The 72,089-nt window shown below is 43.3% G+C and overlaps 1 protein-coding gene across 4 annotated transcripts; it reads left to right on the top strand.

The window, feature by feature from the left end:
• Positions 1-14,773: 14,773 nt before the first annotated feature.
• On the top strand, positions 14,774-70,901 carry LOC144504490 (uncharacterized). Of its 4 annotated transcripts, none has more exons than XM_078229834.1 (7): positions 14,774-14,819; positions 42,332-42,419; positions 57,736-57,861; positions 60,396-60,451; positions 60,625-60,699; positions 65,675-65,767; positions 67,863-70,901. In XM_078229834.1, the coding sequence occupies exons 1-7, from the start codon at positions 14,775-14,777 to the stop codon at positions 67,911-67,913; spliced, it is 534 nt and encodes a 177-aa protein (XP_078085960.1). In that variant the 5' UTR covers position 14,774; the 3' UTR covers positions 67,914-70,901. The 4 variants fall into 4 exon arrangements, with proteins under 4 accessions (XP_078085960.1, XP_078085962.1, XP_078085961.1 ...); XM_078229836.1 differs by lacking the exon at positions 14,774-14,819 and adding an exon at positions 40,814-41,737; XM_078229835.1 differs by lacking the exon at positions 14,774-14,819 and adding an exon at positions 40,814-41,796.
• The last annotated feature ends 1,188 nt before the right edge of the window (positions 70,902-72,089 follow it).

Raw genomic sequence — 72,089 nt, 5'->3', positions numbered from 1 at the left:
GGTGGGAGGTAGGAAGTCACCAGACCTGCCGTTACCTCAGGCGGTGCAACGTCCAGGTGCAATATTAAAGGTCACCCAGACAACCATCCATCCAATCAGGGCCAGGAATTCCGCACTACTCCTCTAGAGTCTTTGGGGCTGCAGTTTGTACTGGAGAAGCTGACAGATGTGAACACCCACATCTCAAATCATGAACGTACCTCTAGCATTCCCTTTCGCTCATCCCTAGATAAGAGCTCTGCCAGCAATATACCAATGTTTGAGCCAGTGCTCGCCATTGCAGTTGTCCATACCCATTAGAATCTTGACCTTCTAGAGGCCCTGCTGCCTCTTGCTGCTCAGGCCCTCCCTCCTCCTGGCCCTGTGTCAGCCGGCAATGGGCCCTCCCTCTCCTCACCTGGGTGAGGGTCATTACCAAGGCAGGGTTGCCTGCAGCCTGCACCATTGATGCCTTAATGATCTGTGAACAAATTGAAATGATATATTTAGTGTCCTTTCCAGGTCTCCCTCCATCTCAAAGCCAGCAGGCCAGTGCTAAGCCTAATGGCTGGCCTCTCTCTGGACTCTCTGGATAGATAAGTCCCCTGGGCCAGATGGGATTTATCCCAGGATTCTCTGGGAGGCTAGGGAGGATATTGCAGAGCCTTTGGCTTTGATCTTTATGTTGTCATTGTCTACAGGAATAGTGCCAGAAGACTGGAGGATAGCAAATGTTGTCCCATTGTTCAAGAAGGGAAGTAGAGACAACCCTGGTAATTATAGACCAGTGAGCCTTACTTCTGTTGTGGGCAAAGTTTTGGAAAGATTATAAGAGATAGGATTTATAATCATCTAGAAAGGAATAATTTGATTAGGGATAGTCAACATGGTTTTGTGAAGGGTAGGTCGTGCCTCACAAACCTTATTGAGTTCTTTGAGAAGGTGACCAAAGAGGTGGATGAGGGTAAAGCAGTTGATGTGGTGTATATGGATTTCAGTCAAGCGTTTGATAAGGTTCCCCACGGTAAGCTATTCCAGAAGATACGGAGGCATGGGATTGAGGGTGATTTAGCGGTTTGGATCAGGAATTGGCTAGCTGTAAGAAGACAGAGGGTGGTGGTTGATGGAAGGATCTGTTTTGGGGCCACTGCTGTTTGTGATTTTTATAAATGACCTGGATGAGGGTGTAGAAGGATGGGTTAGTAAATTTGCGGATGACACTAAAGTCGGTGGAGTTGTGGACAGTGCGGAAGGTTGTTGCAGGTTACAGAGGGACATAGATAAGCTGCAGTGCTGGGCTGAGAGGTGGCAAATGGAGTTCAATGCGGAAAAGTGTGAGATGATTCACTTTGGAAGGAGTAACAGGATTACAGAGTACTGGGCTAATGGTAAGATACTTGGTAGTGTGGATGAACAGAGAGATCTCGGTGTCCATGTGCATAGATCCCTGAAAGTTGGCATCCAGGTTGATAGGGTTGTTAAGAAGGCGTACAGTGTGTTAGCTTTTATTGGTATTGGGATTGAGTTTCGAAGCCAGGAGGTCATGTTGCAGCTGTACAAAACTCTGGTGCGGCCGCACTTGGAGTATTGCGTACAGTTCTGGTCGCCGCATTATAGGAAGGATGTGATGCATTGGAAAGGGTGCAGAGGAGATTTACTAGGATGTTGCCTGGTATGGTGGGAAGGTCTTATGAGGAATGACTGAGGGACCTGAGGTTGTTTTCATTAGAGAGAAGAAGGTTAAGAGGTGACTTAATAGAGGCATACAAGATGATCAGAGGATTAGATAGGGTGGATAGTGAGAGCCTTTTTCCTCAGATGGTGATAGCTAGCATGAGGGGACATAGCTTTAAACTGAGGGGTGATAGATATAGGACAGATGTCAGAGGTAGGTTCTTCACTCAGAGAGTGGTAAGGGTGTGGAATGCCCTGCCTGCAGCAGTAGTGGACTCGCCAACATTAAGGGCATTTAAATGGTCATTGGATAAACATATGGATGATATTGGAATAGTGTAGATTAGATGAGCTTTAGATTGGTTTCACTGGTCGGTGCAACATTGAGGGCCGAAGGGCCTATACTGCGCTGTAATGTTCTATGTTCTATGGACTTGGCAGCCCCATCCCACTCCTTCCAGGTGAAGGACATCCTGGAGGACCAGAGAAGGGTATTCTTCCCATTCATACATAAATGCATATGGAGACATTGCTTTTTGGCCAGGGTGATGAGAGCCATGTGCAAGAAGCCTCCTGCTGACACTATTCCACTTGCCTCCATTACTATTGAGACTCTTTGGAGAGACCATTGCCTTGACAGTATAGAAAGATTAACCATATGATCAGCCATGACCATCCGCCCGGGAGATGGAGGTTTGGAGTCATGAGTTGGCTGACTTCCACCAGCCATGCCCTTCGGAGGTATCCACCTCCTTCTCTCCCCTTCATCCCTGCTTCTCTCTGCAATTCTGCTGACCTGGAACTGTTCCCTCACGAAAAAAAATCCTCTTCCCACTTCAAGGGATCTCAATAATTGACTAAGTGTTCAACATTTTAAAAATGATGTGCATCACCTTTCAAACTTGCTCCTTCACTTTTCCCCATCACCCAGCAACTTTCCCCATCACCCTTGATCCACCCGTTTCATCATTCCTCTCCCCACTGTCAACCTTGAACATTCCCCCCACTACCGTAGACCCTATCACGATCCACCTCCACATGCCTTTGCTCCCATCAGAGCCAAATCCATTACCATCCCCATTCCCAATCTGACCCTACCCCCTTTTGTTATCTGAGCCACCTGAATAGTCCCCCTCATTGAACCTCCAGCCATGAGACCTTCACCTGCAAACTCTCACACTAGACCTGCTACCCTACTCACACCCCCGATTGTGACTATTTCCTCCTATCACCAGTATGCTGAATTCACCCCACCGAGGACCACACTATCAACGCCCTCGAAGATATTCCCCTTCGCCACACGATCTTCCTATGCCTTCACCAGTAAACCTCCCTCCCCTGTTCAGCCTTTGGTCTGCCCTTCCACCCTGTTCCCCCTTCAGCCTTTGCCTGCCTCCCTTATCCAGTTTCGGTGCATCTTTTGCTACCGCCACTTGATATGAGTGAAGTGATGCAAGGTCCCCAAGAAGGAGAAAGCAGCATTTATTGACCTCAACGTTGTGGAAGGGGTGAAGCTCACCAGGTGCACACCGCATATATACGGTCATAAAACTGAATGTATTAAACTCTCGCTGGCAGGGAACTTAATTTAGAGGAGGAGGTTAAGTCTGACAAGGTAGCCTTTTAATTAACATAAATGAGATGCTAATGATTCAAATGGGGTTCCCGACATCATTCATTGAGAAACTCGACCCACTTTTAACACAGTTTATCCCGCTGTCGGGAAACAGATTTTTTGCCTCCGCCAAATTAAGTGCCCCCACCCACCATGACTCCCGTTGCCGATGGTAGCAGAAAATTCCACCGTTACTGCTACTGTCATGTTTGGGCATGCGACTCTGTAACATTGTCATATATATGGGCAACAGGGAAGGGTTGATTTGCCATCATGTGCTTTCATTCTGAAAGACTGTACTCCAGTCTCCTGGCTTCTGCTCGCAGCATCCTTCATCTAAACTATGATCTGCAATACCCTGTTAAGATCTTTGCTGCGCCAATCCTTGATGTTCTGCAAACATTATTCTTTTAAAAGAGGAGCAATAAGACCTAAATCATTCGGTTATTCAGCCAGGGCTATACAGCTTGAACTTGTAGCTGTTGACATCTCCCTCCTAATGTATCATTCAAAACGATTACTTCTCACTTAAGACCTATTTGACATCCCCTTTTTTTCATTCACTAACTTTCACAGTTGGGCATCTCTTGCCAGTGCTTGGCAGCGATATTTTAAAAAATTAATCCATGGGATATGGGGGACCCTGATTAGGTCAGTATTTATGGTCTATCCCTAACTGTCCTAGAGAAGGTGGTGATGAGCTGCAGTCCATGTGGTGTAGGTACATCTACAGTGCTGTGAGGGAGGGAGTTCCAAGATTTTGATCCAGCAACAGTGAGGGAACAATGATATAGTTCTGAGTCAGAATGCTGTATGGCTTGGAGGAGAACATTCAGGTGGTGGTGTTCCCATGCACCTGCTGCCCTTGTCCTTCTAGATGGTTGTGGTCGTGGGTTTTGAAGAAGCTGTTGAAGGAACCTTGATGAGTTCCTGCAGTGCATCTTGTAGATGGGACACATTGTTGCCTTGGTGGTGGGGGGAGTGAATGTTTGTGGATGGGGTGCAAATCAAACAGGCTGCTTTGTCCTGGATGGTATTGATTTGATTTGATTTGATTTATTATTGTCACATGTATTAGTGTACAGTGAAAAGTATTGTTTCTTGCGCGCTATACAGACAAAGCATACTATTCATAGAGAAGGAAACGAGAGAGTGCAGAATGTAGTGTTATAGTCATAGCTAGGGTGTAGAGAAAGATCAACTTAATGCAAGGTAGGTCCATTCAAATGTCTGATGGCAGCAGGGAAGAAGCTGCTCTTGAGTTGGTTGGTACGTGACCTCAGACTTTTGTATCTTTTTCCCGACGGAAGAAGGTGGAAGGGAATATGTCTGTGGTGCGTGGGGTCCTTAATTATGCTGGCTGCTTTGCCACGGCAGCGGGAAGTGTAGACTGAATCAATGGATGGGAGGTTGATTTGCGTGATGGATTGGGCTACATTCACGACCTTTTGTAGTTTCTTGTGGTCTTGGTGTCAAGCTTCTTGTGTGTTGTTGGACCTGCACTCACCCAGACACTTCTGACCTCCTGACATGAGGGCGGCACTGTGGTACAATGGTTAGCACTGCCGCCTCACAGTACCAGGGACCCAGGTTCCATTCCCAGCTTGGGTCACTGTCTGTGTGGAGTTTGCACGTTCTCCCCGTGTCTGCATGAGTTTCCTCTGGGTGCTCCAGTTTCCTCCCACAGTCCAAAGATGTGCAGGTTAGGTGGATTTCCTTTGCTAAATTGCCCCTTAGTATTAGGGGGACTAGCTAGGGTAAATAAATGCATGGGGTTATGGATATAGAGCCTGGGTGGGATTGTGGTCGGTGCAGACTTGATGGGCCGAATGACCTCCTTCTGCACTGTAGGATTCTATGATTCTATGACTTGTGCCCTGTATATAGTGGACAGACTTGGGGAGCCGGGAGGTGAATTATGTTCCACCGGAGTCCAAGCCTCTGACTTGTTCTTGTAGCCATAGTATTTTTATTTGTAGTAAGTGAAGACATGTGAAGTGCAAGCAGCATAACATGAACTGATTTGGGGCACTACTACCCTGGCAACTGTCCGAAGCAGAGCCTGGCTGTTCTCAATATTGCCTTTATAATTATTCCCAAGATGAATTTTCAAGTATTACTCTGCGTCTTCATCAGGACCAGCTATTTCCAGTTCTGTTAACATCGTTCATCTCTGTCCCTGCCTCAGTTCATCTGCCGCAGAAACATTTGTTTATTTACCTTTATTCATTGTTGCCTCGTGACTTGATTATTTCGATACACTCCTGACTGGTCTCCCATGCTCTACCCTCTATAACCAAGTCCTGCTCACCCATCACCCCTGTACTCAATGATCAACATTGGCTCTGGTTAAATTCTCAACCTAGTCCCCAATCCTTCTGTGCCCATTGCCCTCCCTACCTATGTCATTTTTTCCAATTCCATGTCTACATGAATATCTATGCTCATCTAATTCTAGCCTCTTGTGCATCCCCAATTTTAATCACTTCACCATTGGTGATTATGTCTTCAACTGTTAAGACCTTAAGGTCTGCAATTTTCCCCCGCAACATCGCTACCTCTTTTTCTGTCATTAACTTCTTAAAACCAACACTTTGATTAAATTTTTGATCATCTGCCCTAACGTCAACTCATTGACTCAGTGTCAATTGTGACGTGGCTTTAGAGATTTTGCAACTTTAAAAGGTGCTATATAAATATCAGTTGTTGTTCCTGTATCCTGTTGACCAATGTTCACTAGTAAACAAGTAGAGGAATAGCATTAAGGTTTTGTGATAAGGTTTTCTGACAGTTAATGTTGCATGCAAAAGGAAGAGAAGCAGAAGCTCATTCCAAATCCACATCTGGCATGTGCCCACTTTGCCATCTCTGATGCATCTTGTACTCATCAATGGACAGATGTAAGAATGCCAAATCTTAATGCAAGCAACAGTTTATACTTGATTAGAAAAGGGTGCTGATTGATTGGCTCTGATTAGTCAAGATGGTGTCATGGAAAATGCACCTGGGGTGCAATTGTCCCCCATGCTTCCGTTTATTCAAAAAAGGTGCAATGTTTGGACATATTCCTTTTGCCTGCAGAGGACAAGTCCCTGAATATGAATATATGTATCTCCTAGCAAGCATAACTCAGCCACATTGTGAGCCTACCTGATAATCTTAAATTGGTTGTTAACGTGATTCTTAGCACACTTGGGATTGTCCAGCAGGTGCTGATCATTCGCAGAATTACATCCAATATTAGACTTTGGTCGAGATCTTTGTCCCCAGATCAAGTTTGCCAACTCGGAAGATTTCCCAACTCGGCGAACTCAACCTTTAAAAATGTTTGCCCGCAGGTCAGTTTTTCAGTCAGGGCCTGCGGGCTGAAACTTTTGTGGGGGCAGGTGACTCTCGAGCACACGCACAGGCTGCCGGGTGTGGAGGCAGGCTGGGCACAAGGCCTGCTTATGTGCACTGGCACTGTATTTAAATTTTAAAAAACATACTTACAACCCTCACCCCCCCCCCCCACACACACTTCCTTTGCCCCATCTATGCCAACCTATGTTAACCCATGCCCCTTTACCCACCCCATTGTCCAAATACTCCCATGCCAATTTAGTACCTTTAACCCACTCTGATTGTCCCCATACTCTCATGCCAACTTAGCGTCCCTCTCCGCACCCCATTGCACACCTACTCCGATGTTAACTTAGTGCCCCTCTGTCCATACCTTAAACTCTCTATGCCAACTTCATGCCAACTCATGAAAACCCATGCCTCCACCTCCTTCATGCCAACTTACTAAGTATCCTTGGACAGTTGCTTAACAGCTTTGACTCTTCCTGGACAGGTTTGATAGCCTTGACAGTTTTGACATTTCCAAGACAGCTTTGACATTTCCTGGGCAGTTTTGACATCTTTGACAGTTCCTTGACCAATTTGACACTGGTCAGCTCTATTAGAGTTCTTTGACAGCTGAGCAGTTCAATGACAGTTTAACAGTTCTTTGACAGCTGGGCAGCTCTTTTACAGTTCCTTTATAGATGCACAGCTCTTTAACAGTTCCTTGACAGCTGAAAAACTCTTTGAAAGCTTTGACAGCCAGAGAGACGGAGATCTGAGAGGTAGCTCAAATTGGAAGGAAATAAAGCTGGGAACAGGAAGTAGAAAAGGGGCAAGTGAAATTAAATGCAGACAAAATGAAGGCAAGTATCAACTAAGCTTAGAATTTGTAACAATGTTAAAAAACAATGTTAATTGCATGCAGCATTCACAACAAGTTACATAATTTAAAGGTACAAATGGAGGTAAATGGGTATGATATGATTATCATTATGGAAATACGGCTGCAGGGTGACCACGATTGAGAACTGAATATTCAAGGATACTCAACATTTATGAAAGACAGGCAAAAAAGGAGAATGAGGTGGTGTTGTGCTGATAATAAGGAGTGGAATCAGTACATTATTAAGGGAGGATCTCAGATCAGAAGAACAAAATGTGGAAGCTGTTTGGGTGGTGCTAAGAAACAGCTAGGGGCAGCAGTAGTGTGGCACATAACATTAATCAGGAGATTAGAGAAGCATTGGTGTGGGTAATACAGCGATCATGGATGACTTCCATCTGCATTTAGACTGGGTAAGCCTCATCAGCAGTAAGAATGTATCCAGAGCAGGTTAGGGATGGTTTCCCAGAACAATATGCTGAGGAACCAACTAGTTGTGTATTGACAAATAATCTTGCTGAAAAGCCTTTAGGAATGAGGACAATAATATGATATAAGTTTACGTTATTAGAAAGTGAGGTGGTTCAATCTGAAGCTAGGGTGTTAATTGTGAACGAAGATAATTATGAAGGTATGGGGGCAAATTGGCTGAGGTGGATTGGGAAAATACGGATGGGATTTTCCTGCCCTTCCTGCTGGCAGGATTTTCCAGTCCCACCGATGGCGCACCCCCTGCAGGTTTCCCGGTAGTGTGGGGTGGATTCAATGGGAAATCCCACTGATTGTGGCGGGACCAGAGATCCCGCTGCCAGTCAGCGGCAGGCCACCTCCCAACGCCAAGAAAGACTTCGCGGGGGTGCCAGAGAATCCTGCTCTACATTCAAAAGGCATGATGGTGTTTAGGCAATGGATAGTCTTTAAAGAATTACCACATAGTTTACAGAAATTATACATTCCTTCAAGGCACAAAAGCCCAAAAAGAACAGTCAGTCCAACTGTGGCTAATGGAGGAAGTTTAAAGTTATATAAGATTAAAAGAAAAAGCCTGTAAAGTTTCCAAAAATGGTAGTAAACCTGAGGAATGGGAAGACTTCAGAACACAACAAAGGAGGACCAAGAAGGTGGGAACAGAATATGAATGTGAACTAGCAAAAAACATTTAAAAACAGACTATAAAAGTTTCTATAGGTACGTAAAAAGGAAAAGACTGGCTAAGACAAATGTGGGTCCATTACAGAGTCAGGATAAGTTAAAATGGGAATACAGAAATGGCAGAGAAGCTAAATGGTTACTGATGTCTGTCTTCACTCAGGAAGATACAAGAAACCTCCCAGAATTAGAGATCCAAGGGACGAGGGAAAATGAGCAATTGAAGGAAATTATTATTATTAAGAATAAAAGTTGAGTTGTGTTAGAGAAATTAATGGGACTGAAGGTTAAAAAGTCCCAAAGACCTGAAGGAGAGAGAATAAGGGGAACTACACACCTGTTAGCCTTACACCAGTGGTAGGGAAAATGCTAGAATCTATCATAAAGGATGTGATAAATGGACACTTGGATAATCATGATCTGATTGGGCATAGTCAACATGGATTTATGAATGGGAAATCATTTTATATAGAAGAATAGAATGTTATAGATTCACTGCAGTGCAGAAGCAGGCCATTCGGCCCATCGAGCCTGCACCAACAACAATCCCACCCAGGGCCTATCCCTCATAACACATTCCCACCTAGCTTTGAGTTATCCATGAACTTGGAAATATTACATTTTGTCCCCACATCCAAATCATTGATATATATACTGAACAGCTGGGGCCCAAGTTCTGATTCTTGTGACATTACACTAGTCACATTCCACCAATGAGAGAATGATCCGTTTATCCTTACACTGTTTTCTGCCTGTTACCAATCTTTAATCCATGCCAGTATATGCCTCCTATCCCATGTGCTTTAATTTTATTGACCAACCTCCCGTTGGAGGCTTTAGCAAAAGTCTTCTGAAAATCCAAGTATGCTATGCCCATCAACTCTCCTTTATCAATTCTGTTACTGACATCCTCAAAAAGCTCCAATAGGTTCATCAAACATTGGCGGCATGGTGGTACAGTGGTTAGCACTGCTGCCTCACAGCACCAAGCACCCGGGTTTGATTCCCGGCTTGGGGCACTGTCTGTGTGGAGTCTGCATGTTCTCCCAGTGTCTGCGTGGATTTCCATTGGGTGCTGTAACCCCCCCATATTTACCCTGCTCATCCCCCTGACACTAAGGGACAATTTAGCATGGGCAATCCATCTAGCCGTTACATCTTTGGAATGTAGGAGGAAACCAGGAGCTCAGCCTAATTAGAATTACACAAGTTCTTCAGCATCTGAAAGATTTGAATTATGGCCCTATTCTAAAGCTAGCATGGCAACCTCATTGCAGACCTATTAGATAGAATCATTATGTACAAAGGTCACTGGATTATATTACCAATAACTTCAGATAACAAACAGATATAAACAAAAGAAACCAATAGTGAAGGAAACACTAGTATCATTAATGCATTTGATTAAGGGAACTGGCAAATTTTCATTTGACCATCATAAAAAAATGATAGGAACATTTTAAAATCAATTAATATCATAGCTTGTGATTCCTGCCTGGTGTTAGTAATATTTTGCTGATGTGTGAAGACTCAAAGTTCCATCTCGTCAGTTAATTTTCAATTGGAGTCAATCAATATTAACTAATTACAAGGTTCAGTGATCGGTCATGTTGTTAACTATTACAATGTCAGTGCATACGCTTCACAATGAGCCTTCAGTATTGAAGTATATATGCTACGCATGCTTTTTTTAAACTCACACAATCTGTAATATTGCAATTTGGGTGTAATTGTGTAATATTTAGCGGCAGTCGAGATTAAAAAGTGACCTGGCAGGTGGCCAAACTTGACTTTAAGCAATTACATTCAGATTGAAACAAAGAAACAAAGAACAATACAGCACAGGAACAGGCCCTTCGGCCCTCCAAGCCTGTGCCACTCATGTGCCCAACTAGACCATTCGTTTGAAAGAAACAATTGCTAATAATTGCAGTTCAATTTTTCTATTTAATGTTAATATATATCAGTGAGTGGGTGTGATGACGCGTCTGATTCAAGTGTTGTTTTCTGAGTGCCGCAAACTTCTTAATCTTTAGAAGTCGAAGACACTGCTGATCTTCACAACCAAAGGAAGCACAGTTGTCCGTGCATTTTTCCCATCCTCAGCCCATCCTCCGAAAATATCTTATGTTCTGTACAATCATTCTTCATTAAATTCTGCACTGTGTAGCCACCATCATCTAATAGCAGTGATGCACTTTGCTGTACCCTTAAAACAGCTCAAACCCCAGATTCAGGCAGCACAGAGGATGGCCTTTTGGCCAGTCATCTACATGCTGGCTCTTTGAAAGATCTATCCAATGACCTGGAATTTACAGACGCAGCAGGAGCCCTGCCATCGGGGTCGAAAGCGAGGAAGTGACACCACTTCAGTGGTCAGCGAGACTCAGGGCAGTATTTTACCAGCAGCAGCCAATTAAGTGGAGCAAGCCCATGAAGGATGGTGGCCCACCCAATCAGAGAGCTGGCAGCTCAGTAACCTCAGCTGCACCACAGCCAGCAGTGACCACTGCTGCTGCTGCACCTGGGGGAAGAAGATGCAGTAATCGTCATGTTAAGGTTAAGTGGGGTCTAGGGATGCCAGGGCCAGTCAGACAGACTCCAGTGACACATGGGGTACATTCACTGACGGCACGAACCCTCTTATGCCAAAGGTTCCGGTATGAAGTCCCCCACCCCTCCACCTGGAGCCCGCTGGGAGGCTGCCAGGGTTCTCCTCAAGTGGCATCAGGCTTCCTGCTGCTTGTAAAATGCCAGTGGAGGAAGGTGAGGGAAGAGGTCCAAAACATTTTAGTGCTTCAATTGGACTCCACATGAGCAGGCCATCTGACACCTTTCCCGTGACTGGCCCACCTTTTCCTATCATTTTGCTATTCCTCCCACCTCTGAGCCTGCCCTCAAAGGCCCCAAATTTTTCCAGCCAACTCCTTTTTAAAACTTACTATTGAATCTGAATGCAGTAAAGCATTCCGGAGAATAAGAACACGTGTAAAAATAATTCTCCTCTTCTCCCCTCTGGTTGTTATGCTAATTATCATAAATCTGTGCCCACAAATTGGTGATTCACCCACTGGTGAAAACAGTTTCTCTTTATTTGCTTTATCAAAACCCTTCTTAATTCTGAGTGCCTCCATCAAAGCTCCACTTAACTTCCTCTGCTCTAAAGAGAACAATCCCGTTTCTCTAGTCTCTTCATTAATTAAGGTGCTTGGGCCTAGTATGATTCAGGGAAATCCTCTTTGTACCCTATTCAAGGCCTTGACGCCCCTCTTAAATTATTTTGCCCAGAAATGGACATAATATTCTTAATTGAGTACTTGCCAGTGGTTTAGAAAAGCTCGGGATAACTTCCTTGCTACTTTTTACATTTGTTTTTGCGATATGGGGAAATCACTAGCAAAGCCTTTATTCATTATTCTTCCTGAGTTGCCTTGAGATGGTCCCCGTGGGTCAAGCACCCTCATCAATAACTGCAATCTATTTAGTGAAGGTACCTGTGGCAGGTTAAGAGGTTCTAGAACCTGATAACCCGACTGCTATGAATGAGTAGGGGATAAACACTCAAATCAGGATAGTGTACAACTTGGAGGAGAATTTGAAATTTCTGCAGTGCATCCTGTAGAAAGTACACAATGTAACTATTACACTTCACAATTGCGGTGTGAATTATATGGGTCTTTAATAAACTCATATTACATGATCCTGTACAAACAATCCAGCATGAGTACAATATATAGCGGGCACAACTCTTATACTAATTCTACCCATGTTTTCTACATTCCATACATACAAACACTAAATCAAAGTACAAAAATACAGAAAAGTGATATCAGAATAACAAAGTGGAGACACCATGATGCACTTAGCTTGTCTCAGTCTCTTTTAATCATTCTGTTACCATGGTGAAATGACAACTTATTTTGTTGTTGTGAAAATCAGTGACCAATCCAATATCTTCCAGTCCATTAAAGACATAAGGGAGTGACATTCACACATACCTTCAGGTCTTTAGTTTTAGGAAGAAACCCTGTGACCCACTTACACAACACAACCAATGCTCACCAGAAAGTTGCTTTAACTCATTATGCGCTAATCCCAAAAGAGCCCAAAACTTCAAAGTGCAAAGGTAGTGTGAACTCTTACTCTCACAAAGTGTCCCTTTAGTGTTGTAATACTTCTATTATTTGACTGGGATAGTTTGTTCTTATTCCATTGATGTTTCTGTTTGCTGACTTTTATTGGAATATATATTTCTGATCATTTTGGTACCTCAAGGGAACATAATAAAATTATCAACAGTCCTCTCCACAGTCTCTGATTGACTTAATGTTTGTCCCTAGGTTGTTCAGTTGCCTTCAAATGAGGTAGGGCGCACGGTGGCACTGTGGTTAGCACTGCTGCCTCACAGCGCCAGGGTCCCGGGTTCAATTCCGGCCTCAGGTCACTGTCTGTGTGGAGTTTGCACATTCTCCCTATGTCTGCCTAGGTTTCCTGCGGGTGCTCCGGTTTCCTCCCACAATCCAAAAATGTGTGGGTTATGCTGATTGACCATGCTAAATTAAATCTAGTGTCAGGGGGATTAGCAGGGTAAATATAAGGGGTTACGGGAATATCGCCTGGGTGGGATTGTGATCGGTGCAGACTCGATGGGCCGACTGGCCTCCTTGTACACTGTAGAGATTCTATTTGGCTATTACAATCAGCAAAGAGCAAAAAACAGCATGTTCTGATGACATCAGTAACAAAGTGTTAACCAGCCTTTACAAACAAATGTTTCCTTTGCATTCTTTAACTGTTTAATCAGCATTTGCATTAAATTTGTAGTGGAGAACTCAAAACAGGATTAATGCCAGTAGAATGAACTGTCACTGCATATATTCAATTTTCTGCAATTCCTAACAAACTGATTTATACGGCTGAATGATAGCTCAGAGCTGGAAAGTCTTTCATGAAGATATAGATTGGCTGGTCTTTACAATAAAAGCACAATAAAGGTACAGGTCTAGGTTATTAAATGGTCACTAAATTCAGACTACAATGGGAAGAAAATAAAGATTCTAAATAAATTACAACATTCAAAGAAACTAATAATGTGTAAAGTCTATAATTTAATAGCAATTAGAATGAGAACAGGGTTCTATTTGAATGTATACTTGTGAAGACAGTTCACGACAACATAATATATTGGCAGAGGCAAACGCGAACAAAATCCATATATTTGCTTTAGGTTTATCAATAGTCCTTATTAAAAAGGTAATGTATGTATTAGATTAATAATGCCAGACCTATCATTTAATACGATAAAAACAGTAGTTTCATATTGAAAATAAATTCAGATTTTAATATTGCTGGAGATTTGAAGTTACAAACATTTGATATTTGGTGTCATTAAAATAGAAACACAATCCAATGTGTGGAATCCCACAATGTTCAGTCATTCCTTCAGCGCATCTCAGTAACCACAGTAAAAGAAGTTGCGTACGGCATTGTATAATTGTTTGCAAATTCTTGAACGCCAAGTACAAAGTAATTCCACCCAGCACGAAGGACTTTTAAAACGTTCTAAAAAGGAGTAAAATTAGCATTATTAGATAGTTTGAATATTTGAGTTACTTTAAGCAGGCATCTGAAGTACAAATTATGTCACCAGTGTTCTCATCTTCAACTGTCGATGAGCCGAATGGCCTCCTTCTGCACTGTCGGATTCTATGATTCTATAAATAATGTCATACTTGAGGGTAGCTCTCAGTGCTGCCCAGCATACTGCACCACTGATTGATGGATATGATTTCCATTTCTGATTTTGTAATGCCAATTATATCACAGTAGCCCATTGCCAAGTGGAGGCTCGGCACTTCCCCGTAACACCAAGAATTCTACTTTGCAGTCTTTTCACTTCTTTTCTCCTTACTGGCGAGCATGTAAATGAGGGAACACACCACGAATCTTAGGGCTACCAATATCGACATCAGGTCATCAGTGAAAGAAATGTTGCAAAGTCTGCTGAAGGCCACAAAAGACAGGAAGGCAGTCCACAAATAAACCTCAAAGCTCATAGTAATTTTCACTGTTGTTCTTAAAATAAATTATAAAATGTATGGAACAAACCCCGATATTGCCTGACATATCTTTTACTGATTTTGCAGAATGGTGGTGGCCAGGACTGAATTAGTGCAAGGGATGTCTGTAAAAGTAAGTACACCAGCTAGTAGCTAAATATCTGATGCCCACGATACTGATTATAATACTACATTCAAGGCAAAAGGAACCTATTTCGTGTATGGGTGTCCAAACAGGTATATAATTGACTCTCCTGCTGGAGAGGTGGCTGTGTTAAAGATTCCTCTTTTGTATATTCCTTCCCCTGGAAAGTCAAAAAATCTGACTGAATGTAAGCCATATCATAACTTAAAGCAAAGGCTACCTCCTAATAAATTAATTTCAATGTGAGTTTTTCATGAAAGTGATGACTGTCAGAGTTTGGGAAATTATTCATTGTTACGGGACGAGGGCATTGCTGTTTGGGCCAGTATTTACTGGTCATCCCTAACTGCCCTACATTTCAGAGGGCATTTGAGAGTCAACCACACTGCTGTAGGCCTGGAGTCACATGTAGGCCAGACCAGGTAAGGATAGCAGATTTCCTTTCCTAAAGGACATTAGTGAACCAGATGGGTTTTTACGACAATCGACAATGGTTTCATGGTCATCATTAGACTGCCATGGTGGAATTCGAACCCAGGTCCGCAGAGCATTACCCTGAGTCTCTGCATTGCTAGTCCAGTGACAATTCTACTGTGTCACTGCCTCTCCTTTTCCACTCAGTGTCAGCCTCAAGCTTGCTATGTTGTAGCTGCATTTAAAAACTTTTAAGTTCAACTTATTCTGCCCTGCTTCTATGTTTTTACCTCAACCTACAAACAAGTATACATCCTTGCACTAGTGGCTTTACATATCAGCAGCCCTTTTGGTTTTAACAAATAATTTAATGCCCAATCACGCATAATTTTGAATTATTTATGTAGGAACAGGGTAGACTGCCCAAAATTATTTCATAGAGGAGCCTTACTATGAGCCAATGCAATTGTTGGATCCAAATCCAGGTCCGGTGGACAATTCATGAGGCTGAATTATACATTCCAACTCGGTGGATTTGAAGGTGGGGAGCACATAAAATCCAGTGACGCCCTGCCCACCCACTCAACACTGCTCCCAGTGGTAGTTGGCTGTAATGCAGCCATCGCAGTGGGCAGGCTCTACTACGACCTTGTATCTTGCGAGGGGGAGGGGGGGTGGTGGACACTATGACACCTTGTTAAATCCAGACCACTGTTTCCGGAGAGGGGGGAACAGTTCGGGATTAAATCAGATCTGCTGCATGTGGAATTGGGCCCTGACTATTTGCAAAATAACCTAAAGAGGAAACTGTTTTTCTTGTGCACAATGGTACAGTGACCATTTTACATCTTTTCTAGGCTGGATGCATTTTCCATCTTAATTTTTTTATTTTCTGTGTATATACTACTTAAAGTAATCCTTAATTCCACAACTCTTCAATATATCTGCACTCCCTTAATTCTGACCACCAGAACAAGGCAAGAGAGGTTAGTATTCCAACTCACTTGCTGATCCCTCAAAAGCCTTTCCAGAAGACCTACCCCAGCTCAACAAAAGCTACTGCAACAATCAAGAAGCTCAATACTGTTCAAGACAGGGTTCATTTGACAGCACCCTCCAGCCCAACATCTCTTCCATCGAGAAGTCATGGAAACATCATTGCCTCCAAATTCCTCTCAAGTTACACACCATCCTGACCTGGACAAGCAGTCCCATTTCTTCATCATCAATGAGTCATGATGCTGAAATATTCCAGCCATCATGAGAGCGCCATCAATACTCAAGTAAAATTTATGCTACATAGCTATCAGGAAATGATCATCTCCAACAAGAGACAATCTACCATCGCCCCATGATATCCAATGGCATTGTAAGAAGTCTAACAACACCAGGTTAAAGTCCAACAGGTTTATTTGGTAGCAAATGCCACTAGCTTTCGGAACAGGCTGTCCCTTCGTCAGGTGAGTGGGAGTTCCCACCCACCTGACGAAGGAACAGCCTGTTCCGAAAGCTAGTGGCTTTTGCTACCAAATAAACCTGTTGGACTTTAACCTGGTGTTGTTAGACTTCTTACTGTGTTTACCCCAGTCCAACGCCGGCATCTCCACATCATGGAATCCAATGGCATTGCCATGGGTGAGCCCTCACCATCAATAATGGGGGTTACCATTGATGAGCAACTTAACTGGAGGGGTGGCACGGTGGCAGGGTGGTTAGCACTGCTGCCTCACAACGCCAGGGAGCCGGGTTCAATTCCCGGCTTGGGTCACTGTCTGTGCGGAGTCTGCATGTTCTCCCTGTGTCTGCATGGGCTTCCTCCTGCTGCTCCAGTTTCCTCCCACACTCTGAAAGCCGTGCTAGTTAGGTGCATTGGGCCATGCTAAATTCTCCCTCAGTGTACCCAAACAGGTACCGGAGTGTGGCAAGTAGGGGATTTTCACAGTAACTTCATTGCAGTGTTAATGCAAGCCAACTTGTGACTAATAAATAAACTTTAACTTTGGAGTAGTCATGCAAATACTATGGCTACAAAAGCAGTTCAGAGGTTGGGAATTCTGTGATGAATAACTCAAGCCCTGACTCTCCAAAGTCTGTCCACTATCTACAAGGCACACATTAGGAGTGTGTGATGGAATACTATCCACTTGCCTAAATCTGTGCAACTCCGATAACATTCAAGAAGCTTGATGGAATCCAGCACAAAGCACTCCACTTGTTGGTACCCCTTCCACCACCTTAAATATTCAATCCTTCCACCATTGATGCACAATGGCAGCAATCTGTACAATATACAAGAAATACTGGCCTCGGAGCCTCTAAAAACATCTTCCAAACCCGTACTTCCACACCCAAAAAGACCAGGACAGCAGGTGTATGAAACACCAGCACCTGCAAGTTCCCCTCCAAGCCACACACCAACCTGAATTGGAAACATCTTACCCATTCCTTCACTGTCGCTCTGCATGTTTACCTACACCAGATGGACCATGGTGATTCAGAGCAATGGCTCACCCACCATCATCTCAAGGTCAATTAGAGATAACCAACAAATGCTGACTTTGCCTGTGATGCATGTCGTAAAAGAATTTTTTGAAAAAATCTGCAGCAGTTCAGTGACATCCGCTACCACCTTCTGAACTATGGATGGCTAATAAATGCAGTTCCATCAGTTCATCCACAGCTCAACAACCAAAAGGAATGGATTAGGGTTGCTTTTCATAGACATTTTCCATTCCTGCCCACACTCCGAGACATTCTAATATAATGTACACTTCCACGCATGTTAACCATAGAAGCATAGAATCCCGACTGCGCAGAAGGAGGCCATTTGGCCCATCGAGTCTGCACCAACTCTCTGACAGACCATCTTACCCAGGCCTTCTCCCCCACCCTATCCCTGTAACCCCATTTACTATGGCTAATCCATCTAACCTTGACATCTTTGGGCTCTAAAGCATAACTTCCCATGGCCAATCCACCTTAACCTGCAGTCCTTTGGACTGTGGGAGGAAATTGGAGCACCCAGGGGAAACTCACGCAGACACAGAGAGAATGTGCAAACTCCACACAGACAGTCACCCAAGGCCAGTATTGAAAGCAGGTTCCTGGCACTGTGAGGCAGCAGTGCTAACCACTGTGCCACCATACCGCACTTACCAATACTTTGAATATGTGAATATTCTCCAAGTATAAGTGAGGACTGTCAGTGTTCACTGATTATTTGCCTAGTGCTCTCCTCATACATAATTCTAACATTTCTACATTGCTACAGACTTTCCAGTGAAAAACAACAGTAAGGTTTGTTGCTTTTTCCCTTCTCTATCCCAACATGGTGTAACATTTATATCACAAACACTCCTTCGATCCCATGTCTGATTTAATGCAAATAATTCATCTCTTAGTACTCAGGTCCTGATAATCAAAGATATTTCTACCCATTCCCAGTTTAACTTTCTCCTATTTATTCTTTCATGGGATGTGGGTGTTGGTGGCAAGGCCAGAATTTGTTTCCCACCCCTGATTGCCCTTGAGAAGCTGCTACTGTCTCTGTGGTTTAGGTACATCCACAGCGTTGTTACGAAGGGTTTTCAGGGATTTTGAGCCAGAGATAGTGAAGGAATGACATAGAAACTAGAAGAAGGAGGAGGTCATTCGGCCCTTTGAGTCTGCTTCGCCATTCATTATGATCATGGCTGATCATCAAATTCAATATCCTGATCCCTCCCTTCTCCCCATATCCCTTGATCCCGTTAAACCCAAGAACTATATCTAATTCCTTCTAGAAATCACAATTGTGAGCAGTTTTGGACCACATATCTGAGGAAGGATGTGCTGGCCTGGGAAAGGGTCCAGAGGAGATTCACAAGAATGATCCCTGGAATGAAGAACTTGTCGTATGAGGAATGGTTGAGGACTCTGGGTCTGTATTCGTTGGAGTTTAGAAGGATGAGGGGGATCTTATTGAAACTTACAGGATACTGCGAGGCCTGGATAGAGTGGATATGGAGAGGATGTTCCCACTAGTAGAAATAACTAGAACCAGAGGGCACAACCTCAGGCTCAAGGGACGATCCTTTAAAACAGAGATGAGGAGTAATTTCTTCAGCCAGCGAGTGGTGAATCAGTGGAACTCTTTGCCGCAGAAGATTGTGGAGGCCAGGTCATTGAGTGTCTTTAAGACAGAGATAGATAGGTTCTTGATTAATAAGGGGATCAGGGGTTATGGGTAAAAGGCAGGAGAATAGGGATGAGAAAAATATCAGCCATGATTGAATGGTGGAGCAGACTCGATGGGCTGAGTGGCCTAATTCTGCTCCGATGTCTTATGGTCTTATACAATGTAAGTGGAAGGAACCTGAACAGAGAGAGAGCATGAGAACTTGAGATGTAGGTTGAAATCACTAAGAATGAGAAGTCACTTGGTGCAGAGGCTGAGAAAGTTGTGCAGATTGTGGTGGACTTCAGTTGTGCCTTTGTCCTGCCTGGCCCACCGTTGTGTGTTTGTTATGCCTGGACACATCCCCTGCCGGCTCGGCTCCTCCCCTTGTCACCTAGTATAAAGGTGACTGTTTCCTCCCCCTTGTTCAGTTCGGGTCGGTTATCTGTTGGGATGTGCTCCTGGTTCTGTAATGAATAAAAGCCTATAGTTGTATTGGCACACAAGTAGTCTTTTGCCTGATTGATAGCGCATCACAGATATCACAATGAGAAAATTGATCCAGTATTTGTGTGGGTGGTGGAGAAATATTTTAAATATGAGATGAAATATCTGAGAAAAGCAGAAAATAAATCTATTGCTTAAAGACAGTGGGGAATCAAGAACATAGATCTGCAGATGATCAGATTAAAACTTTAGGAAAACATTTGAAAAAAATTAGAGCTAACAATACCAAAAATAATGAGAAATATGGAAGGTGCAGTGCCTGGTGAAAATGAATATTAAGAGGAAAAATTGAAAAAGGTTACCAAGTATAAAAAAGTAGCACTGGCTTTAATCTAACCATATAAAAAAAGTCAGTGTTGGAAAGAGTGTACGGTTGCTCAAGAAAGATGTCTGATTGGAGAAATATGAACATGTGGCACATAGATGTTAAATATTTTTACAAACATTTTTGGATGTAAGAATGTAGGTATACTAAAAGTGTTAGAGATAACTGTAAAAAGAATTGGTTTCCAGAGAACGATTGTGTAAACAAGTTAACAAAAAATGGCTGACGGGTGGTAGATGCATAATGTCAACATGTGTGAGACAATACACTTTGCAAGGATGAGGGCATACAGTGAATGGTAATTTGCTGAAGGGGGTGCATTAGAGTCAGGTTTTCAAATTTATTTAAAGTACAAATGAAAGTTGATAAAGTCATAAATCAGGGCACAGAGTACAAGAGTAAAGAGATTAAAGAGATAACCTTTGATCATATGTTGGCAATTGGTTGGAAGGTATGAGTCAAAAAGTATGTATCTGATTGGCAGGATGCGTTAAGTAGTTTTCCTCAGGAATCTATATCGAGACCTCATTTTTTAACAATATTTATCAATGACTTGGTTGAAGGAATTGAGAGCAGTAGGTTCAGTTTTCGGACGACACTGATTAGGAGGAAGAATACACCGTGTCGAGAATGAAAAGTTAAAGAGGGACATAAGCAGATTCAGTGTGTAGGCAAAACTGTGGCAGATAAAATTCAATATAAGAAATGCAACTGCAAATGCTGGAAATCTGAAATTGGAACAGAAAATGCTGGAAATGCACAGCAGGTCTGGCAGCATCTGTGGAGAGCAAAACTGAGTTAAAGTTTCAGGACAATGACTCATCAGAACTGGGAAAAGTTAGAAACTAATAGGTTTTGAGCAAGTGAAGGGGGAAGAAAAAATATGGAAGGCCTGTGATAGGATGCAAGGATAGGAGAGATTATAAAATAAAAGGATTGATGGTGTAAGGCCAAAGGAAGTTAAAATGGGATGTGTCAAGAAACAAAAGATGTATCTAGAGGTAACATGAATGTTAGGATCATAAATAGCTGTAAACTGAATGCAAAAATAAACAAAAAAAGAAACAAGAGTTCAATTCCAGTCTCGGGACACTGTCTGTGTGGAGTTTGCACATTCTCCCCATGTCTGCGTGGGTTTCCTCCGGGTGCTCCAGTTTCCTCCCACTCTCCAAAGATGTGCATGTTAGGTTAATTGGCCATGCTAAATTGCCCCTTAGTGTCAGAGGAACTAGCAGGATGGTTACAGGGTTAAGGTGGGGATTGTTGTTAGAGCAGGCTCAATGTGCTGAATAGCCTTCTTCTGTACTGTAGGTATTCTACGATTCTATTTAAGAGAGAATAAAAACCCTGCCAGCAAAGAAACATGAAACAAAATGGGGATGAAGATTATAATCTTCATCCTGAATCCAGAAGGACTGTGAAGTACCCAGATGAAAGGTGAGATGCTGTTTTGAGCTTGCATTGAGTTTCATTGGAACATTGCAGGAGGTGCAGACAACAAGCTCAAGGTTGAGAGCAAGATGGAGAATAAAAGTGACATTCCATTGGAAGCTCAGGTTCACCAATGCAGACTTAACAGAGGTGCCCTGATAAGCAGTCACCCAATCAACATTGGTTATTAGCTGCCCTTTGTAGAGTAACAGCTAATGCAGTATATTATGTTGAAAGAAGTACAAATAAGTCACTCTTTCAACAGGAGTGTTCAGGTGTGGAGAAGGGAGGAGATAATAGACTGAGACAGGTATGTTCTATGCTTGCATGGAAAGGTGCCATGCAAAGGAATGGGCCTTTTGGGGATGACTGAGGTGTGACCAGTCTCTTCAGAAGGGAGGGGGGGGAAACATGTGTTTGTTGTTGGCATCATGCAAAGGTGGCAGAAATGATACAGAATGATCTGTTGAATACAGAGACTGCGGCTGGTGGAGTGAAGTTAATGACAAGGCGATCCCCATCATGGTTCTGGCAGGGAGAGGAACAGGGAAGAGCAGATGAAAAGGGTTAGAACAGACATAGTAGAGGGCCCTATCAACTACAGCAGTGAGGGGTGGAGGTGGGGGAGGATATCCTCCATTGGGGAGTTGAGAAAACAATTTGGAAATGCTATTGTGGAATTTCCATGGTTGGAATAGACTGTTTACAGGAAACGGGATGTGAGGGAGTATAGTCAGGGTAACTGGGGAAATCAGAGGAATTATAGCAATATTGATCTGGGAAATTGGGTTTGAGTTCTGAGTACCACACCTCACAAAGGACTGGCCTGAGGGGAGAGAGAGCAGAATATATACAGATTTTCCAAAATGATACTTTTCCTTATTCTTTCATTGGATGTTGGCGTCACTGTCAAGTCCAATATTTGTTGCCCATAACTGAGCGCCGTTAAGAATCAACCACACTGTTGTGTGAGTCAGGAGTCACTTGTAGGCCAGACCAGACCAGACCAGGTATGGACGGAAGATTTTCTTCCCTAAGGGGTATTTGTGAACTAGAACAGGTGTCGGAGTGTGATGACTAGGGGAATTTCACCGTAACTTCATTGCAGTGTAAGCCTTACTTGTGACTAATAAATAAACTTAACTTTATAACAAGCAACGATAGTTGTCATGATCATCACTCTACTGAGACTAATTTATATTCCAGATTTATCAATCAACTTTAAATGACACCAACTGCCCTGGTAGGATTTGGACCCAAGTCCTCAGACCATTAGCACCCCACCCCCCCCCCCCGCCCTGCCCATCACCATCTCCCCATGGGCTAAAGGATTAAAATCCTGAGGTTAAGCTTCATCAATGTACATCATAATCCTTTAAATTTATTAGTTTGACCTTGTTGAGGAATGCGAAATATGCGAAAAATGTTACATCTTATTTATGAGGAGTGTCCACTTGACGAGGCTTCGCCACTGGATCCGCCAAAAACAAAATTCACCCGAGAGGTAATTGTATCAGTTTATTTCTAAAGAGATCAATTCGGGAACACTTCAGCAGATAGTGTCTATTAGTAAGCAACAAACACATTGGTTTACCCAGCCATTTGAACTGTCAAAGTGTTGAAGATTCTTCCGATATTTTCCTTACCTTCCTGCATTTTTTAAGCTTTTGCTTCCTTTTGTATTTTCTGTCCGCTTTGCTCTCCTCATTCACACTCTCCCCCAAAGATTCGATCAAAGGCTCGTATCTGTCTGGAAGTACAGCAAAGTGGATTTTTTTAGAATTAGACATCTTCTTCCTCTGTTCTGGCTGTTGGAGGCTTTCACATTGTCCATCTGCTGTTTCCTGGATCTCCTTGACAGTCGGTAGAATATCGACTTGTTTTAACCTAATTTTGAAATGCTTTATATTCTCCAGTGTGATTTGTTGGTCAATTGGAAGCAGCTTCTCTTGGTCAGTGCCGGTTACGTGACATTTTTCCCTTTTGCCCTGAAAGTTGGGGAAGGGCAGCCTTTTTACTCGAGATTTTATGTTTTCCGCAGGCATTGTAATTCCATAAAAGCAGAACTTTTTTTGCACAATCGCGCCTCCAGATAAACAATGTAAGCTGCACTTTGATGCTGTTGGAATCTCAACCTTGGCCAGTTTGTTATCTAATTTACATGCATCAGACTGAACCAATCGATCCAAATTTTCCATATTCTCCATATTCTGCAGACTTTTGCACACTGGTCACGTTATTTGACAATATTACAGTGACACAATGCAACAGTTGCCAGTTCGATTTGTCTTTGTAACGGAGAAACACCCAAGGCATTTCCTAGAGGCAAGGGGACAAAAGAGACACAGCCAAAAGAGGGTTGAGATAACTAAAAGCTGACACAGGGAGGTAGGTTTTGAGGAGGATTTGGAATATCAGAGGAATGTGGGGAAGGTATTCAGATTGTGGAAGATATGTGATTGAAGGGACGTTTCCCCCCAGGACACAATAGTGTGTTTATTATCAAATGTAAAACTCAGGATTTTTAAACTGACACTAGACGAAGGACAGACTTGCTCCTAAAATATGCAGTAGTTTTCCAACCACAGAATATTCAAATGAAATGATGCAGCTCAAGAAGCCGGGGTCAGAGAATTGGAGAGTTTGGGAAGTTTTGTGGTGGGAGCATTAAACAATCCCTTCAGCTTTCCCAATCTTTGGCTGGAGAATATCAGACAAGCAATGTGACAGCACAGAGGCATTGAAAGAGTTAAGAGAACTGTTGGAGAGTGTTATTAACACATAGGTAGAAGATGACATCATTTCTGTGAAGGGTGTCACTCAAGGATAGCAGATAGTTGAAGAATGATGAGTCCTTGGGGAACTTTGGGGTGCCAATACTGGAATGGGAACAGAAACCTTTGTTGGCAATGCTGTCTAGGAACTTAGTAAGAAGTTTAACAACACCAGGTTAAAGTCCAACAGGTTTGTTGGACTTTAACCTGGTGTTGTTAAACTTCTTACTGTGTTTACCCCAGTCCAACGCCGGCATCTCCACATCATGTCTAGGAACTTGCCCACTCAACTGCATGTTGTATTAATACACATAGCAAAAATGATTAATCAGTTCCCTATATAAATGGGCGGCACGGTGGTTAGCATTGCTGCTTCACAGCTCCAGGGCCCTGGGTTCGATTCCCGGCTCGGGTCACTGTCTGTGTGGAGTTTGCACATTCTCCTCGTGTCTGCGTGGGTTTCCTCCGGGTGCTCCGGTTTCCTCCCACAGTCCAAAGATGTGCGGGTTAGGTTGATTGGCCAGGTTAAAAATTGCCCCTTAGAGTCCTGAGATGCGTAGGTTAGAGGGATTAGCGGGTAAATATGTGGGGGTAGGGCCTGGGTGGGATTGTGGTCAGTGCAGACTCGATGGGCCGAATGGCCTCCTTCTGCACTGTAGGGTTTCTATGATTTCTTCTTCTATGATAAATAAATGTCAAATTAAAGCTAGCACAAACCAGCCTCCCATCCATTGACTCTGTCTACTCTCCCCGCTGCCTCAGCAAAGCAGCCAGCATAATTAAGGACCCCATGCACCCCAGATATTCTCTCTTCCACCTTCTTCCATCAGGAAAAAGATACAAAAGTCTGAGGTCACGTACCAACCGATTCAAGAACAGCTTCTTCCCTGCTGCTGTCAGACTTTTGAATGGACCTACCTTGCATTAAGTTGATCTTCCTCTACACGCTAGCTATGATTGTAACACTACATTCTGGACTCTCTCGTTTCCTTCTGTATGAACGGTATGCTCTGTCTGTATAATGTGCAAGAAACAATACTTTTCACTATGTGCTAATACATGCGACAATAATAAATCAAATCAAATCAATCAATCAAACATGTGAATTAGTCTGTGTTTAGTTAGCTGATCTCAACCAAGGAAGCTATCATGTGCCACAGTTGCCTTCATTACCCCTTAGGCTAAGAAAGCAAAATTGGCTTTGATACCTCTTTATTCATTTGTGAGATAGAGATGTCATTGGCAAGGTTAACATTAATCCCCCTTGAGAAGGTAGTGCTGAGCTGCCATCTTCTGCTGTTGCAGTCCAGAATGATGGCACTCCCATAGCCCCACTATTGTTAGGGACCAGATCAGAAAATCCAAGATATATTGTGAAGTTAGCCTGGACCCTAACGTTTTATGGTTTTGGCATTAGGGTGAGCATAAGGTATTCCACTTCAGGTATTCTGCTTCAATTGACCCACTTGGAAATTTTTATCAAAACAAACTTTATTTAAGAACACAGTTAGAATATAACAAAAAAAAATAGCATAGTTTTTACCAATTTAAATGCTTAAACATAACAAGTTATAATTCTTAACAGCTAGCTATCTCTATAGTTCCAATGTAAGCAGCATCCCATAGACATAAATCCCTTCTTCAGAACCAGTTAGCATCAAAAACGGATATGTTCACATGGAAACTAGATTTCCAGCCTATTAACACCTCTGGACAGAGATTCAGACATGCAGCCACCTCCAAAGAAAGATCCACCCCAAAACAGCAGAATCTCAAAGAAAGAGACTTATGTTCTGGCAGATTTCAGTCTCCAACTCCAGAGAGAGAACAAAAGGCACTGCTCTCTAACAACTCCAAGCAGCATCTAAGCTTGATTTCTCTGTGTGAGCCTAGCTCCATCCAATCACTTGATTTTCTGTCCAACAACCTAATCAAGCCCTACTCTGCAAAACCCCAGGGGAACACTAAAATAACAGAACAGTATTAGTTCAGATTAAAACCAACATTCTAGCAATTAGGAGCAATTATGCTGCAGCAGTAACAATACAGAGCTGCTGGTTACAGACCCAGCGGCACCAGTGTTAATAAAACAAACTGCTAAAACCGATCCTGCACAAAAAACATGACCCAAAGACATTTCTTAAAGGCACAGTATCATTACACTATGTAGGGAATTCCAAGATTTAGTCCCAGTGATGATGAAAAAACTGTGATATACTTGCAAGGCAGATTGGAGGGAAACTTGGACGCGGTGTTATTTCCATGCACCTGCTGCCCTAGTCCTTCTAGGTGCTGAAGGTTGCAGATTTTGGAACTGTTGCCAAAGAAGCCTAGATGAGTTGTTGGAGTACGGCTGATCGATGATACACACTGCAGCCACAGTGTGCTGGTTGTGGAGGGAGTGAGGGTTTAAGATGGTGGACAGTGGACAAGTGAAGAGTGTGCCTTGTAGATGGTGAAAAGGCTTGAGGATTCAGGTGATGAACCAGTCACCACAGAATACACAGCCACTTACCCGCTCTTGTAGTCACATTATTTATAGGTTTAGGTCCAGTTAATTTTCTGGTGCAGGACTCGACAAAGGTAATGCCCTTGAATATCAGGGGAAGGTTGTTAGACTCTCTTAAGTTGGAGATGATCATTGCTAGCACTTGTGTGTGTGACACAAATGCTACTTGCCACTTGTGAGTCCAAGTCTTGCTGTATACGGACATAGACTGCTTCATTACCTGAGGAGTCACAAATAGTGCTGCATATTGGGCAATCATCAGCAAACCCCCTCACTTCTAGCTTTATGATGGGGAGAAAGTCACTGATGAAACAGCTGAAGGTGGTTCATCCTAGGATACTGCCTTGAGGAACTCCTGCATGATGACTTGGGCTGAGATTATTTACCTCCAACAACCACAAACATTTTCCTTTGTGCTAGTATAACTCCAGCCAATGGGCATTTTTACCATGATTCACACTGACCTTCATTTTACTTGGGTTTCTTGGCAGCACATTAAGGCAAATGTTGCCAGATGTCAAAAGCAGTCATTTTCATGTGCAGATCTTTTGTTCATGTTTGCACCAGGTATGTAATAAGGTCTGGATTCTAATGTTCATGGCAGAACCCAAACCAAGCATGTGTGAACTGGTTATTGGTGAGCAAGTGTAATTTTTATGCCACTGTTGTGGGCCCCTTCCATCACTACCCTGGTGGGGCAGTGATTGGCCAGATTTGCTTTTAGTGGGTAGGACGTAGCTGGGTAATGTTTCTCTTTGCAGAGTACATGCCAGTGTTGTAGCTTTATTGGAACAGCTTGGCTGGGGCCTGGCCAGTTCTGGAGCACAAGTCCTCAGCACTGCAGTTGAAATGTTGCTGGGGCCTTGACTGTGTCCAATGCACTTATCTATTTCTTGATATCACATGGAGTAAATCAAATTGACTGGAGACTGGCTTCTATGATGATGGAGACCTCGGGAAGAGGCCAAGATGGATCATCCATTTGGCACTTCTGGCTGAAGATGGTTGCAAATGCTTCAGCCTTGTCTTTTGCACTCTCATGTTGGGCTCCTCCCTTATCCATTATGAAGATGTTGTTATGACCCCCAAAGAGACAAATAACTTTAAATCTATATATTGAATTTCCAGTGCCTGACTGAAAGGTCACACAGCAAGATTTTAATTTTTCAAATATTTATTGCAGCTAACGAAGGAAATAAAAGTAACATTGATTAAACACTACTTTTGGAAGTAACTTAAACCTTAAACTACAGGAGAGAAATTCCACATTAAGCACTAAATATGGCTGATAAGATCCCATGTTATGGTTAGATTTTACAATTAGGGGCAGGATTTAACCCATGGCCCATTTTTCCCAATGGTTGAACAAGAAGTTGGTGCCACTTCCATTTTTCTGTTGGGAGCTGATCCCCACAATGATTCATATGTAGGTCCCGGCAGAGGCGTGAAAAATGGGCAAGTATGTGGGTTTTCATTAGAGGATCCTGCTGACAGGTGGCAGTTCAGTAGGTCCAAGTGGACTCTAAATGAGCTGCTTGAACAAGCAGGGAGGCTCTGCATCATGGCCTCAAGGCCTCAACTTTCTTGTTCACCTCCTTTCTGTCAGACGAATGAGCCATTTGTTCTGTGCTCCCCTTCAATCCCCCCAATCTTATCAAATATCCCCACCTTACAACCCTCCCTCCTCAAAGCATGTGCCTTTGTGAGCGATTAGGTAAAACCTAACATATGACGGGTCAGTATATGTGATGGTGATGTTTGTAGATAAGGGGTTCAGTTGGTATTTGTCAATTCACTAGACCTCCACTTTCTCCTGCAGGACAAGCAGACCCACAACTTGAAGAAAGGGGCAAGGACAGGCGGAGGGGTCCTCATTCCTGCTGAGGAAGAGGCTCCCCAGGTAGGGGGAGAACAGGACAGCCGAGCTGTGGCTATTGGTGCGGCTGGAGTGGCAAGGCATCAGAGTGAGAATGAATCCAGCCAAGTGCTACCATATGGACATACAGGGCCACACAAGGATTTATGCTGTGCTCATAGAATCTTAATATGTTTCATTCTGTTCTCCTTTACAGCTCCCCATAAAATTCTTCCAGGTGGAGCAGCTTCTGAGACAGTGGTGGGCAACCTGTGGCCCGAGAGGCTGCATGCGGCCCACCTGCATTCTTAGTGCAGCCCACGAGACATTTTATTGATTGTTGCCCATGCACAGGGTTACCACATTCTGCTGATTTCCTACCAGTATGACTGAAGTGTGCATGCTGATTGGACACAACATTGACTGTGAGAGTCATGCGCTCCCTCTGCGTCCAAAGTATAAATATTTATTTTGTGTTTACCATTTGAAATTGATAGTTCTCTTAATATGTGAATGATTAAGCATTTTTTATAACCTATTATAAAATATTTGGCGTGTAATAAATGTATTCAATCTTACTCATGCGTCTTGGTTAGTGAACAAGTCTAATCTCAATTTCAATCTTGTGGCCCACTGAGATGAAGAAGAGCCACTCATGCGGCCCACTCACTAGCCTAGGTTGCTTATCACTGTTCTAAGATCTGGGTCATGATATACTGCTTGATGTATGCCCACTGGCGCATCAGTTGTCCTGGGTAACAGCCTTCAATATCAAGTGTGTATGACAGATGTCCACTCTCCATGCTAGTGGTCGGAGATGCAGGTTCAGAGGTGATGAGAGGCTGGCAGGCAGGGTAGACATCCTGAGTGGGCAAACTGTCTTAGTAATGGGACAATGGTCATGGAGATTCCTGAATCTTCGGTGAATCTTGTGTAGATGAGAATTCCCTGGGACATACATGAGACTTTTTATCAAAATTGTTTGCGCCTTTCATGTTCCTAAATGTTCTGATGTTCTGCTATATTAATGGTGGACTGGGAATAGTCAGTTGAGAATATGTGGTTCAAAGTTAGAAGCTGCAGCAAGTCTTAAACTCAGTGTGGAATGTGCTCTTTTATCTTTCTTATCTGCTTTGCAACTGGATGAGAGCATACAAATACGTTTCAGGACTAAATGGGATTTTTCAAGTTACAGTTTAACCAAACAAATAAAATCAGTGTCTGACAGGTCTGCAAGCTTACAAGTGGAAACTTCACTATACTGATAATGGTATAAACACGAGCAAAGCAAACAAACAATGAAGTAATCTGAAAATCAATTTGTACAAAGTTTTTAACTGGGGTAAAGTTGGAGCTTAGCGGATTGTTCAGTTTTGTGATAGACTCGATTAGTTAACTTCAGATGCACTGTGAATACATTTTCTAAATTGTAAACTGTCTCACTTTTGTAGATTCTAGCCAAGGATGAAAGATCACAAACAATACTAGATTACAATCTGCACAGCTTGCAACGGATACAATGCTGCTCTTACATCCCTTCATATCAGTTTCAAAATTACATCTACCTAAAATATATAACAATTTATTGCAGTGACGGAGCTGCAACAGCTAAATAAGCAAAATAAAAGAAGTGAGAAGAACTCAGGGGAGAGGTGGTCTGGTCAGGTCTTGGGGAAGATTAGGTTGGGCCTTGGGTGGGGCGTAGCTTTGCTTTGAAGGGATGACAGGTTAGGTGAGGCCTGGTTGGGGGGGTGGTATTTGGAGTTGGGTCAGGCAGGGGGAAAGGAGGTGAGAGTCGAGCGTGGCTTGGGGCGAAGGGGTGGGAGATGACTCTGGTGGGGGGTAGGAGAAAGAGTCCCCATGAGGATGGGGTGAACTCAATGGGGGGCAGGGGTTGTGGGGAGACCCCTGGGGTATCAGGGGGTGTGAGTATGCATAGGAGTGGAAGATTAGTTGTGTGTTGGGACAAATATGCTGGAGTTTCAGAATTGCGGGGGGTGTCTCATGAGAGGTCAGTGTGGGTTTGTGCAATAGTTACCCAAAAGTTATTTTTTCTAACTTTTTATTCGTTCTGCGTATGTGGGCCTCGTTTATTGCCCATCCCTAACTACCATTGAACTGAGTAGTTTGTTAGGCCATTTCAGAGAGCATTGAAGAGTCAATCACATTGCTGTGGGTCTGGAGTCACATGGAGGCCAGACCAACTGAGGTTGGCAGATTTCTTTTTCCAAAGGACATTAATGAACCTAATGGGTGTTTGTGACAATCAACAATGGGTTCATGGTCATCATTAGACTTTTAATTCCAGATTTTAATTGAATTCAAATTTCACTATCTATCTGGGTCCATGGAAGCACAGAATCCTCAGAATGCAGAAAGGTCATTCAGCCCATCCAGTCTATACCAATTCTCTGAGAGACATCCCCCAGCCCTACCCCATAACCCCGCGCATTTCCCATGGCTCATCTACAAATGTTTGGACACCAAGGGACAATTTAGCATGGCCAATCCATCTACCCTGCACATCTTTGGACTGTGGGAAGAAATCTGAGCATCCGGAGGAAACCCACGCTGACACGGGGAGAACGTGCAAACTCCACACAGATGGTCACTCAAGGTCAGAATCAAACCCAAGTCCCTGGTGCTGTGAGGCAGCAGTGCAAACCACTGTGCCCCCCTCCCCCCCCAGAGAATTACCCTGGATGTATGGATTACAAGTCCAGTGACAATACCACTACACCACTGCTTCCCTTAAACTGGCTAACTTTGATTTGATTTATTATTGTCACATAGAATCATAAAATCCTACAGTGCAGAAGGAGGCCATTTGGCCCATCGAGTCTACACTGACACAATCCCACCCAGGCCCTATCCCCATAACCCCATGCATTTACTCTAGCTAGCCCCCTGACACTAAGGGGCAATTTAGCATGGCCAATCCGCCTAACACGCACATCTTTGGACTGTGGGAGGAAACCGGAGCACCTGGAGGAAACCCACACAGACACGGGGAGAATGTGCAAACTTCACACAGACAGTGACCCAAGCCGGGAATTGAACCCAGGTCCCTGGCACTGTGAGGCAGCAGTGCTAACCACTGTGCCACCGTGCTGCCATATACACGTATTAGTATACAGTGGAAAGTATTGTTTCTTGCGCGCTATAAAGACAAAGCATACCGTTCATAGAGAAGGAAAGGAGAGAGTGCAGAATGTAGTTTTACAGTCATAGTTAGGGTGCAGAGAAAGATCAACTTAATGCAAGGTAGGTCCATTCAAAAGTTTGATGGCAGCAGGGAAGAAGCTGTTCTTGAGTTGGTTGATACATGTCCTCAGAGTTTTGTATCTTTTTCCCGGCGTAAGAAGGTGGAAGAGAGTATGTCCGGGATGTGTGGGGTCCTTGATTTCACTGGCTGCTTTTCCAAGACAGTGGGGAGTGTAGACAGAGTCAATGGGTGGGAGGCTGGTTTGAGTGATGGACTAGGCTTCGTTCACGACCCTTTGTAGTTTCTTACGGTCTTGGACAAAGCAGGAGCCATACCAAGCTGTGATGCAACCAGAAAGAATGCTTTCTATGGTGCATCTGTAAAAGTTGGTGAAAGTCGTAGTGGGCGTCCCAAATTTTCTTAGCCTCCTGAGAAAGTAGAGGTGTTGGTGGGCTTTCTTAACTATAGCGTCTGCATGGAGGGACTAGATGTGGAGATGCCGGCGTTGGACTGGGGTAAACACAGTAAGAAGTTTAACAACACCAGGTTAAAGTCCAACAGGTTTATTTGGTAGCAAAAGCCACACAAGCTTTCGGAGCTCTAAGCCCCTTCTTCAGGTGAGTGGGAATTCTGTTCACTTGGCTGGCTTGGGTCACTGTCTGTGTGGAGTTTGCACATTCTCCCCGTGTCTGTGTGGGTTTCCTCCGGGTGCTCCGGTTTCCTCCCACAGTCCAAAGATGTGCGTGTTAGGCGGATTGGCCATACTAAATTGCCCCTTAGTGTCAGGGGGCTAGCTAGAGTAAATGCATGGGGTTATGGGGATAGGGCCTGGGTGGGATTGTTTCAGTGGAGGGACTAGGACAGGTTGTTGGTGATCTGAGCTCCTAAAAACTTGAAGCTCTCGACTATTCCTACTTCATTTCCATTGATGTAGCCAGAGGCATGTTCTCCACTACACTTCCTGAAGTCGATGGCAATCTCTTTCGTTTTGTTGACATTGAGGGAGAGATTATTGTCATCGCACCAGTTCACCAGATTTTCTATCTCTTTCCTGTACTCCATCTCATCATTGTTTGAGATCCAATCCACTACGGTGGTGTCATCAGCAAACTTGAAAATCAAGTTGGAGGGGAATTTGGCCACACAGTCATGGGTGTATAAAGAGTACAGTAAGGGGCTGTATGATTGGTGTAACAGAGTTGAAACCACCCAAAGTTTGCAATTTGAATCACATTTTTGAATGTTCCTAGTACAGGGCAATTGCCCTGGGGAAGTTTGCACTTCCAGGCAAGTGCCATGCAAACCTTACCTGTGAATTTCTGGGGGCAGGGGAACTAAGGGGAATCCCCAGCGCATATTTGGGGTACACCCCCCCCCCCCCATTCTCATCTGATGCCCTAGAGCTTCGAAGTTATGGCCTGTTTTTTGATTTCTTAGTGTTTTTAATTTTTTTTAAAAAACAGCATGTCAGATTTGTCAGCATTTTATAGATTGACATATGTTCAAAGCCCCAATTCCTGAATTCACTGCTACAGAATAGATGTTCGCATTTCACACATAATTTTCATTTCTTCTGCTAAAACTATCACAATAAATATTTTAGTAGTTACTTTTGCTTTGTTAAATTAATTGTATCAAAATCATTGATCCTTGAAATATCCTTTCTGTATTTTGTGTCAGCAAAATTCATTAAACTCGCTGTCATCCCTTCTCATTTCTATTACTCTCCATGACTATTTTTTATTTCACCCCATTTTAACTGTTATTTGCCAGTACTACATTCCAAAATGAGTTGGGCATTTGAATCAATCGGTACCTTAGATCTCCACTCCAGGACAGCAGGGATCAGCCACAGCCTGAAGAGCATATGAAGGCAAACCCATAGATAACTACAAGAGACAACCATGCCAATCCAATATGGGAGACCAGTTTACCACATCTCCCCACTCCATGAGCAGTCCTCAACAGCGTTCCCTCAAAGCAACCTGAAAGTCCCCAAGCTGGCCACGCAGATCATAGAATAGAATCATAAAATCCCTACAGTGCAGAAGGAGGTCATTTGGCCCATCAAGTTTGCACCGACCACAATCCCACCCAGGCCCTATTCCCGTAACCCCACATATTTACCCTGCTAATCCCCCTGACACGAGACTTAATTTAGCATGGTCAATCAGCATAACTCACACACCTTTAGACTGTGGGAGGAAACCGGAGCACCCAGAGGAAACCCATGCAGACACAGGGAGAATGTGTAAACTCCACACAGACAGTGACCAAAGGCCGGAATTGAACCTGGGTCCCTGGTGCTGTGAGGCAGCAGTGCTAACCACTGTGCCACTCGATTGTTGGCCCCTTGAAAGTGCTGTATGCATACAGCCACGCAAAAACTTAAAGGGGCCACACACTTAATTCAATAGCCCACATATTCAACTAAACAATTAGAAGAAATATTGGTAATGACTTTTCCTCATTCGCATAACTGAAACGGTATAAGCTGCAGCCACTTTCTTGCACACAGCAACTCAGACACTCCCACTCATTTAACTGTGATAAAATTACTTTCTAATTTGGTTTTGGCTTGGTAGAGCTTCTTCTTGATTCTGTCACGAGATCTAAGGTGTTAGGCTAATCCTTCACTGCCTCACTGTGAATTGGACAGGGTAGCAACAGGAATTGCATTAACATAAACTGGCATGGCCTATCAACCTCCCTGTCTGAATTGGATTTCCTTCCCTTGCCATGGCCAGGCTGCTGATACAGGCTGCTACTTTCTATCTCTCATATGTAAATGCAGGTGGGGTAGGGTGGTTTGGCCAACAAGGCGAGTCAGGATGGGGGTTGTTTATGCATAAGACCATAAGATATAGGAGCAGAATTAGGCCACTCGGCCCATTGAGTCTGCTCCACCATTCAATCATGGCTGATATGATTCTCATCTCCATTCTCCTGCCTTTTCCCCATAACCCCTGATCCTCTTATTGATCAAGAACCTATCTATCTCTGCCTTATAGACACTCAATGACCTGGCCTCCACAACCCTCTGTGGCAATGGGTTCCACAGATTCACCATCCTCTGGCTGAAGAAATTCCTCCTCATCTCAGTTTTAAAGGAGCATCCTTTCACTCTGAGTTTGTGCCCTTGAGTTCTAGTCTCTCCCACCAGTAGAAACATCCTTTCCATGTCCACTCTAGGCCTCTCAGTGTTCTCTAAGTTTCAATTAGATCCCCCCTCATTCTTCTAAACTCCATCGAGTATAGACCCAGACTTCTCAACTGCTCCTCATATGACAAACTCTTCATTCCTGGGAGCATTCTTGTGAACCTCTCTGGACCCCCTCTAAGGCTAGCACAACCTTACTTAGGTATGGGCCCAAAACTGTTCACGATATTCCAAATGGGATCTAACCAGAGTCTTATACAACCCCAGCAGTACATCTCTGCTCTTGTATTCTAGCCCTCTAGAAATGAATGCTAACATTGAATTTGCCTTTCTAACTGCCAACTAAACCTGCATGTTAAACTTAAGAGAGTCCTGAACCAGGACGCCCAAGTCCCTTTGTGCTTCAGATTTCAAAAGCCTTTCCCCATTTAGAAAATAGTCTATGCCTCTATTCTTCCCACCAAAGTGCATAACCTCACATTTTCCCACATTGTATTCCATCTGCCATTTCTTTACCCACTTTCCTAGCCTGTCCAAATCATTCAGCAGCCTCCGCACTTCCTCAACACTACCTGTCCAGCTTCCCATTCAGTTTCCCTCTCATGTGTCCGTTGTCATCAGGGGTTTTATGCACAAGATGTTTAAGAAAATAAGTCTACCCAAAGCTCTGTTTTGGAATTTCCATAAGTACAAATCACTAGAGCAATATGTGTCTGGGGTTCTGTGCTGAGGTATAACTTCATCTAGATTCTGTCATGTCAAAACTTCAAAAAGACTCATCATTTTTGACGTAATTATTCTTTGCACTCATTTGCAAATGATTATTTTGCGGGTGAAATTCAGTCGAACATTTTTTTCACTTCTGTTTTTATTATGCGCTGGTATTAAAGGAAGATGCTTCAGCTTTTGTTGGTATATAGTCTCAAAAATTAAAAATGCAGCCATACCAGTATCAACCTCCATCTTAATAGGTTGTCCACTTAGATTCTAGTGATTCCAAGGTTATGTGATTCACCCTATATGAATAAGACGTTCAGTTGGAACTCTTCATTATTTTTCTGGACATTCTCTTCTTCACAGTCATAATTCTTTTCTTCAATATTGTAAATATTTTTGTAGAATGCAACTTGTTCTTCTTCTTGAAGGTACTCAGATTCTTCTTTGGAATATTCTTCTCAGGAGAAACTGGTCTGGCCCAACAAACTTTTGCAATGTGACCCGTTTTGCCACAGTTCTTGCATTGACAATTCTTGCTCCAGCATTCATTCATTGAATGATCCATTTTGGCACATCTGTGACATGTTTGTTGCTGTTTTGACTTCTTATGGACAGTTCTCAACTTGTGGATCTTCATTCCTGCACCATATTCTAGAGGGCAGCACGGTAACACAGTGGTTAGCACTGTTGCTTCACAGCTCCAGGGTCCTGGGTTTGATTCCCGTCTTGGGTCACTGTCTGTGTGGAGTTTGCACATTCTCCTCGTGTCTGCGTGGGTTTCCTCCGGGTGCTCCGGTTTCCTCCCACAGTCCAAAGATGTGTGGGTTGGGTTGATTGACCATGTTAAAATTGCCCCTTGGTGTCCTGAGATGCGTAGTTTAGAGGGATTAGCGGGTAAATGTGTAGGGATAAGGGAGTAGGGCCTGGGTGGGAGTGCGGTCGGTGCAGACTCGATGGGCCTAATGGCCTCTTTCTGCACTATAGGGTTTCTATGATTCAAATTGTGAAGCCTCTTTAGCAGTCAATTCCATTGACACTGTGATTTCTACTGCTGTCTTTGAAGTCAAATTATGTTCAATAAGCAATTATCTTTGGATAGCCTCATTTTGAAGTCTACAAACTATAAGATCTGAAGATTTTTTTCTAATGATTCACCAAACTCACAATGTTGTGCCAGCATTTTAAGGTTGCCACAGACAGCAATGTTTTCGCCTTTCACTTGATTCCTTTGGTGGAACCTGAACCATTCTGCAATTGGAGAGTAATGCACTTCAGGAGTCTTTGTCAAGTCTTCTTAAGTTTTGATTCCTGGTTTTGCTGGATAAACCAAACTTTGGAGCAAATTGAAGGTTTTACTTCCTATTGAGAAAAGCTGGGATGAGCAATTCACCTGCAATTTTATTTGCCTGTACAAAATACTGAAAATGGTCTACATAGGTGGTTCATGATTCATTTTCTTAATTGAAAGGGCCCATGGCACATAAATGACCCGCCATTTCTCTTGCAGACTCGACACTGCTCAATATATTTATTTTACTGTCTTCCCAGTACTTGCTTTTTTACCCTGGAGATCGTTGACTTCATGTATTTTTTTTCAAATGGCCCCAGCCATACAGCAGACTATCCCTTATTTTTAAATATGCCAGATACTGCCCAGAATCCCACCCTTCTCTGATCAGAAAATCCTCCTCTTTTAAAACCAGAGAACTCCACCATTTTACAACTGTATAGTAAGTCCCACGCTCTGCTGCTACATACTGCAACACGTGCATGAACCCTGAAGCTCAGAGGAATTCAGGATTCAGGACGATAGGGACGATAGGGATTCAAGACCGGCACATTCTTGTAAGGATGAAGGATAAGTATGGCAAGTTTTGGGAACCTTGGATAACAAGAGATATTGTGAGCCTAGTCAAAGAGAAAAAGGAAGCATTTGTCAAAGCTAGTAGGCTGGGAACACACAAAGCAAGTGTGGAATACAAAGAAAGTAGAAAGAAACTTAAGCAAGGAGTAAGGAGGGCTAAAAGGGGTCACGAGAAATATTGGCCAGCAGGATTAAGGAAAATCCCAAGGCTTTTTATACATATATAAAGAGCAAGAGGGTAGCCAGGGAGAGGGTTGGCTCACTCAAGGACAAGGGAGGGAATCTATGCATGGAGCCAGAGGAAATGGGTGAGGTATTAAATGAGTACTTTGTGTCAGTATTCACCAAAGAGAAGGACTTGATGGATGATGAGTCTGGGAAAGGGTGTGTAGATAGTTTGAGTCATGTTGAGATCAAAAAGGAGGAGGTATTGGGGTTCTTGAGAAACATCAACGTAGACAAGTCTCCAGGGTCTGATGGGATATACCCCAGAATACTGAGCGAGGCAAGGGAGGAAATTGCTGGGGCCTTGAGAGAAATCTTTGTATCCTCACTGGCTACAGGGGAGTACATCCTGTACTTCGCAATGAGAAACGCGCGAAGAAAGCACTGCCCAAAACCTCAACCAAACGGGGCAAGAGTAATGATGTATGGTCAGAGGAGGAGGAGGCACTCCTCAAAGAGCTGGAAACAAGATTTGCTGGATCCAGATGCATTAATAAGAACATCCAGAGTGTATTAACATCTAAGACACCCAAGCAAATCTCAGATAAACGCTGTACACTTGCAAAAGCACGCAAAAGAGCGAATGGTGTAGCACTGGCAGCAATTGCAGAGGAACAACCGGACTCCAATCAAGACCAGGAGCCGGAAGAGGCAGATGTCAGGGTTCCGACCACGCAGGTAAGTATTCCCCCAGCCCGAGTCCCTAGGCACAGGGATGTGGATGAACACCTGATCCAGGCTGAGGAACTTCTGAAAGCGAGGAAAGACCCTGATAAACATGCCTTAGGAGTAGGAATAATGGAAAGCATTACCAACCTTCTGATGGGCGGTGTTTAATGCTCCCTCCACCCACGTTGTCTGTACCTTTAAGACCTGGCTGGCTTTAGGGATTCGCATTCTAATCAGTATTCTGTAACTTGATGTTGTGTCTCTGTGCACTATTTGAGAGCACATTTCCGCTCCATCTGACGAAGGAGCAGCGCTCCGAAAGCTTATGGTATTTGCGACCAAATAAACCTGTTGGACTTTAACCTGGTGTTGTGTGACTTCTTACTGTGTTCACCCCAGTCCAATGCCGGCATCTCCACATACAGGGGAGGTCCCAGAGAATTGGAAAATAGCCAATGTTGTTCCTTTGTTTAAGGGTAGCAAGAATAATCCAGGTAATTACAGGCCAGTGAGCCTTACATCAGTAGGGAAATTATTGGAGAGGATTCTTCGAGACAGGATTTATTCCCACTTGGAAAAAAGTGGACGCATTAGTGAGAAGCAACATAGTTTTGTGAAGGGGAGGTCGTGTCTCACTAACTTGATCAAGTTTTTCGAGGAAGTGACGAAGATGATTGATGAGGGTAGTGCAGTGGATGTTGTCTACATGGACTTCAGTAAGGCCTTTGACAAGGTCCCTCATGGTAGACTGGTGCAGAAGGTGAAGTCACATGGGATCAAAGGTGAACTGGCAAGGTGGATACAGAACTGGCTCGGTCAAAGAAGACAGAGGGTAGCAGTGGAAGGGTGTGTTTCTGAATGGAGGGCTGTGATAAGTGGTGTTCCTCAGGGATCAGTGCTGGGACCTTTGGCGTTTGTAATATATATAAATGATTTGGAGGAAAATGTAACTAGTTTGATTAGTAAGTTTGCGGACGACACAAAGGTTGGTGAATTTGCAGATGGCAATGAGGAGCATCAGAGGATACAGCAGGATGTAGATCGGTTGGAGACTTGAGCGGAGAGATAGCAGATGGACTTTAATCCAGACAAATGTGAGGTAATACATTTTGGAAGGTCTAGTACAGATAGGAAATATACAGTAAATGGCAGAACCCTTAAGAGTATTGATAGGCAAGGGTATACAGGTACACAGGTCACTGAAAGTGGCAATGCAGGTGGAGAAGATAGTCAAGAAGACATATGGTATGCTTGCCTTCATCGGCCGGGTCATTGAGTTTAAAAATTGGCAAGTCATGTTGCAGCTTTATAGAACTTTATTTAGGCCACACTTGGAATATAATGTTCAATTCTGGTCGCCACACTACCAGAAGGATGTGGAGGCTTTGGAGAGGGTACAGAAAAGATTTACCAGGATGTTGCCTGGCATGGAGGGCATTAGCTATGAGGAGAGGTTGGAGAAACTTGCTTTGTTCTCACTGGAACAACAGAGGTTGAGGGACGACCTGATAGAAGTCTACAAGGTTATGAGAGGCATGGACAGAGTGGATAGTCAGAAGCTTTTTCCCAGGGTGGAAGAGTCAATTACTAGGGGGCATAGGTTTAAGGTGTGAGGGGCAAGGTTTAAAGGAGATGTACGAGGCAGATTTTTTACACGGAGGGTGGTGGGTGCCTGGAACTTGTTGCCGGGGGACGTAGTGGAAGTGGATACAGTAGTGGCTTTTAAGGGACATCTTGACAAATACATGAATAAGATGGGAATAGAGGGATATGGCCCCCAGAAGGGTAGGGGGTTTTAGTTAAGTTGGGCAGAATGGTCAGTGCAGGCTTGGAGGGCTGAAGGGCCAGTTCCTGTGCTGTAATTTTCTTTGTTCTTTGAATCTACATGATTCTTTTTCCAGTACAAAACACAATTTTTTCCTTTTTTTAATTTGGTCTTCCTTCACTGGCATTTCAATCTTTGATCTTGTTGTTAATTTTCCCCAGCTTTCTAATATTCTAAGTGCAAGGATCCACCATTTTTTTTCTATTTAGGATCTTTCTCAATTTTTGCAACAAAACAAAATTCTAACTCGTCGCCAATTTTCTTTTTGTATCGTCCTAACTATGTTAGGGGTTGTGGGTTTTAAACAAAAGGAAAAAGATGTGGTTTGCACACTTAGATTCAAAATAACAACAACAAATTTTATTGCAGAAGCTGTTGCCTGTACAGAACAGAAATTGAAACTAAGCAGGAGCCTGTGAAACATCTTAATGACATCACCATCAAATCATGTGACTGGCTCTGAAAGCAATCATGCAACCACTTAAATATATAACAGCAGCACTTTCATGTCTGAGGCACAAAGTTGTGAGTTCACTTCAGAATTTAAAGTCATTTACAGCAAAATTGGCGCATTGAGTACAAAATCAAGGCACCAGTCCAGTGTCGTAGACTGGTGGAGGGAGTGTCACACTATGAGAGGTGGTTTTTTATTTGGCTGAGGCGTTAAATAGAGGGATGCAAAAGACGCCATGGCATTTTTGAAGAAGAGTAAAGCCATCCATGGCGATATTGACATCTCACTCAACATCATATAAACTGAGAATCTTACATATCCCATTGCAATTTGTGAGAGTTTACTGTGTATAAATGTTTGCTGAGCCTACAATGTTCCTTTAGTCCCAATTATATCAAACAAGTTCAGACTTTGTACAATCCATTTTCATTGAATGTTCTGATTTTAGCTCATCAGGACCAAAACCACAAGTACATTTAAATCCCAACATGGGATGGTCAGGGCTATTGTGTTCTCTGCATCACAACCAGTGACTATTTCAGAAAAGTGCTCCATCCGCTGAGAAGTGCTTTGTACTCCTGTGATTATGAAAGGTGTTTGGAAGTATTTCTCTCCGCATTTTAACTGAAAATAAACACATCATTGAACTTGCCGAGCAATTCCCCTCACGTTAAATTTAAAAACAACTTCCCGGAGGTGTTGCAATATTTTTTTCATTTGAACAACCCGAGGAAGAGGATCCTGCCAGCGGCTGGGGGATGCAGCCGGGGATGTGCGGGTGAAGAGCAGCTCAGGGCCCAGCTCCCTCCGCTCCAGATACAGTCTGACCGCCATTGCACAGCCGCCTCTCCCCGGAGCAGGAGCCGCAGCCTCTGGTAGGGAAACCAGGCCGCGGCGAGCCCGGGGCCTCCGAATCCTCCTGTCTGAAGGGGCCTCATGCGGCGAGTATCCGGCCCCGGTGCGGAGGGGCACCGGCCCCGGGCTGGCCGTTGGGCCCTGGGCCGGCAGTTGGAGCTCGAGCCCCGGGCTGGCAGTTGGGCCCCGGACCTACATTCCCTCCCTTGGCTGCAAAGCTGAGGCACCTTTCCTAGAAAGAGCAGCGGGTTTGTCCCAGTCCTTCAGCCGGTCTCCTGACACAAGCTGCCCTTCAAACCCGCGATACAGTAAAAAACAGTCTTTTTGTAGTTGGAACCAGAAGAAAAAAAATCATAATCATACTTTCAAAAACACTAACTTAAAGTCCTTTTTAACCCTGTAAGAGGCGATCAATTCAGCCCCTTGTTCAATTCCGCTCAGCAGGCTGCTTAAAGAATTGTATTATTGCTTCATGCTGCGCTCGAATTGCAATTATTTTGATCTAAATTAGGATTTTCTTTTTAAGGAAAGAATGTGTGTTTTTTTTCTCTCTAGTCTATCATGGAGAACCCAATGAACAGTGAGAGAAAGAAAAGTAAGAACCCCAGCACATCTTCAGAGGAGCAGAAAAGAAGAGACAGAGGTAATGGTTGTTTTTATTTGTCTGCCATTAGTCTCAAATAATGATCACATAAAGAGCATTGAAATTGCTAAAACCATTCAAAAAATCATATCATGAACAACCACCAGTGACTGCGACCCCCCCCCCCCCCATCCCATCCCATCCCATCCCATCTAAAGTTGGCCATCGTCACTTTGAAGGATTGCCTCCATTTTGGTGGGAACAACCTTTCTCAGTTTTGATTCCAGGTGTGGCCTGCAAATCTGCTACTCCTGGGTAGGTATTTCTCCAATTGTCCTTCCTGCTAAATCATTCTGCAAGTTAATCTAATTGTAGGTGCCCTGTTTGTGAAATGGGGGTGGTGGGTGGCGAGGGATAGGAAAACAAATTGATATGAAAGACAGACAGATGGTTCTTGCTTTCTACTAATTTGAGCTTTCATTAAGAATGATTTGAATTTAGAGAGCAAACAAAGCTGTGTAATGTAAGCAGTCAGGTGGGAAACTGAAGATATTGCCTCCCGTTGTGGGGGAGTGGACCAAGGATAAAATAGGTTACAGAGTTAAGTGGAAAAGAGATAGGAATCATGATGGAGCTGTGGGTATGTGGTAGGGAGGACAGTGGGTAGAGGGAAGATGAAGAGGTAGAGGATGTGATGAGAGTTGGAGAAGTATGACTGATGGGAAGGGATCAGCCGAGTGCCATTTTTGTCTAAAATGCCATTTTCAGATCTAAATAGCAGCTGAGTTCTGCTAATTATTGATAGATTTATTTTTTAAAAACACTATAATTTAAGTTCTACTAATAATCTCTACATCACAATGTACCAAACACACGCAAACTCTGACAATCAAATCTCCACACCAGTGTGTCACGTTTCCTCCTCATATTACACAATATAGCAACAAAATTTTAGAAAATTGGATCACTTCATTAGGTATCAAATTCATACAACGTTGATAAAACACTGCAGACCACAGTATCCACAAATGAAAACTCACGCCAATGTCAAAAATGTATTTTTCCTGACTGATCATGACTAAGTTTTACGAATACATCCAGGTGTGTTGTGAGTTTTTATACAATGTGTTACATCATCAATTACACCCTTCAACCTTTGCTGTAGCACTCCAGTTTTGCATCTTATTTAGCATCTTGTTGAGCCACGCATTAATTTCCCCAATCTCATTTCCCTGTGCCAATTTGCATGTGGCTCAGGCAATAACCCAATAAGTTCTGGATTACTACTTGAGCCACATGCAAATTGTCACAGGACAAATAATATTAGAGAAATTAATGTATAGCTCAAAGACTGATGTTGGAGAAGTGGATTCCTGTTCATGGGGCACTGGGACCAGTATTGGGGAAAGTGGGGGCTGTATCGTTTGGATGGTCTACATTTGAACTGTGCTGGCACCAGTGCTCAAGTATAACTAGGGAAGTAGAGAGGGTTTCAAACTAAATAATGTGGTCGTAGGATCAAATTTTGTAAATCAAAGAGTAGCGACAAGGCAAGAGAGAAAGGTATTAATATGGGAAATGATCTACATCCCAGAGTACTTAAGGAAGTGGCCCTAGAAATAGTGGATGCATTGGTGGTCATCTGCCAAGATTCTATAGACTCTGGAACAGTTTCTACGGATGTAACCCCAATATTTAAAAAGGGAGGTGGAACAAAAGTCAGCCTGATTTTCAGTAGCAGGGAAAATGCCAGAGTCCATTCTAAAAGATTTAATAGCAGAGCACTTGGAAACAGTGGTAGGATTGGGCAGAGTCAGCATGGATTTACAAAAGGGAAATCATACTTGACAAATCTACTGGAACTCTTCGAGGATGTAAGTAGTAGAGTTGATGAGGTGGAACCAGTAGACGTGGTTTATTTGAACTTTCAGAAGGCTTTTGACAAGGTCCCACATAAGAGAGTAGCATGTAAAATTAAAGTGCACGAGATTGGGGTAGCATTTTCAGATAGATAGAAAACTGGTTGGCAGTCGGGACTCTGGTTGGCAGGCAGGTAAGAGACAGACAGGAAACAAAGAGTAGGAATGAATGGGTCTTTTTCCGAATGGCAGGCAGTGACTCGTGCGATGCCTCAGGGATCAGTGCTAGCTCCCCACCTATTCACAGTTTATATTAATGATTTAGATGAGGGAACTAAACATAATATCATCAAATTTGCAGATGACACAAAGCTGGGTGGGAAGGTGAGCTGTGAGGAGGATGCAGAGATGCTTCAGTATGATTTGGACAAGTTGAGTAAGTGGGCAAATGCATGGCAGATGCAGTATAATGTGGATAAGTGTGAGATTATCTACTTTGGTAGTAAAAGCAGATTATTATCTGACTGGCTATAGATTGAGAAAGGGAAATGTGCAATGAGACCTGGATGTCCTTGTACACCAGTCGCTGAAACTAAGCATGCAGGTGCAGCAGATGGTGAAGAAGGCAAATGGCCTTCAGTGCGAAAGGATTCGAGTAGAGGAGCAAGGGTGTCTTGCTGAAATTGTGATGTGGAGATGCCAGCATAGGACTGGGGTAAACATAGTAAGAAGTCTCACAACACCAGGTTAAAGTCCAACAGGTTTATTTGGTAGCAAAAGCCACTAGCTTTCGGAGCGCTGCTCCTTCATCAGGTGGGTGGGATTTCAGTTCACAAAACAGGGCATATAAAGACACAAACTCAATTTACAAAATAATGGTTGGAATGCGAGTCTTTACAGGTAACCAAGTCTTAAAGGTACAGACAATGTGAGTGGAGAGAGGGTTAAGCACAGGTTAAAGAGATGTGTATTGTCTCCAGACAGGACAGTTAGTGAGATTTTGCAAGCCCAGGCAAGTCGTGGGGATTACAGATAGTGTGACATGAACCCAAGATCCCAGTTGAGGCCATGCTCATGTCTGCGGAACTTGGCTATCAGTCTCTGCTCAGCGGCTCTGTGTTGTCGTGTGTCGTGAAGGCCGCCTTGGAGAACGCTTACCCGAAGATCAGAGGCCGAATGCCCGTGACCGCTGAAGTGTTCCCCAACAGGAAGAGAACACTCTTGTCTGGTGATTATCGAGCGGTGTTCATTCATCCGTTGTCGTAGTGTCTGCATGGTCTCCCCAATGTACCATGCCTCGGGACATCCTTTCCTGCAGCGTATCAGGTAGACAACGTTGGCCGAGTTGCAAGTATATGTACCGTGTACCTGGTGGATGCTGTTCTCGCGTGAGATGATGGCATCCGTGTCAATGATCCGGCACGTCTTGCAGAGGTTGCTGTGGCAGGGCTGTGTGGTGTCATGGTCACTGTTCTCCGGAAGGCTGGGTAGTTTGCTACGGACGATGGAATGTTTGAGGTTGTGCGGTTATTTGAAGGCAAGGTGTGGGGATGACTTTGGCGAGATGTTCGTCTTCATCAATGACATGTTGAAGGCTCGGAGAAGATGTCGTAGCTTCTCCGCTCCGGGGAAGTACTGGACGACGAAGGGTACTCTGTTTGTCCCGTGTTTGTCTTCTGAGGAGGTCGGTGTGGTTTTTCGCTGTGGCGCGTCGGAACTGTCGATCGCTGAGTCGAGCGCCATATCCTGTTCTTATGAGGGCATCTTTCAGCGTCTGTAGATGTCTGTTGCAATTCTCCTCATCTGAGCACCACGACACCACACAACCCTGCCGCAGCAACCTCTGCAAGACGTTCCGGATCATCGACACGGATGCCATCATCTCACGTGAGAACACCATCCACCAGGTATACGGTACATACACTTGCAACTCTGCCAACGTTGTCTACCTGATAATCTGCAGGAAAGGATGTCCCGAGGCATGGTACATTGGGGAGACCATGCAGACGCTACGACAACGGATGAATGAACACCGCTTGACAATCACCAGACAAGAGTGTTCTCTTCCTGTTGGGGAGCACTTCAGCGGTCACGGGCATTTGACCTCTGATCTTCGGGTAAGCGTTCTCCAAGGCAGCCTTCACGACACACGACAATGCAGAGTCGCTGAGCAGAGACTGATAGCCAAGTTTTGCACACGTGAGGACAGCCTCAACTGGGATCTTGGGTTCATGTCACACTATCTGTCACCCCCACGACTTGCCTGGGCTTGCAAAATCTCACTAACTGTCCTGACCGGAGACAATACACATCTCTTTAACCTGTGCTTAATCCTCTCTCCACTCACATTGTCTGTACCTTTAAGACTTGGTTACCTGTAAAGACTCGCATTCCAACCATTATTTTATAAATTGAGTTTGTGTCTTTATATGCCCTGTTTGTGAACAGAACTCCCATTTACCTGACGAAGGAGCAGCGCTCCAAAAGCTAGTGGCTTTTGCTACCAAATAAACCTATTGGACTTTAACCTGGTGTTGTGAGACTTCTTGCTGAAATTGCACAGGGCCCTGTTGAGACCTCACCTGGAATATTGTGTGCAGTTTTGGTCTCCTTAGAGGTTCTTGCTATGGAGGGAGTGCAGCAAAGGTTTACCAGGCTGATTCCTGGGATAGTGGGATTGAATCGGTTAAGAATGTATTTGCTGGTGTTTAGAAGAACGAAGGGGGAATCACATAGAAACCTATAAAATTCGAAAAGAACTAGACATAGTAGATGCAGGAAGGAAGTTCCTAATGGCAGGGAGTCCAGAACTAGGGGTCACAGTCTAAGGATACAGGATAAACCATTTAGCTTGAGATGAGGAATATTTCTTCACCCAGAGTGTCGTGAGCCAGTGGAATTCTCCACCACAAAAAGCAATTGAGGCCAAAACATAGTATTTTTCAAGAAGGAGTTAGTATCGCTCTTGAGACTAAAGGGATCAAACAATATGGGGAAAACAAGAACAGAAGTTACAGAGTTAGATGATCAGTCATGATCATAATGAATGTTGGAGCAGGCTCATAGGGCTGAATGGCCTGCTCCTGCTCCTATTTTCTTGCTACATATCAGCCAAAGCCTGAATGCTGTCCAGGTCTTGCTGCATATGGACACAGATTGTTTCAGTATCTGAGGAAACACGAATGGTTCTGAACATGTACAATTATTTACAAACATTCCGAGTTATGACCTAATGATGGAGGGAAGGGCATTGATGCAACAGCTGAAGATGGTCAGGCCGAGGACACTGCCCTGAGTAGCACCTGCAGCAATGATTGATCTCCAACAGCTATGACCGTCTTCCTTTGTACTAGATAAGACTCCAACTGGTGGAGACTTTTCCCCCCGATTCCTATTGACTTCAGTTTTGCTAGGACTCCTTGATGCCATACTCAGTAAAATGCTGCATGGACATCAAGGGCATTCACTCTCGCCTCATGTCCAGAGTTCAGCTCTTTTGCCCATGTTTGGACCAAGGCTGTAATGAGGTCAGGAGTTGAGTGGCCCTGGAAGAGCCCAAACTGAGGGTCATTAAGCAGGTTATTGCTGAGTAAATGCCACTTGATAGCACTGTCAACAACCCCTTCAATTATTTTGCTGATGATAGACTGATTTGACTGATGGGGCAGTAATTGGCCTAATTGGATTTGTCCTGCTTTTTGTGGACAGGACATACCTGGATCATTTTCCAATTGCTGAGTAGATGCCAGTGTTGTAGCTATACCAGAACAGCTTGGCTAGTGACGTGGCTATTTCTGGAGCACAAGTCTTCAGTACTATTGTCATAGCCTTTGCAGTATCCATTGCCTTCAGCCATTTCTTAATATCAAATCGAGTGAATCTAATTGGCTGAAGACTGGCAGCTGTGATGATGGGGACCTCAAGGAAGGAGCCAAGATAGATCATCCACTCAGTACTACTGGCTAAAGATGGTTGCAAATTCTTCAGCCATGTCTTCAAACCCTACAGCCCCCCACAAAACACCCCATCCCACCAGCTACCACCCACAAACCACCCTTCTCCCGCACCCACTCATCTCACACAATTACCTACTCTCTGTTGCTTGTCACAGTGGCTTTGAGACATTTAAACTTGCCAGAATACAACAGCTAGTTCTGTAAAAAGGGAGTGTTGTTTGGCTCTCCCCGACGCTCTTGCACTATGAAGAAAGGCTCTACATTTCTAAGGAGGCCCAGTTTGGAAGTCTGGGCCAGCAATGTGGAGCTCAGTGCAAGATAAATAAATAAAAGTGGGATAGCAATCCGGCAGCGATTGCTGCTCCACAGACGATTTTGCCCAATATTTCCTCTTGCCAACTACCCTATTAAGCAAACGTGATCATGGCTAATGAACTCCAAGTCCACTTTTGAAGTCAACTTGATTAGGTTATGGATTCTCTCAGCTAGATTCTATTGTCTGAAGTAATTAGTCACCCAGATGCTGTCTGGATGTGAATGGGTCAGGAAAGGTGGTTCATTCACATTCCTGAATGGTGATTATCTTTGATGGGTTCTTGCAGACAGGTTGACTCCTATTTTAATAACTTTGGAATTTATACAGGACAGTGATTCAGATGTTCAACTATTTTAGAAACTGCTGTTTCAAGACATTGAAATGCTGTTTCAGCCTTTTTTTTAATTAGTGGTTTGCAGCCAATAAATACATAGTCAGATTTGATGTAAAGCTTGTCTTTATAACATCTAGAAAATGCTGCATCTTATTGAATAAGCTTTAACTCGGCTTTACCAGCGTACTAAATTCATAATTGCTGCTGAAAAGCCTCTCTGGCCCTGAAAAACTGCTTTATGTTTGTGGAATATCAGATTTCTCTGTTTGTAATACAATTTTCACATTCTTAAAATTTTAAAAGTTTTTTTTAATATTTACAGAATCACAGTATACTACAGTGCAGAAGAGGCCCTTCGGCCCATCGAGCCTGCACCAACGCATGAAAGGCCCTGATCTGCCCACCTAATCCCACTTGTCAGCACTTGGCCCATAGCCTTGAATGTTATGACGTGCGAAGTACTCATGCAGGTACTTTTTAAAGGATGTGAGGCATCCTGCCTCCACCACCCCCCCCGGGCAGCGCATTCCAGACCGTCACCACCCTCTGAGTAAAAATGTTTTTCCTCAAATCCCCCCCCGTCACTTTTAACTTGTGTCCCCTCGTAACTAACCCTTCAACTAAGGGGAACAGCTGCTCCCTGTCCATGCCCCTCATAATCTTGAGCATTTCAATCAGGTCACTCCTCTGTCTTCTCTGTTCCAACGAAAACAACCCAAGCCTATCCAACCTCTCTTCATAATTTAAATGTTCCATCCCAGGCAGCATCCTGGTAAATCTCCTCTGCACCCCCTCCAGCGCGTTGACATCCTTCCTATAATGTGGCGACCAGAACTGCACACACTACTTCAGCTGTGATCTCACCAAAGTTCGATACAACTCTATCATGACCTCTCTGCTTTTGTAATCTATACCCCCGATTAATAAAGGCGAGTGTGCCATAAGCCTTTTTCACAACCCTATTAATCTGCCTTTCTGCCTTCAGAGATCTATGGACAAACACACCAAGGTTCCTTTGTTCCTCGGAACTTCTCAGTGTCACACCTTTCATCGTATACTTCTTTGTCAAATTACTCCTTCCATGTGCATCACTTCACACTTTTCAGGGTTAAAGTCCATCTGCCACTTATCCGCCCAATTGACCATCTCGTCTATATCTTCCTGTAACCCAAGACACTCAACCCCACAGTTAACCACCCAGCCGATCTTTGTGTCATCGGTAAACTTGCTGATCCTACTCCCCACGTAGTCATCTATGTCATTTATATAAATGACGAACAATAAGGGGCCCAGCACAGATCCCTGTGGTACGCCACTGGTCACTGGCCTCCAGTCACTAAAGCAGCCATCTGTCAACACCTCTGCCGTCTAACACCTTTAAGCCAATTATGAATCCACCTTGTCAAATCACCCTGTATCCCATGTGCATTAGCCTTCTTAATAAGCCTCCCATGTGGGATTTTGTCAAAGGCTTTGCTGAAATCCATGTAAACTACATCAACTGCACCACCCTCATCCACACACTTGGTTACATGCTCAAAAAATTTGATCAAATTTGTTCGGCATGACCTCCCACTGACAAAACCATACTGACTATCCCCGATCAAACTTTGCCTCTCCAAATGGAGATAGATTCTCTCCTTCTACCTGGTACCAATGTATAAGATATTGGTGAGGCCGAATTTAGAGTATTGTGCGCAGGTTTGGTCACCTAATTATAGGAAGGATATTAATAAGGTTGAAAGAGTGCAGAGAAGGTTTACAAGGATGTTGCCAGGACTTGAGAAACTGAGTTACAGAGAAAGGTTGAATAGGTTAGGACTTTATTCCCTGGAGCTTAGAAGAATGAGGGGAGATTTGATAGAGGTGTATAAAATTATGATGGGTATAGATAGAGTGAATGCAAGCAGGCTTTTTCCACTGAGGCTAGGGGAGAAAAAAACTAGAGGACATGGATTAAGGGTGAAGGGGGAAAAGTTTAAAGGGAATATTAGGGGGGGCTTCTTCACGCAGAGAGTGGTGGGAGTGTGGAATGAGCTGCCAGATGAAGTGGTGAAAGCGGGCTCACTTTTAACATTTAAGAAAAACTTGGACAGGTACATGGATGAGAGGGGTATGGAGGGATATGGTCCAGGTGCAGGTCAGTTCGACGAGGCAGAAAAATGGTTCGGCACAGCCAAGAAGGGCCAAAAGGCCTGTTTCTGTGCTGTGATGTTCTATGGGTTCAGAATCTTCTCCAGTAGTTTCGCAACCACAGATGTGAGACTCACGGGTCTGTAGTTTCCTGGCTTGTCTCTACAACCTTTCTTAAATAGTGGGACCAAATTAGCTGTTCTCCAGTCCTCTGGCACCTTTCTGGTAAGAAGTCTCACAACACCAAGTTAAAGTCCAACAGGTTTATTTGGTAGCAAAAGCCACTAGCTTTCGGAGCGCTGCTCCTTCGTCAGGTAAATGGGAGTTCTGTTCACAAACAGGGCATATAAAGACACAAACTCAATTTACAAAATAATGGTTGGAATGCGAGTCTTTACAGGTAATCAAGTCTTAAAGGTACAGACAATGTGAGTGGAGAGAGCGTTAAGCACAGGTTAAAGAGATGTGTATTGTCTCCAGACAGGACAGTTAGTGAGATTTTGCAAGCCCAGGCAAGTCGTGGGGGTTACAGATAATGTGACATGAACCCAAGATTCTGGTTGAGGCCGTCCTCATGTGTGCGGAACTTGGCTATCAGTCTCTGCTCAGCGACTCTGCATTGTCGTGTGTCGTGAAGGCCGCCTTGGAGAACGCTTACCCGAAGATCAGAGGCCGAATGCCTGTGACCGCTGAAGTGTTCCCCAACAGGAAGAGAACACTCTTGCCTGGTGATTATCGAGCGGTGTTCATTCATCCGTTGTCGTAGCGTCTGCATGGTCTCTCCAATGTACCATGCCTCGGGACATCCTTTCCTGCAGCGTATCAGGTAGACAACGTTGGCCGAGTTGCAAGTGTATTCACCGTGTACCTGGTGGATGGTGTTTTCGTGTGAGATGATGGCATCTGTGTCGATGATCTGGCATGTCTTGCAGAGGTTGCTGTGTCAGGGTTGTGTGGTGTCATGGTCACTGTTCTCCTGAAGGCTGGGTACTTTGCTGCGGACAATGGTCTGTTTGAGGTTGTGCGGTTTTCAGTGGCCACCTTTCCGGTGGCCAGGGAGGAATTAAAAATTTGGGTCAGAGCCCCTGCAATTTCCTCCCTTGCCTCCCACAACAGCCTGGGACACAATTCATTTGGACGTGGAGATTTGTCCACTTTTAAGCCCGCCAATATCTCCAATACCTTGTCACTCCCTATGATTTTCTCTAGACCCTCACAGTCTCTCTCCGCGTGTTCCATAACTACCTCCTCATTCTCATGGGTGAAAACAGATGTGAAATATTTGTTTAACACCCTACCAATGTCCTCTGCCTCTACCCACAGATCTCCCCCTTGGTCGCTAATGGGCCCTACTCTTTCCATGGTTATCGTCTTCCCATTGATATATTTATAGAATATCTTAAGATTTTCCTTACTTTTACCAGCCAGAGTTTTCTCATATCCCGTCTTTGCTCTCCTAATTGATTTCTTAAGCTCCATCCTGCACTTTCTGTATTCCACTAATGCGTCCGCAGACTTACTCCCCTTATACTTGTTAAAAGCCTCTCTTTTCCTTCTCATTGTATCCTGAATGTCTCTGGTCATCCATGGTTCTTTGGGTTTGTTACACCTTCCTATTACCATAGAGGGAACATGTTGGGCCTGTACCCTCCCCATTTCATCTTTGAACACACCCAACCACTTTCCGACAAGTAACTAGTTCCAGTCTACCTTGGCCAGATCCTGCCTAATTTTGTTAAAATCTACTCTTCCCCCAATCCAAAACCTTTTTCTGCAACTTGTCAATTTCTTTGTCCATAACAAATTTGAACACCTCAATCACCTGTCCGGCTTTATTCTCCAGAATTCCAGAATTAGGTCCAGCACGGCTCCTTCCTTTGTTGGATCCTCTACATATTGACCTATGAAATTTTCCTGTATACATTTTAAGAACTCTACTCCATCTAAGCCCTTAACATGATGGCTATCCCAATTAATGTTTAATTTTCTACTTTAATCCCTGTGCATGCCCCAATCACTTATTCACTTGTAAAATTTAATTAAATGTGATTAACTGCTTACCCAGTGTGATGTTGCTTGACAGCGGGAGACTTCCATGACTTGGCACCAGGTTCAAATGAATATCGCAAAAGGGGAAACCCGTGCTACAGAAATTGTTAGATCTTTGAGGCAGCTTCATCACTAATTGCAAAATATGGGCCAAAATCATAAATGTAAATAAAGTTGCTTACCTGCTGGAAAAGCTATTTGTGACACAAACTGGAGAAATATAGCTGGGAGGTGAAACTTGGAATAGCATTAATACCACCAAACATTAGGAGGTGTGGTAAAGACAAGTATGGAAGCCTAGACATGCCTTACAATTTTAAGCCAGTTCTTAGTTTAAAAACAAGTTTAGGCATTACTTTATGATGTGGCTGTCCAATGTGATTTTTTTTTAAATCTTAGAAATGGAGTGCAATAATTGGGAAATGTTTGGAAAATATAAAGTTAAATTAGTCAATCTCTTGTAGAGGACAGGAGTCAAGATCAAGCAGAATGCTTAAGGAAAGTATCATGATCAGATGAGTAGTAATTGAACAAAGGCTGAGAAATGACAATGATGGTGAAGGAGCATCCTCTGGACTTCCAAAAAGGGCATATAGTGTGTTACAAAATAGGGCATTTTTAGACATTCCCATTTTAAACTGGAGTGGGATTCAAGGGTAGGTGGAAAATTGATTATAGTAGGGTGTAGGTCTATTTGGGACCAGGTCATATCATGATGAATGGGGAATAGAATGACCAAATAGTGCAGTGAAGGAATCATTGAGAAAGGACCCAATAGCAGGGGTTGCATGAACATGCACACACATACAAGATTAAGGTAATGGCTAATTTGTATCATCATTTGTTCTGTAACCCTTAATACCCTGACTAACAAGCCTCTGTCAATTTCAGTTTTGAACTTTTTAGTGACCTAGCCTTTTGGGGTAGGATATATAGATTTTCAGTACTCTTTGATGAAGGAATGCTTTCCGAAATCAGCCCACAATAGTCAAAGTTATTTCCCCCCATCTCCTTGTTTTGGACTCTCTCATCAAATGAGATTAGGACACCCATTAACCTCTGTATTCAAGGAAATTGAAGTCCAGTTTATGCAACCTGTCCTCCTATTATTCATGGAATCCCTACAGTGCAGAAGGAGGCCATTCAGCCCATCGAACCTGCACTGACAACAATCCCAGCCAAGCCCTATCCCTGTAACCCCACGTATTTACCCTGCTAATCCCTCCTATCTTTAGAGTTTGGGAGGAAACCGGAGCACTTGGAGGAAACCCACGCAGACATGGGGAGAACATGCAAACTCGCATAGTCACCAAAGCCGGGAATTGCACCCGGGTCCATGGCGCTGTGAGGCAGCAGTGCTAACTACTGTGCCACCGTGCCGCCTGTCTGGTAATCTGTGCTGTACCCCCTCCAAAATAAGTTTATGCCTCTTTGTAGCACACTGCCCATAACTGAATGCAGGAGGCCAGATGAGCTAAAACCGGAACTCTGCAGTTGTAGAGTTTCATTTTCATTTCAACACTCTTGAGAAAAAGACCAAAATTGTATTATTCTTTCTTCATTACTGTAGGCCAACACCTAGTTGACTATGTATGTCAGAATAGAATACCAAAGTCTTAAATTGTAAGAAGAAAAATAATTAAAATTACTTAAAACTATTTTTTAGAAGAGAACTGCATATAGTTCTGCAATTCTTGGCACAAAGCATTGTATAAACTTTTAAAGTTCCACACTGCAAGGATAGTCTTGGCTATTCCACTGCTCTCTTGACCAGTCTTACCTTGCGCCTTTTGTAAACTTGAGCTTATCCAAGACTCAGTTACCTGTATCTTAACTCACACCAATTCCTATTCATTCATCACCCCTCTTGTTGACCTAGATTAGCCTCTGGTCAATCAACAATGTTATTTTAAAATTCACAGCCTTATTTACAATCCCTCCATGGCCTCTCCCCACTGAAAATCTGTGTCCTTCTCCAGCCCTCAGAGATCTCGGCACTCACCCAATTCTGGTCTTTTGTACATCACTGATTTTTAATGTTCCGCTTTATCTCCGTCCTAAAGCTCCGGACAGTTCTGACCAAGCTTTTGAACACTGGCCGAAATACCTCTTGGGACGGTTCATGAACAAAGAACAAAGAACAATACAGCACAGGAACAGGCCCTTCGGCCCTCCAAGCCCGCGCCGCTCCCCGGTCCAGGATTGAATCCTGAATCCAGGATCCCCGCCCAATTTTACAGCCTATCTACATACCAATATCCTATCCACCGAGCTGTCCCTCACAGCTACGATGCTTTGTTCATTACAACCTATTAACTCACCCCCACCCCCCCATTCCAGACCATGTGATCTCCAGGGAGAGGCGAAAACCCAGAGTGAAAAACCCCAGGGCCAATATGGGGAAAAAAAAATCTGGGAAATTCCTCTCCGACCCCCTGAGGCGATCGAAACGAGTCCAGGAGATCACAATGGCCCTGATCGGAAAATGCTTCCCAACCCTAGTCATTTCCACTTCCACGAACACCATATGAATTCCCTGCCCCCGAGACAGGTTCCCAACTATCCGCAGTCTCGCTCTGTACTGGCACCAGCAAGATGATCATAGAATGAAGCCTTGAAACAAGGAACAATTAGCCCGCGCCGCTCCCTGGTCCAAACTAGACCACTCTTTTGTATCCCTCCATTCCCACTCTGTTCATATAGCTGTCTAGATAAGTCTTAAACGTTCCCAGTGTGTCCGCCTCCACCACCTTGCCCGGCAACACATTCCAGGCCCCCACGACCCTCTGTGTGAAATATGTCCTTCTGATATCTGTGTTAAACCTCCCCCCCTTCACCTTGAACCTATGACCCCTCATGAACGTCACCACCGACCCGGGGAAAAGCTTCCCACCGTTCACCCTATCCATGCCTTTCATAATTTTATACACCTCTATTAAGTCTCCCCTCATCCTCCGTCTTTCCAAGGAGAACAACCCCAGTTTCCCCAATCTCTCCTCATAACCAAGCCCCTCCATACCAGGCAACATCCTGGTAAACCTCCTCTGTACTCTCTCCAAAGCCTCCACGTCCTTCTGGTAGTGTGGCGACCAGAACTGGACGCAGTACTCCAAATGCGGCCGAACCAACGTTCTATACATCTGCAACATCAGACCCCAACTTTTATACTCTATGCCCCGTCCTATAAAGGCAAGCATGCCATATGCCTTCTTCACCACCTTCTCCACCTGTGACGTCACCTTCAAAGATCTGTGGACTTGCACACCCAGGTCCCTCTGCGTCTCTACACCCTTTATGGTTCTTCCATTTATCGTGTAGCTCCTCCCTACATTATTCCCACCAAAATGCATCACTTCGCATTTATCAGGATTGAACTCCATCTGCCATTTCCTTGCCCAAATTTCCAGCCTATCTATATCCTTCTGTAGCCTCTGACTATGTTCCTCACTGTCTGCAAGTCCTGCCAGTTTTGTGTCATCTGCAAACTTACTGATCACCCCAGTTACTCCTTCTTCCAGATCATTTATATAAATCACAAACAGCAGAGGTCCCAATACAGAGCCCTGCGGTACACCACTAGTCACAGGCCTCCAGCCGGAAAAAGACCCTTCCACTACCACCCTCTGTCTTCTATGACCAAGCCAGTTCTCCACCCATCTAGCCACCTCCCCCTTTATCCCATGGGATCCAACCTTTTTCACTAGCCTACCATGAGGGACTTTGTCAAACGCTTTACTAAAGTCCATATAGACAACATCCACGGCCCTTCCTTCGTCAACCATTTTGGTCACTTCTTCAAAAAACACCACCAGGTTAGTGAGGCATGACCTCCCTCTCACAAAACCATGTTGACTATCGTTAATGAGTTTATTCCTTTCTAAATGCGCATACATCCTATCTTTAAGAATCTTCTCCAACAACTTCCCCACCACGGACGTCAAGCTCACCGGCCTATAATTACCCGGGTTATCCTTCCTACCCTTCTTAAATAACGGGACCACATTGGTTATCCTCCAATCCTCTGGGACCTCACCTGTGTCCAGTGACGAGACAAAGATTTGCGTCAGAGGCCCAACGATTTCACCTCTCGTCTCCCTGAGCAGCCTTGGATAGATTCCATCAGGCCCTGGGGATGAGACTCACCTGATGAAGGAGCAGCGCTCTGAAAGCTCATGATTCCAAATAAACCTGTTGGACTTTAACCTGGTGTTCTGAGACTTCTTACTGTGCCACCCCAGTCCAACGCTGACATCTCCACATCAGCACTGAAAGGATTTAAAGTTTTTTTTTGAAAGTTTATTCATTTGTGTCGCAAGTAGACTTACATTAACACTGAAATGAAGCTACTATGAAAATCCCCTAGTCGCCACACTCCGGCGCCTGTTCGGGTACACTGAGGGAGAATTTAGCATGGCCAATGCACCTTACCAGCATATCTTTTTGACTGTGGGAGGAAACCGGAGCACCCGGAGGAAATCCACGCAGACACACGGAGAACGTACAGACTCTGCACACACAGTGACCCAAGCCGGGAATCAAACCCAGGTGCCTGGCGCTGTGATGCAGCAGTGCTAACCACTGTGCCACCGTGCCGCACATAACCACTTCTAGAATTTCGGTGGTTCAGTTTCTAACTTTCAGCAGCATGATGATTTTTAGCAGAAGATTGGTTATCTTGTAGATAAACTGTTACCCACTGTTCCAAATAAGCAAATATTATTTTCTGAAGGAAAAACAAAAAGAGAAAGGAAGCGAAGCAGAAGTAGGTCCTCCTCCAGAACATCATCATCGTCAAGTTCATTGTCTTCAAGTTTGTCATCATCCTCAAGAAGTAGAAGCAGATCAAGTAGTCGAGGTAAGAGCATAAAGCACTGAGTAGCTGAAACTTGTTCTGAATTAGGAGAGTGAAGTTCCTAAATGTATCATGTTAACTGTAAGTTCCTTGTTTATTGATTTACAAAAATTTTACCCTTAAAGTGGGGGAGATGTAGTACCATCTAACACACAATGGAGTTAAAGTCCTTCATTTTGCTGAACAAAAGTATTCTGTATATTTTATGGAAAGAGAAATGGTAAACTATATTTACACCCAGATTTTAAGCTATAATTTTCAACCTTTGTTACACTTCCATGGTGTTTCTCTTGCATTTAACTTTTTTTGGTTTGTTCAACTAGGTGGACTCCCTCCACTAATGTTAAATGCAGAGACCTGATTAGAATTGAATTATGATGATTCTGATATGTTATTGTATGTGTGCTCCTTTCTCCAGAACATTGTAGGAATCGTTTTCCTATGTGATATAATATATCCAGAACCCGTTGGAAGTGCTTCATTACTGCATTGTAGGGCAGTTCAATGTACTGTTCATTGACCTGTCATTCTGAAACCATGGGGCATAACCTGTCCCAGTAGATTGCAGAGAGGAGCTCAACAATAATCTAATTGGTATTTATTGGGGCATAACTTCTGAATTCTCCAGCATTGAATTTGGGAAATATCCCAAAGATGCACTGAGGAATCCCTCTTGGAATTTTAAGATAAGGGTTTACATGGCAATTGCCCAGAAATGCTAACTTGCTCTGGGTAATTGCACTGCACTGGGAACCATCTGAAAATGCAATTGAAATCGCTAACTTCAGATGGTTCTGCCAGGGTTACACTAATTTGTTACTTTGGAAAAGTTAGAAGAAGTGAAACCTCTTCTAAGTTCTGGGTAATTATTGTAAACACCCAGACTGATTTTCCCTTTCTACACACGTGCACAAGCACACACCCCACATGTCGTTGTCAATGAGGAAACAAGCGACTGAACTTACTTTGCAAGTTATTGCAAAAAAAAACTTGAAACATTAAACCTAGTCTGAAGAAAAGTTCTGACTGAAGCAGTAGATTATCTCTATCATAAAATAACATGGAAAAGGAGAGCCTGCCACTGACTTCCTTTCACAGAATCTGCACACTCTATTACATCTTGAGCTCTACCCACATATCCTGAGAGAGTTCTGCAAACTTTAGTCTGGAATCGCAAAGTATGATTTAGCAAAAGGCCACACCATCTATCTACACTGACTATTTACTTTGTACCATAGTCCCAGTAGCACGTGCGCATAAATGTTCTACAGTGCTTATGATTGGAAATAAGTATGTTCTGTGCAGAATATTGTTACCTCTGTCAGTTTTTGTATCAATAATGTTTCACTGAAGGTATTTTATCATAAAATCCCTACAGTGCAGAAGTAAGCCATTCAGCCCATCGAGTATAAGACCATAAGACATAGGAGCAGAATTAGGCCACTCGGCCCATCGAGTCTGCTCCACCATTCAATCATGGCTGATATTTTTCTCATCCCCATTCTCCTGCCTTTTCCCCATAACCCCTGATCCCCTTATTAATGAAGAACCTATCTCTCTCTGTCTTAAAGACACTCAATGGCCTGGCCTCCACAGCCTTCTGTGGCAGAGTTCCACAGATCTACCACTCTCTGGCTGAAGAAATTCCTCCTCATCTCTGTTTTAAAGGATTGTCCCTTTAGTCTGAGGTTTTGCCCTCTGGTTCTAGTTTTTCCTACTAGTGGAAACATCCTCTCCACGTCCACTTTATCCGGGCCTTGCAGTATCCTGTAAGTTTCAATAAGATCCCCCCCCCTCATCCATGAGTATAGACCCAGAGTCCTCAACCATTCCTCATATGACAAGCTCGTCATTCCAGGATCATTCTTGTTAACCTCCTCTGGACCCTTTCCAAGGCCAGTACATCCTTCCTTAGATACGGGGCCCAAAACTGCTCACAATACTGCAAATGGGTTCTGACCAGAGCCTTATACAGCCTCAGAAGTCCATCCCTGCTCTTGTATTCTCACCCCTCGACATGAACGCTAACATTGCATTTGCCTTCCTAACTGCCGACTGAACCTGCATGTTAACCTTAAGAGAATCTTGAACAAGGACTCCCAAGTCCCTTTGTGTTTCTGATTCCCTAAGCATTTCCCCATTTTATAAAATAGTCTGTGCCTCCATTCCTCCTTCCAAAGTGCATAACCTCACACTTTTCCACATTGTATTCCATCTACCACTTCTTTGCCCACTCTCCTAACCTGTCCAAGTCCTTCTGCAGCCCCCCCTACTTCCTCAATACTACCTGTCCCTCTACATATCTTTGTATCATCTGCAAACTTGGGTCAGTTTGTATGGGTCAGTTTTTCTTATAGCTTTTATATTGGGAGAGAAAATGAAGAAAGTTGGGAAAACCATTTTAAAAGTTGACTATTCTTTAGCAGTACATAGGGAGTTGATGTTATTTGGTTTAATTTTCCCTGAGTATGGCATGTTAAAAAGTGAAGGGAATCCCAATCAAATGTGCAAAGTTGACCTTATAGTTGTTTTGACAGACTCACAGAAACGTTCAAAAATAAAGAAAAGGAAGAAAGACAAACAACACAAAAAGGTGAGGATTTATCCTGTGTTCTTGAGATATTTGAAATTTCTTCTCATTTTTAATATGCTGTAAATGCAAAATTTTCATTTTGAAACATAACTGCTGACAGTTTGCGATTCAATCCAGTGAAAACATTTCTTCTAGTGTGACTGAACATCTTTATACAATTTGCAATCTTTTAGCGAGAGAAAAAGGAGAAAAAGAGAAAGCAAAAGAAGAAAAAGTCTGCGTGTTCTGGGCCTGTCCAGATTTCTAAGGTAATGTAACATTCAGTTGCATTTAAAAATGTTGAAACCAAAACAGATAACCAGTTCACTTTTTTTTAAAAGGGGGATACTGGTGACCTTAATTAACTTCCACTAACTAATTGCATCTAGCATTAAAATGGTTAAAAACCAAAAACATTCTACCGTTTCTCCCGTGGTGTTACTAAGGATGTGTCAGAGGACACATTGCTTGGCAGCCATTGTGCTATGCGGGGCATAACATCTGTGCTACTGATTCACAATGACTGCATAAATTAATTTCAGTTTGCATTAACTGCTATACTGAGCTTTTTGCTGATGCCTTGGGGATCAAATTTCATACCCTGACCCCTATTCTGTACAAACTGTAAACAAATGGACTTTATTTCTAATGATGTGATAATCTTGTCTCCTGAGAAATTGCACAGTCAAAAATAAGTTCAATCTTAAGAAGCAAGGAGTTCATTGGACCGGGAAGTACAGTCCTCCTTTTAAAACCATGCATTCTGACCTTATTTTTATACCAGGATTTTCACAGTAACTTCATTGCAGTGTTAATGAAGTGAGCCTACTCGTGACACTAATAAATAAACTTTAAATTCTGAAGTATAAATTTATATGTGCCTGTAATAAAACTTGTCTCACACTGTATCTATAAGTAAATTTGTTCATACTCCTATCATTGTAGTTAGCAGAATTGATGTGGATGCACATCACCCAGTGAGGAGATGGCGCGACATAATGGCCACTGGATGCATGAGGAATCAATGAGAGATGGGAGTTATAAAGTTGCACTAAATTTGACAGACAGCGGATGCTCCTTTATTCATTAATGAAAGTTTAAAAAACAAATATTGAATTCAAAATAAATTTACAAACAGTGCGTGGAAAGTTCCAGGAATGAGTGAAGAGGTAGAACCCCTCACTATTGATTTTTTTCCCCATTCACAGAAAATAAGTCTTTCCCAATTCACCCTTTCAAGATCTTTCAGAATTTTTAGAAACCGCCATTAAATCTTCTCTCAATATTATCTTGCAGCAGATAATATTCTAATATCCCCAATCTTTCATCACAACAGTGAGATAGAAGTTCACTCGAGGATATGGAAGGTGTTTCCACACTCAAAATTTACACAGAGAGGGGGAATGTCAGCGATCACTTTTCGGTGGGTGGGAGGGAGAAAGAGATTTCCGTGTTGGTTTGTAGAGGGTGGAGTGATTCCAGCATTGATCGCGGCGGGTGGGGAAGAGAGATGCCAGTGCTGGTGATGGTGGAGTGAGATGCCGGTGTTGAGGGGGAGTGGGTGCCAGCGTTGATCATGGAGTGGGAGGGGGGGGGGGGGGGGAGTAGATGCCGCTGTTCATGGGGGAGGGAGGAATATATGCCGACGTTGATCACAGGGAGGAAGAGATGTTGGTGTTGATTGGGGGGCAGAGATGCCAGCAATGATTAGGGAAGAGTGGGGGTAATGCCTGGATTGATTGGAGGGGGAGTCCCTGAGACCTCCATGGTGGAATGGGGGGGAATGAGGTTATTTCTCGGTCTGATCAGGGTGCCCTTTAAACATGGCATCCTGATGTCAGTGGAGCCAGCTTTACCAGTGTGATTAGGCCCCATCCCCTCAAAATGACGTGAAACACCCCTCCCACCCCCAGACTTATTTGACAAAGAGAGAATCTGCCGGTTGCTCTGGAGGGAAACACGGTTTTCAGTCAGACCCTGACACTTTGCCATTCCAACCTATATGTTTAGAATTTCAAACTGTTCAAATATAATTTTAATATGACTTTGATCAAAAGTCTCAATTTGAGCCATTTACATGTATTTTAAGTAATTTAAGACTGAAAAGTTACTTTAATGGCCTTTGGTAAAATTTCCAGAGAGGTAGGTACAAGTCAGTGCAGTTATGTCATTCAATAAGATAGTAAAAGCTGATGAACAGCATCAAACTGGCACAGCCTCAAAAAATGACACCTCAAAAACAACCCTAAATATCAGTTTACAATATGTTCAAGCAAGTAGTAATATTCAAAGTGCAGAGGAAAATGGCCCTGTCATTTTTTACAAAATTTGGCTTTGGAACAGTGGCAGATTTATAAATTTCTGGAGGGACCAGTGAGGGTAAAAATTACAGGAATTTGTTTCTCCCTCTCGGCCAATTTCCATTTTTAAAGCTCTGCATCTTTGAGCATTTTTCAGATGGGAGTCACACCACCCTTTACATTTTTTGACTCTCAAGTCCTCATGTTAATTCACAGGCAGTGAGATAAATTTAGGTTTGACGCCCATTATTCACTCTCTGATTTCACACTTTGTTTAACCAAATGAGGGAGGTAAAATCAGGGCTAAATTGTCAAGAACTCGTTTAAGTTTTAATTTTAAAATGAAATTAAGATGTTAAGTTGCATACGCAACAATACAAATGACAGAACATGTCTCACATTTCATCCAGGCTAGAGCTTGTGAACTTACTAGATAACTATCTTTTCCCTTCTCCTGTTTTGGATTGTGCTTGGTTACTCCCTCCATTGTGTATAAGATTATCTTATTTCCTCCCCATCAATGCAAGACTTTATTCTAGTTTTCTCACCGATCTCCCTTTCTTAGTTTGCGTTCTTTTACAATCCAAAATATCCTTTTCTTCTGCTTTTGACACAATGCACAATGCCACCCTGGCAGTGCCTGAGGGGGGCCTGACAGTGGGGAGGGAATGGGGGGAGCTCTGTAGGGGGGTGGGAAGGAGGGGGTGCGGATTCTGCATTGGAGAGGCTTGACTGCTCGGGATGTTGAATGGCCAGGATAGTGATGGGGGAAAGGGCAGATCTCTCTGTATACTGTGTGCACAGTACACTGGGAGGTCGGGGCATCTGCAGTCTAGACCTCAGCAGCTGGCTTCACAGGTGAGCTGAGACTCCACACCCCACCTCTTCCCCACCCCCCCACTGGAGAGATTTGCATGCTGGCTCCTGTTATGCACAGTGTGCTGTAAATTCATGTTATTTACCTGGTTGAAAAGAGCCTATTGTTTTTTCACCTGTTCAACACTTAGAATTTTGGGGGAAAAATTCCACCCCATATTTCTTATGGAGGTCAGGTAGCATCCTTGACCTTGCTGCCTAATTGCTGTGATTCGCTGCTGCTGCATTAATAACCACGCTCCTCTAACCTGCCTGTTGCACAACACAGCAAAACTGTAGGCATTCTTCATGCTTTACATACCTTGAGGTTTGATCATCTGACATCTACAAACATCAATATATTTACTTTATAAATGTTTCTTCCTCATTAGTTGAGTATCTTTGCTCATGATTTCACTTCAGAAATTGTTGTACTAGAAATTAAGAGAACGATGAGGCCAAATAAAACGGATGGTAAGGAGCTCCGTGGTGGGGTGGGAATAACCAGGAAGAGCAGGAGGATTTTAAGGTGGGAACAGTAGAGGCGTAGGATGTTTGATAGTAACTAATAGTAAATCACTCAAATTTTAGCAGTAACTAATACTGGTAACACTCAGACTCTCATAACTAATGGTAGAAAAAAATAACTTGCTGATAGTCCCTTTATGATAAACCTTAACACCCACAAACAGGTGGGTTAGGACCAGGTTAGATATTAAAATGTGAAAAATCCAAATCCCAATGCCAGTCCACTGACCTTAGGGGGTTGACAAATTAAATATTTCCATGAGGTAGATAGCCTCTTAATTAACCGGCTTTATAGTTTTAAAGTGTTTCCCCGGACACGGGAAACCCAGTAGCTGAAGGAAGGTAAGAACAGCTTTGTGAAGAACAGTCATAACACTGCTTGTGACGAGGAGAAACTGAAGTCCTTCCCCTCAGCACCCCAAGCTCCCCCATCCCTGTACAAAGACCCCTGGGATCTCATGACAAGGAGTTAGATATGTATTACTGAGATAGAGGTAACTTTCTTCAGTCAAAGTGTTATGAATCTTTGGATTTTTCTGTTCCAGAGGCCTATGAATTCTCAGCTGTTGAAGATATTCAAGACCAAGTTTGCGAGATTTCTTTGGGTGCTAAGAAAATTGAGGGACGCGTGGGTGTTGGGGGGGGAGTTAATATAGGAAATCAAACATGATCTTATTGAATGACGTGCAGGCTGGAGAGGCTATGTGGCCTACTTCTCTTATTTCTTACGTTCTTATGATCAACATAAGCCACACGTAGCAGGCAATTATATTCTTGTCTAAGTCTAATAGGCATGTTGAGTGTCAATATTTGATCCACCAGAGGTGAGGCCACTTTGCTCTTGTCTTTTGTAGAAGTGTTTTGTAGAGGTTAGTAGCTCAAATTGAAATCAGTGAGAAGCAAGAAAGCGCTCGACTATCAGCTAATTTGGACTTGTTAGTAGGTAATTCTTTCATTACTTTAATCCAATTAAAGTTGCAAAGTAACAGTTAATGCAATTTGTGTGTGGTTTAACTAATTGATGCTTCCTGTTCAAAACTTACAGGATTTAGTGTAGTATTTAAAATAAAATACACATTCCTGTTACGACTCTCCACTTTGTGCTTTTCTCTCAAAATACATGTTCTGACAAATTTAAACCTTTCTGAAGATTTTGGGTGATACCATGAAAGTCCAGCAGCACCTACACACAATGAAAGCAAATGTTCCAACAGAAGTTCAGTGGCTAGAATGCTAAATAGGTTTTGTTCGTCCACAACTTTGTAACAAAGTCATGTGACATTGTGGGCTGGTACAAATGTTTCACTGTTGTTACAAAAATGGAGATTTTTCTCTCCCCTGCGTGTCCTTTAGAAGGTGTTTCCAAAGTTGAGGGAATCTTTTTCCTGCAAGTTAGTAAAGTTAGATGTTTAAATCTCTGTCCAAAAGTTATCCAGCGTCTCATTCAAAAGAAAGAATTCCGGCATGTAGCAGTTCCACCTTTGAGCACAAGGCTGTGATCAGTGCATTGGTTTTTAATGTCAATAGATTTGTGTTTACAAAATAGTGATTTTCATTGCAGTTTCTGAAAGACAGGGACAAAAGTGATAAATACAGCATGATTACAGGAAAGAAAATAAAGATGAAAGTTAAAAAGACCAAAGATGATAAAGAGGTATGTAAAATTGTTTTACTCTTGAGAGCAAATTAACTTGAAGAACCGCAATGTAAGTGTACTGTCATGTTTCCTGATGAGTATAACATCTAAAACAAAAAAAAAAAAAGAAACACTGACCATCTGAGAAATCATGGTTTACACTTGAACCCTGAGGAGAACTCACATTTTAGATGCCAAATCATACTCTACAATCACCTAGCATAGCTTTAAAAATTGCACAGTTGGACCCGTTTTTGAAAATGTTACTATCCCCTATCTTGAAGTAGTTTCTGTCCCCCTCAATGGTTGTTGGGAGGTTTTGAACTGTCAACTTTCTAACAGACTGCTGTTCCTTCTGTTTCACTTTTTTTAATGTACAGTTTTTCAGCATGTCTTCTTGTGAGGTTTTAGCTGGGGTTAGGTTCAAAGGTGCCGATAGCCCTCTTGGTACCACAATAAATAACATCCTTTATGTGTAAACCTATGTTGTAACTGAAGACTATTCTATCAAGAAGGTCATCATAGCTGAGTTCAACATTGTTCTCATCTGATACCCTCAATTCTGCATTTCCCAGCATGATAAAAAGAGGGAGCACTGACTGACTGCCTCCGCCCGGCCCATCCTTGACCATGTTGCAGTTAAACTGGACAACTTGGATTTTTTAAGATTCTTTCATGGGCTGTGGGTGTTGCTGGCAAGGCCAGCATTTGTTGCCCATCCCTAATTGCCTTTGAATTGAGTAGCTTACAAGGCCATTGTAGAGGGCAGTTAAGAATCAACCACATCGATAAAGCTCGGCACAACATCGTGGGCCGAAGGGCCTGTTCTGTGCTGTACTGTTCTATGTTCTATTTCTGAGAGTCTGGAGTTACATGTCAGCCAGACCAGGCAAGGATGACTGATTTCCTTCCGTAAAGGGCGTTAGTGAACCAGTTTGGTTTATTTGACAATTGATGGTAGTTTCAGGGTCACCATTACTGCGACTAGCTTTCAATTCCAGAATTATTAATTGAAGTTTAATTCCACCAGCTGTCATGGTAGGATTTGAACCCATATCCCCAGAACATTAGTCTAGCCCAGTGAAATTACCACTATGCTGCCATCGACCCCAGAATGCCTAATAGATTTCACCGCTTTTTTTTTTCATTCTCTGCCAGCCAAGATGTAATGAGGAATGGTGGTGTATGATTGAAAATAATGGTTCTACCATTACATTCTTGTATTGCTAGCAAAAAACTTGGTTTGTTAAGCATTCAGTTTTACTCACTGAAGTTTTGTGTAATGTTTGCTACCTGTATATTATGTTTGAGACTGTTCAATCTCTGATCGCTTTTCTTAAAAATTGGGAATAGAATGAAGGAAGACTGAATTTTTTTTGAATCGGTGAAAAATAATGTACCATGGGCTCATTGCATTTCTGAGAAAAGGTCAAGTAAAAATAGGACATGCACAGCAGGGTGGTCTGCATTTGAAAGAGAAAGTTAGGTTAACATTTCAGATGTCTGGTTCACATATTTCTTCTCGATACTGATTAGCTGTTCATTTCTAACATCCTTTAGTCATTTCTTTCTGGATTTCTAACATGTTGAGTTTTTTTAAATTGTCTGTTGCATCTTTAGATATAGTGCAGGAATGAAACTTCACCTTTTGATCTTTTAGTTTATTTATTAGTGTCACAAGTAGGCTTACATCAACACTGCAATGAAGTTGCTGTGAAAATCCCCAAGTCGCCACACTCCGGCGCCTGTTTGGATACACTGAGGGAGAACTTAGCATGGGCAATGCACCTAACCAGCATGTCGTTCAGACTGTGGGAGGAAACCGGAGCACCCGGGAGAAACCCACGCAGACACAAGGAGAACGTGCAGATTCCACACAAACAGTGACCCGAGCCGGGAATCGAACCCAGGTCCCTGGAGCTGTGAGGCAGCAATGCTAACCACTCTGCCACCCAAGATTGAGAACCTGTACACCAGGAAAGTGCATCAGAAAGTCAGACACTCAATGCACAAGGTTCCCCAATCAGTTAAATTAATAATGAAGACTATATATTTTTTTGTTATGATATGCATTCACTCTGTTGAACCCATAACCTCTCTTTCAATCCCACAGAGAGACCGAAATCGAGCTGAGCTCCTTCAGTTCCTCAACTCCGCAATGTAGGGAAGAGGCGTGTCAATGGGATTTCTAAACCATGAAATACAGGAGTCTATTAACAGCATGAACTTTGTCACTGAAGACCAATGTGTTTGGTTTATAGCTCAGGGAACACCCCTTCAAAAGTGGATGCTGGAGACTTTTCTGTTGCCGACGTAAAGGTTGTGTTGCAATATGATACTATGATTTTGAGAAACTTGCATTAAATAACAGAAACAAGACAGGCATCCTTCAGGATATTTCTCAACGTTTTACCAAAGCAACCTTTGGAAAATGTGTTCATAATAGCTCAGATTGTTTCATCGCTCAGAAAACCGTCATATTGGACAGAATATTTTGTTCAGGCAATGTTTACAAAGATTCATACTTTACAAGATTCTAAGAAAATGCAAGGCACATTAATTTTAATTACAGTGATGATACAGTTAACTCTCGATGAGTCAAATCCCAGCAGAGCCACCTTTAACCTCAGTTAAAGCAGAACTTTGTGACAGCTGAGGAGGCCCAATTTGTCACATAAATACATCCCTTGTGTAACCCAATATGCTTACAAATGCATCAAACACTTATTAATTTGTTTTTCAGATTCAAATGCCAAATAAAAAACATACGGTAAAATTAGTTAACAAATCTTTATTCGATTTGTTCATAGTTTACATTGTGTTGGCCTTGAGAAAGGCCAGGGATTGGCACCGGAAACACTCCATACTCTTTCTCTGCTTAGCGTGCTGTTTTCAGATGTGCACAATACAATCCGCCATGTCGTCCGTGCAGTCAAACATGTTTTTGTGCTGCAAGATCCCAGAGCATCTCTAAGGCCTCTATGCCATTGGCCAGGGAAACAAGTGGGCCAGTGTGAAGGCATTCATTGGAATCTTCAGGATCGTCAGCCTCCTCGGCCTTCTCAGCTGAAGAAGGTACTACATCTACGATGGCATCACCTTTTAGTTCTTTCATGCATAGAATGGCACCGTCCATCTCCGCATAAATTTCCATTGTTACCTTGGCTAGAATTTCCATATCGGTCTCCTGCAGGTGAGCAAAAAGTATCTCGTCGTTGGGTTGGTTGTCATCACACTGTTCCTCCTCATTCTCATCGTCTTGTACAACTGTAATCTGTTTGATCCCAGCAAGGTTGAAGCAGTTTGCAAGTGTGGCTTCCTTCACCACTTTCCACACCATTTTTCAGAATCAACATGGCCTCTATTATAGTGGGCTTGTAGTTCTGCTTATCGATGTACTTGATAAGCCAAGAGATCAGTAGTGGGTTTTCAAGTTCCTAAACACCCCGATCCGTTAGCTGGAGCTTGGCCATGGTGTTGGGAGGCAAGAACATCAGTTTGACACTCTTCAAACCAGCAATGTTGGGGTGTGCAGGGCAGTTGTCCATGATGACGGCGGTCTTCCTTTTCTTTCATTGATGTATTTTGTGCGCTTTCCTGACCAATGTCACAAAATTGCTGATGGTCATCCAGGCAGTTTTCTTTGTCTCGTACTGTGTAGGTGATATCTTAACTTTGGCAAAGCACTGTGGTTTCTTGGACTATACCATGAAAAGCAACAGATTTTTCGTGGCCATCCATGTTGGAAAAGACCAAAACAGTGACACTCTTGGTGCTCTGCTTTCTACCATTACACATCCCCCTTTAAACAACAAACAGCATCTGGCAAAAGATGATAAAACAGTCCGGTTTCATCCACGTTTAATTTGTGTATACTTGTTCAAGACTTGGACGAGATTGTTTTGGAGCTAATCAGCCGTCATTGCTGCTGTCACTGCTGTATTCTCACCACTTACTGAGTGGAAGACAATGTGATGTCTTGTCTTGAATCAGCCCAGCCATCCATCGCAGTAGGTGACCTCCATATATTCCAGCTTCTTCACCATGGCGACTTATCTTTCCTGCAAGATTGGGCCTCAAACAGGAATGTTCTCTTCTTGGGCTTTCTTGAATCATGTTAGCAGAGCTTCTCTGAAATAGGGATAGGAGCATGCTTTTCCATGCTGGAGAGATGACTTGTTTGTTGTACTGTTCCAAGATATTCCTCTTGGTTTTCAGAATGGTGGACAAACTTGATGGTCAAATCCCCCATTCTTTCACAATGCCTGCTTTCCGCTTCCGTCACAATTTTGCACTTGCTCCATCAGCTTCACCGTCTCTCCAATTGGCAACACTTAACTTTCTCTCAGGTTTTGCCATACTCGCCAACTTTGCAAGTTGCTTCATGGAGAAATTTGAGTGCACTTTTGGCACGGTCACATGAGCCCTAATTTCAGCATTATCCCTCTTGCCAAAGTTCAGCTAACCCAGATCAACCGCTATGGAATTCAGGGTAATCACAGGTGCTGTTTTGTTGCTTTTGCTATTCTGCCGGAGGAATTGCTGGCAGCTTCAACACAAGCAGAATTTATTTTCGTTGAGTTTGACTCTTCGAGATTTCACTGTAACAGAGGCATAGGATATTGCTTCTTTTGCAAATATGCTATGTGGCTGTAGAGTTTAAACTGCTATGTAGAAATGTCCCTGAGAAATCCTCCATGATTCGTGATTAGTGTTATAAATTAAGAATTGCCAGCACAAAAGTTGTAAAGATTATGATGGTAAATGCATTAACCTCTTCCTGTTTGCAAACAGAACTATTTTTCAACAGTACATAAGCCTATAGCATTCAGTCTATATTAAAATCTTTTGGAAAAAGATTGAGTTGGAGCCTGACTTAAATGGGTGCATTTGTTTCTTGATAAGTTGAATACAGTGTGCTGAAGGAAGAATGGAATGAGGCGAATTGTATGTACTAACCAATGTGGCAGATCACGTATTTGAAAGTAACACCTACAAACCAGTGTGAGCAATGCAATTAATTCATCCTTTTAGGCATGTGCAACTCTCATGCCCTGTGTTTTTATGTACATGGTCATCAGAATTGCGCTTGATTTATACTTTGAATCTGTACTTTTACTTTCTTCATCCATTAAATGGATCAAGCTTAGTTATTTCACTTTGTGTGTTTTATGTTCTGAAAGGATGATGAAAGGACATCTTGAGTGTCACAGCCCCATACTCATCCTACAAAACTTGATAACTTAACAAAGCAGACTTCCAAAAAAGCTGAGAACTCAATCGTGCAACTGAAAATGAATCCAGAAAAAAAGCCCATGACTACAGGCTCCTGCTTCATGGTGTTTGAATAAGTTAAATTCGTATCTGACATGAAATATTAGAATATTTGTTAATGTTTGGGATGACATTCTGCAACCACTTACATCCTGCAGGAAAGGAAGCTCTACAACTTGATGGGTGGCACAGTGGTTAGCACTGCTGCCTCACAGCGCCAAGGACCCAGGTTCGATTCCCGGGTTGGATCACTGGCTGTGTGAAGTTTGCACATTCTCCCCGTGTCAGCGTGGGTTTCCTCCAGATGCTCTGGTTTCCTCCCATACTTCAAAGATGTGAGGCTGATTGGCCATGCTAAGTTGCCCCTTAGTATCCTGAGATGTGCAGGCCAGAGGGACTAGCGGGGCAAATGTGTAGAGTTATGGGGATAGGGCTTGGGTGGGATTGTTGTCGGTGCAGACTCGACCAGCCAAATGCCCCCTTCTACACTGTAGGGTTTGTATGATTCTATGAACTTACATCACTGCTGGCAGCTCATTCTGTGCATCTTGGAGAAGGGCCAAATCATGAATGCCTGACTCAGTCGAGTCTCTGCCATGTCCTCAAAACCAAATCTCCAAAGTATATGGCACTCACCAAGTAGAGGTGGCTTCATTGGCTCAGACACTTTCACTGGATGGAAGACTGTGGCATACCTGAGCAGTTCCTGTATAGTGATATAGCCAGAAGACCAGTAAGATGCCCACAGCTTTGCGTCAAGGATGCCTACACTGTGACATGAGGGTCCGAAACATGATTTCCGCATCTGAGAGACGTGAGATGATGACAGAGGAAAATGGTGACACCATCTGTGAGCTGACGTGCGTCATCAATGGCTGCAGCAGCTAAGCACCAGGTGCCAACATTGAAAACTCAATCCCACCACAACACCTGATAACCACTTCATATGTATCATTTGTGGCAGAACCTGCCTCATTGGCCTCTTCAGCCATCAATAAAAGTGTGCCATATGGGCAGCATGGTGGCACAGTGGTTAGCAGTGCTGCCTCACAGTGCCAGGGACCTG

The sequence above is a fragment of the Mustelus asterias genome, chromosome 15 (assembly GCF_964213995.1).
Source record: "Mustelus asterias chromosome 15, sMusAst1.hap1.1, whole genome shotgun sequence".
NCBI classification, from domain to species: domain Eukaryota; kingdom Metazoa; phylum Chordata; class Chondrichthyes; order Carcharhiniformes; family Triakidae; genus Mustelus; species Mustelus asterias.
Note: the sequence above shows the minus strand (reverse complement) of the source record. Positions and strands in the feature narration are given on the sequence as shown.

Bases quoted from the DNA above. Each gene is read 5' to 3' on its own strand.
- LOC144504490 (XM_078229834.1), top strand. From the start codon at position 14,775: ATGGTGGTGGCCAGGACTGAATTAGTGCAAGGGATGTCTGTAAAA. The intron at 42,420-57,735 runs GTAATGGTTGTT...TATTTTCTGAAG, and splicing joins GCAGAAAAGAAGAGACAGAG to GAAAAACAAAAAGAGAAAGG. The intron at 65,768-67,862 runs GTATGTAAAATT...TCAATCCCACAG, and splicing joins AGACCAAAGATGATAAAGAG to AGAGACCGAAATCGAGCTGA.